This window comes from Xenopus laevis, chromosome 3L, assembly GCF_017654675.1.
Source record: "Xenopus laevis strain J_2021 chromosome 3L, Xenopus_laevis_v10.1, whole genome shotgun sequence".
NCBI classification, from domain to species: Eukaryota; Metazoa; Chordata; class Amphibia; order Anura; family Pipidae; genus Xenopus; species Xenopus laevis.
The window spans coordinates 160832972-160905060 of record NC_054375.1 but is presented as its reverse complement, the minus strand read 5'-3'; the positions used below and the strand labels follow the sequence as shown (position 1 = coordinate 160905060).

The 72089-nt window shown below is 38.7% G+C and overlaps 6 protein-coding genes across 6 annotated transcripts; all 6 read right to left on the bottom strand.

The window, feature by feature from the left end:
* Positions 1–799: 799 nt before the first annotated feature.
* On the bottom strand, positions 800–5676 carry LOC108710685 (olfactory receptor 10AG1). The gene is given in 2 exon segments (XM_018251800.2): positions 800–961; positions 4762–5676. Coding segments are annotated over 2 exon segments (1077 nt in total).
* An 18927-nt stretch (positions 5677–24603) lies between these two features.
* Positions 24604–25571, bottom strand: LOC121401339 (olfactory receptor 1468-like). Its single transcript, XM_041585729.1, has one exon. It carries the CDS (start codon positions 25546–25548, stop codon positions 24604–24606), a length of 945 nt encoding a protein of 314 aa, XP_041441663.1. The 5' UTR covers positions 25549–25571.
* Positions 25572–34516: 8945 nt separating this feature from the next.
* LOC108710683 (olfactory receptor 13) lies at positions 34517–35446 on the bottom strand. The gene is given in 1 exon segment (XM_018251797.2): positions 34517–35446. A coding segment is annotated over 1 exon segment (930 nt).
* Positions 35447–44324: 8878 nt separating this feature from the next.
* On the bottom strand, positions 44325–45269 carry LOC108710549 (olfactory receptor 10AG1). Its single transcript, XM_018251677.2, has one exon. The coding sequence runs from the start codon at positions 45267–45269 to the stop codon at positions 44325–44327; it is 945 nt and encodes a 314-aa protein (XP_018107166.1).
* Positions 45270–56949: 11680 nt separating this feature from the next.
* On the bottom strand, positions 56950–57941 carry LOC108710682 (olfactory receptor 1468). Its single transcript, XM_018251796.2, has one exon. The coding sequence runs from the start codon at positions 57862–57864 to the stop codon at positions 56950–56952; it is 915 nt and encodes a 304-aa protein (XP_018107285.1). The 5' UTR covers positions 57865–57941.
* A 9156-nt stretch (positions 57942–67097) lies between these two features.
* Positions 67098–68051, bottom strand: LOC121401338 (olfactory receptor 5G3-like). The gene has a single exon (XM_041585728.1). The coding sequence runs from the start codon at positions 68049–68051 to the stop codon at positions 67098–67100; it is 954 nt and encodes a 317-aa protein (XP_041441662.1).
* Positions 68052–72089: the final 4038 nt, after the last annotated feature.

Sequence of the window (72089 nt, the reverse complement as noted above, 5' to 3'; positions counted from 1 at the left end):
AGCCTGTTCCGTATTGGACTCTCTGACTCTATTAAAGATAGCATTGTGAATTACCCCTTGTAGTCCATTCAGATCGATAGGAGGCAAAGGGAAAGAAGGGGTGAAAGGGGTAATTCTAATTTTTCTGGAGTTACTTATGTAAAACCTAACTTGGTGACCAATTTTAAGTCTTCTAATTTCTCTGTGTCTTCACCTCAGGAGGAGCCTATGCAATTAGGTCTATCTCATCTTTCTCCTGAGGAAAAGACATGCAGGCGTACCCTTGGGCTGTGTATATAATGTGGGGATAAGGGTCATTTTCTTAAACAATGTATTAAGAGGCCGGGAAATGCCCAAGCCTAAATGGAGAAGGGGAGCTCCATTTGGGTGCAGGCATTTCCTCTCCTGAATTTGCCTCCAAGGTTTTGTTACCAGTTAAATTGTCCTGGCCTACGGGCTCTGTGAATTTGTCCGCTTTTGTGGACTCAGGGGCGGAGGGTACGTTTTTTGGATGCTGCTTTCGCAGCCAAACATGGCATTCCTTTGGTCCCTCTGTGTACCCCCATGAAAATTTTAGCGGTGGACAAAAGACCCCTAGGGTCAGGTATAGTTAACAAAAAAACTGTCTTCCTATCATTGTGTATCAACGATCCTCACTGTGAGGAGATAGCCCTTTTTCTTATTGAAGGTGCCTCTTCTCCTTTTATTTTGGGGTTACCCTGGCTCCAGGTTCATAATCCCCATATTGATTGGGTTACGGGGGAGATTTCTCAGTGGAGTTCAAATTGTGGGTGCGTCTGTATTCCTCCAATAATAGCAACTACCTCACTAGAAGGTTTACCTGCAGCCCATTCGGCATATGCCGACGTCTTTTCCAAGAAAGCTGCAGAAACCTTACCCCCACATAGACAGTATGACTGTCCCATTGACCTAGTTCCAGGTTCCTCTCCTCCTCGTGGTCGTACTTATCCTCTTTCTTTACCTGAAGCCCAAGCAATGAGAGACTATATTAAAGAAAACCTTGAAAGAGGTTTCATCCGGCCCTCTAATTCTCCTGCCGGTGCTGGGTTTTTCTTTGTGGGTAAGAAAGACGGTGGTCTTCGTCCTTGTATAGACTACAGGGGTTTAAATAAAATCACCATTAAGAACCGCTACCCTCTTCCTCTAATTTCTGAGCTATTTGACCAGGTTAAAGGTGCCCAAGTCTATACCAAGCTTGATCTTAGAGGTGCTTACAATCTCATTCGTATAAGAGAGGGGGATGAGTGGAAAACAGCATTTAACACTAGGGACGGCCACTACGAATATTTAGTAATGCTCTTTGGGCTCTGTAACGCCCCCGCAGTTTTTCAGGAATTTGTCAATGACATCTTTCGAGAGATGCTGGGGGTATTCGTAGTGGTCTATCTTGACGATATTCTTATTTTCTCTTCCAATCTAAGTGAACATTGTAATCATGTTTGTGAAGTCTTACGAAGGCTAAGGGGAAATAATCTTTATGCGAAACTAGAGAAATGTACTTTTGAGGTCTCTTCTGTTCAGTTTTTGGGGTTTATTATTTCCAGCAAGGGTCTAGAAATGGATCCAGGCAAGGTGAGAGCTATCCTGGATTGGGACCAACCGCTTTCATTACGTGCAGTTCAAAGATTTCTTGGTTTCACCAATTATTATTGTCAATTTATTAAGAATTTTTCTCTTATTGTGGCCCCCATCACAAATTTAACTAAGAAGGGCGCTGATCCCAGTATAGGGCCTCCTTTAGCCTTACAAGCTTTTGAAACCCTCAAAAGGGAGTTCAGTTCTGCCCCTATTCTTCTACACCCTGATTCCGCTCTTCCTTTCATTGTGGAGGTTGATGCTTCTGTGGTGGGAGTGGGGGCAGTCCTTTCTCACCCGATAACCAACAAAATGCATCCCTGTCTGCCTTTTTCTCTAAGAAGTTTTTACCTGCAGAGGTAAATTATGACATAGGGAACAGGGAGTTGTTGGCTGTCAAATTGGCTTTTGAGGAATGGCGGCATCTCTGAGTGCAAAACATGTGGTGACGGTCTATACAGACCATAAAAACTTACTTTATATTGAGTCCGCTAAACGCCTGGATTCTAGGCAAGCCAGGTGGGCCTTATTCTTCTCAAGGTTTAATTTTTCTTTAACTTTCAGGCCTGGTTCCAAAAATACCAAGGCGGATGCACTCTCTAGGAGTTTTGAATCTTTCCCCTCCGACTCTAGTGAGTGTACTCCCATCATCCCCAAAGAATTAATTTTGGCCACTTTAGAATCTGACATTTCCTCCCTGTTACTTCCCTTACAAACATCTGCTCCCACTGATACTCCCCCTGGGAGATGGTTTGTTCCTGAGGAACCTAGGGAGCAGGTTTTGAAGGAGGTTCGTGATTCTAAAATGGCGGGACACCCGGGGGTTGCTAAGACTGTTTCTCTATTGTCCTGTCATGTTTGGTGGCCTTCTCTCAAACAGGATACCAAAACTTTTGTCAACTCCTGTCCAAACTGTCAAAGGTCTAAGTCATCTCATCATCTGTCCCAGGGTCTGTTAAATCCCTTACCCATCCCAGAGAAACCTTGGTCCCACATTTCCATGGATTTTATTGTTGAGTTGCCCCCTTCTCAGGGTAAGACTGTGATTTGGGTGGTGGTCGATAGGTTCAGTAAAATGGCTCATTTTATTCCTCTTCCACATCTCCCTTCTGCTAAAACCCTGGCTGACTTACTCATTACTCATGTTTTTAAATTTCATGGTTTTCCTGAAAATATTGTTTCTGACAGGGGGGTTCAGTTTGTTTCAAAATTTTGGCGTGCTTTCTGTTCTCTGGTTGGAACTGAATTGTCTTTTTCCTCTGCCTATCACCCCCAAACGAATGGTCAAACCGAAAGGGTAATAATATCTTAGGTGCTATGTCCGATAATCAGTCTACATGGTCCGAACTGTTACCCTGGGCAGAATCTGCATACAATAATGCTACCAATTCCTCCTCAGGAGAGTCTCCTTTCTTTATTGTCAATGGGTTGCATCCCAAAGCATTTTCTTTTTCTGGCTCTAATTCCCCTGTACCCTCTGCCAATTTCTCTGTTCTTTGGTCTCAGGTGCACAATTCCATGTCAGCAGCTTCCCTAGCTCAGAAAAGAGCTGCTGACAAATCCCGTAGGAAAGCACCCCAGTGCAAGGTGGGGGACTTAGTATGGTTGTCTACAAAGAACATCAAGCTGAAGGTCCCCTCTCCCAAATTGGGTCACAGGTTCATCCCAGGTCCATTGGTCATTGCAATAATCAATCCATCCTCTGTACGTCTTCAATCACCCGCTAATTTTAAGATTTCTAATTCCTTCCATGTTTCTCTTTTAAAACCTGCCACTAATGTTCGCCATTTGTCTGTTCCTCCCCCAGTGTTGGTTGAAGGTCAGCCTGAATATGAGATCCAAGAGTTCCTCGACTCCCTCCTTGTGCGAGGTAAGCTACAATATCTTACTAGGTGGAAGGGCTTCGGTCCTGAGGAGAACTCTTGGGTCTCAGTTGATGACATCAAGGCTGACCGTCTCAAGAAGCAACTCCATGCTAAGTTTCCTGAGAAGCCTGGGGGTCCAGTGGCCCCCCCTGGAGAGGGGTGTAATGTAACGAATCCTCATCCTGGTGGTCTAGTGGTGGTGCGGCAGGGACGCCCACCGCGCCGTCCTGCTCCTTCCTTGCTGGCACTTCCGTAACTTATAGGCGCATGCGCGCTGCCGTGATTACTTCAGCGCGCAATGGTGCGAAATTCAAATAGTATTTAAAGGGACATTTTTTCTTTAGTGATTGATAGGTTTTGTTCCTGGTGCCTTGTACCTTGTGCTGAAAAGCTTCTTGTCTGTTTTGATTCCTGTGTTTGACCCTGCCTGGCTGTTTGACTACTCTGATCTCTGGAACCTGACCCTTGCCTGAAACCGACCTCGATTCTGCTTAACCCTCCTGATTGACGTTCTGGTTTGACCTCTGCCTGTTATTTAACTCCGATTCTGCCTCATTCTATCTGAATGATTACCCGGTTTTTGACCCTTGCCTGCCTGACGATTCTAGCTATCTGCCTGCCTCAACCCGGCCAGTCTGACCATGAATCTGTCTTATCCTCGACCTTCGGCCTAACTGACTTTAACAACTGTCGTGCCCGTTTGCTTGCCAGAACTCCTCACCTTGCTCCTCTCGAAAAGTCCAGGTGGCATCCGAGTACGCTGAGGGCTCCTCCCGAAGCCAAAGGTGTTCACACTATTGGTGATGCCGAGCCGAGACCAGGGAGCTTGGCACTAGTTCTGGTTTAGGGTGCCGACTGTGACAGGTTGGTGCGTGTGTAACCACATCTGTCCTTTAAATACCAAAACATATTGAATTGCCACACTGAGTGGACACTTAGCTATACATTTAACTACATGACTGTGCTCAGAAACCACTCCAGCCTCCAGTATGTACTGATCTCACTGATAATCATGTAGGACATGGATCCCATATGTATCCACTTATAAAGGGCACAGGCGTACACTCTTAATGGTGCATTCTTAATTTTTACTTATTTAAAAGGAATGTTGGGGACAAAGTAAGATAAACATTGAGTGTCAGTGCCAGACTGGCCAAAGTTGGTCACTCCAGGTCCGTTCAGCAGGTGAGTGTATGGTAGTGGCATCAGTGACATTGGCAGCAGAGGGGGCAGTGGTTGGGGGTGGGCCCCCCTTAGGTTTCAAGTCTGCCTGTGTGGAAGGTGTTTATCCCTCTTAATCCAAACATTATATTCCATTTACTTATAGGTTCTTAAGGGCATCATTCATGTCTTTATTTCTCAGGCTGTAAATAACTGGGTTAATCACAGGAATCAATATGGTGTATAAAAGAGACAGAACTTTGCTCATGGTCTGTGATTGGTTTCTGGGAGGAACCACATAAATAGCAATGAAAGTCCCATAAAACATGGAGACCACAGCCAAGTGGGAGCTGCAGGTGGAGAAGGCTTTTTGTCTCCCAGTATTGGACACTATCTTTAGGATTGCATGGGCAATACACATATATGATACAATGATGATTATAAAGGGGCAAATAACTACTGGGATAGACAGTGTGGTTATTTCTAATTGCACAAAGAAAGTGTCTGAGCAGGAAAGTTCTAGAAGAGGTAATAAATCACAGAAGAAATGATTAATGGTATTTTGGTCACATAACTGTAGTGTCCCTATTAGATTTACTGTAATAATGGCAAGGCCAAAGGCAATAGCCCACAATATTAAAGTGAATGTAACACAAACCCTGTGGGACATTATAGAAGAGTAACGTAGTGGGATACAGATGGCCACATATCTGTCATAGGACATTACTGCTAGAAGAAGACACTCAAAAACCTCCAGGACACAAAACAAAAAATATTGAGTAATACAACCAACAAGGGACAATGTTGCTTTTCCATTTAGTACAGTTTTGAGCAGAGTTGGGACAATATCTGAGGATCCCAGTAAATCAGACATGGACAACTGCTTGAGAAAGAAGTACATGGGGGACTGGAGGTTCCGGCTGGAGGACACCAACACTATGATGAGGATGTTCTCCCAAACTGTCATAATGTAAATCAGAAGGAACAGAGAGAACAGGGGAATCTTGAAGTTGTGGAGATTCTGAAATCCCAAGAGAACAATCTCATTGACCAACGTCTGGTTCTTCTCATTCATTGTCTGGAGAGGAAATAGAAATACATTGACCAGTACAATAATAACAATAGTCCGACTCTTGCCATTGTGATTGGTCTATAAACTGCATAAGTTTCACTGGAGAAAACTAAAACTCAGATCTTTACTCCTAAATCTCCAGGCTCTCTGGAGCTAATTAATGTATTGAATACATTTCTTATTAGCAAATACTTCCATAACATTATTAATAAAGAGGATCTAGCATGAGCTTGTGATGTCAACATTTTAATGTAATAAAAATACAGTGAAACCTGAATTATAAGTACCTTGTTTTTCTCACATTTTACATTGCTTTTTTTATGTGATTTTACCAATTTATAAATCTTTTAAGTGGGTGCTTTTCCCTAACTTTGTAAAAAGTTTTCCCACATTTTACATAAAAAATGTCCTAATGTTCCAAAAAATGGTTGTTTGTCCTGTGTGAATGTTATTATTAGTAAAATAAAGATCACTGGATATAAAAGATGAGGGGGAGAATTAAAAATGAACTATTGCAGCTAGAAGGAATAACTATGCTTAGTACAAAGAATACAGGTCAATACAAAGATATATAACACGTAAGAAATACATTATAGAGTAAATATCAAAGTAAGGAAATTAGGAGTCCATGGAACTGTCAATGACAGAATGGATCGTGTCTTTTTCAGCATTGTTCAGAAATTGTAAAAAATTTATTTTCTATTTTGAGGTGAATTTTTGATTTTTTTTTTAGGTTTTCCAATCTGTAGTTGAGTGCTTCGTTATTACATCTAGATCTTTCAATTCTAAAAGAGCCTCCACTATAGAAGGAAGGGGATCCTCTATCGAATTCTGGAAAATTGTTCTGTGTGAACTAGTGTCAGTTTCACCAATGCATGAATCAGTGAGGGGCACCAATTCTTGGATTTGTATGTAGAAGATTTAGAAGATTATTTATCAAAATATGAATTTTTCAGATTCGTTACATAAAAAGTCCAACCAAACTAGAATCAATGGGTTGACCTTATTTATTATTTAAAAAGCACAAATTAATCAATTTGGGGAAAAACAAGAAAAAAAAAGACAAAAAAAAAGAAAAATCGTACCATATTATTTCTTCTGGCTTTTTTCCCGAATAGTTAGTTTTTTTCGGGTTTTTATCCAAAAAGCCGAAATGATCTGATTTTCGGGGTACACCCAGCGCAGACCATGATAACTTCCTGTTAGGATAGGGACCTCTCCCATTGACTTATATAACACCTCGGCGGGTCTGAGATGGCGGATTTTCAGATTTGGACTTTTGCAGCCTCAGAGTAATCTCAAAAATTCAAGTTTTTTTCCACTAACAATTCAGATTTCATAACAAATCAGATTTTTAGCATTCAGATTTTAATAAAGAATCCCTTTAACTTTAGAAACCTCATCTAATAGACTGATCACCAGAGCGAGCGAGATCCTTAAAAGTAGTGTTGTATTCAAATAATCTTCAATGTCCTTCCAAATTACAATCCCATAATAGATGAAGTGAGTTGGGCGAGGGAGCACCACTCATATATTAGAATATTTGTTGTTTTTAGAACATGAATTGAAACCTTTATATACTAAGTGAATTCATCTCTCATTTGATTCTCTCCAAGTTTTAGAGGTAACACAATTTTTCTCAACATATTCATATTTAGAGGAGTTTAATTCACTGGCACATTCTTCTTTTTTACACATGACCCTTTAAAGGCAATTGTCTGATATGTGCTGGTGGGGGTCTTCCCTTCATGAACTATAACTCGATGCTGTGGTGTTTAATCAGCCTGGGGAATGACTGCACCCTAGGAACTGTAAGTGGTGTGTCATAAAACATTCGAAAAAGGGCATTAGGGTTATTGTAACACCTCTATACCTATCACATGCTGATGAAAGTGAGGAATTTTTATCCAATTTTAAATTAAAATTTTAAAATATGTCACTTTTTAAAGAATGGAATGCCTTATAGGTAATTTACATTAAAAAGTTATATAATTTATATATAAAGCTTTAACTAAAACAACACTGCAAATGTGATCCCTATAGATCGACTGGGGAATTTCCAGAAAAAATAACAATAGCGTCAATCTATAGCCGCCTCTGACATGTATGTCTCCATAGACTTAAGTAGCATTTGAGTTAGGGTAACAAACTAGGATGGGTGCAAATAAGAAAACCACCAGCCATATCAAAATCTGATCCAAATACATCTCATCCCATTTGGATTCACAGTCAGTTGAGTCAGTAACTGCACAGTAGTAATGATTAGTACTTCACTGGCACCTTAATGGTTTCTGTTAATGCTGAAACTGACCTGCTCTGCATTTCTCCTGCCATTTTGCTAACACAATCCCAACCATTTCTTTCCAATGAAATCACTTTACAGGAAAGATGTTCTTGGAATATTATACTCACCTGATTTGTACCTACCAGAACCACCCCAGATACTGTGGAACCATAGGAAGATGTCCATGAGCTTCTCCCAATGTGTAACCTGCTCTGCATTTCTCCTGCCATTTTGCTAACACAATCCCAACCATTTCTTTCCAATGAAATCACTTTACAGGAAAGATGTTCTTGGAATATTATACTCACTTGATTTGTACCTACCAGAACCACCCCAGATACTGTGGAACCATAGGAAGATGTCCATGAGCTTCTCCCAATGTGTAACCTGCTCTGCATTTCTCCTGCCATTTTGCTAACACAATCCCAACCATTTCTTTCCAATGAAATCACTTTACAGGAAAGATGTTCTTGGAATATTATACTCACCTGATTTGTACCTACCAGAACCACCCCAGATACTGACTGGACAGGGAAGAACAGATCTCCTTTTATTAACCAGTGTCAGTAACAAACACAGCTGAGAAACCTACTGAGAAATTTCCTCTAGACTCTGGGGTTTGGGATAATTACCAATCCTTGTGGAAATCTGATAATTTATCTTAATAATAAAAAAAAATATTTAGAAACAAAACTATATATTTTAATATCATTTAAGTCTGTAATCACATGTGATAAATTACTTCTCATTTAACTGTAGAGTTACATGAATATTTCCACTAAGGGGGAGCTAAAGGGACAATTCACCTTAAATATAACTATTAGTTTGTTACATTACATTGGTATTTTTATTGAAGTTTGCTGCTCTTTATTTTCAATAGTATTTATTGGCATTTATCAGAATAAGTAATCTGATTAACATAAAACAATGTTAACAAACAAGATCTGAATACACATGTCACATATGTCAGTGGATATAAATTGAATTCAGGTAGTATCACTCAATGACAAAAAGTTAAATTACAGCAATACAGTCAATAAAAATTGTAGTATCAATAAGGTAACATGAATAAACTTCCAAAGTATATAAATAGAAAAGAAAAACAAAGAAAAGGAAGCTAATAAAACCAAACAAAGCAATGCCATGACTTTCAAAATGTCTTAAAGTCAGTCAAAAATCTTAAAGTCATTAATTAAATCTCAAACAAGAGATTATCTCTTTCTTTTTTGTTCCATAACTCAAAGTATTGTAACCACTTTATCATATATTCTCTTCTATATTTTTCCATACTAAATCTAACTATACTGTCCTGCTCTGTATACGCCCTGTAAATAGCTTTAGTAATCCAGCTTCTCAAGGTTCTCTTAGATGCAGGTTCCCCTTTTCTTGCACCTGCTGGAATAATGAATAGTCTCCTAGATTTCCTAACTTCCTCTGTTCTTTGAATGAAGCTTGGAGACACCTTTTGACATCTAAACGACTCTCTTCTCTGAAGGCATAGATGGAATAGATTTATTAAAATGAAAATTACACACCAACCTTGGTAAAAAAAGACAGGACCAGTTTCAAGACCACCTTCTCCTCATGGAAAACTGTATAGGGCTGATCCACAGACAAAGCTTGCAGCTCTCCAACTCGTCTAGCTGATTTCAAGGCTTCCAGTAAAATAGTTTTCAGAGACAATGGGCAAAGGAAAATATCAAGACCCAGCTCAAAGGGAGCCTTAAGGACCAGAGGAAGATCCCATGGAGGAGCAATCTTTTTCAATGGAGGTCCGATTCTCAGAACTGGTTTAAAAAACTGATCAGTTAAAGACTCCTCTGCCCATTTATTGCCTAATACCGCAGATAAGGCTGAAATTTGAACCTTCAAACAACTGAGACTCAATCCATAATCCAGACCAGATTTGAGAAAAGCCAAAATTTCACTAATTTCTGTGTTTTGACCACCTGATCGGAGAAACCCTGTTGCTTCAGTCAAACTTTTCAATCTCCGAGCCACTATATTGAGGGTAACTGGATCTGGGTGCAGGCACGATCTATGAATTAATAAATCTTGAACCACTGGCAATTTCAAAGGTGATTGGATTGTCAAACACCTCAGTAGTTGATCTCATGGCCTCCGTGGCCAATCTGGGAGAATTACTATGGCATCGATTTAAGAAAAAAATATCTTCTTCAGTACTCTGGAATTAGTGGAAGCATGGAAATATGTACCTTCAGAGATTTCTCCAACTCTGTGATAGAGCATCCACTGCTCTTGTCGATGGAAAATGGGAAGAAGAAAGGGGAGGCCCCAGTGAGCCACAATCTACCGAAATACCTTTGAGCTCAGCTCCCATTCCCCCTTGTCAATAACTATCCGACTCAGAACATCTGCCTGATAGTTCAAGACTAGTGGAATGTGGATGGCTGTGATGTCCATTAAATGGGACTGAACCCAAGCCATGATTGGAATACTTTCTTTTAAGAGCATGATGTTGCCATGATGCTGCCTGTGCCTCCCTGCTTCCTTATATATTACACAGCTGAGGCATTGCTCAACCCGATCTTCACTAACAGGCCCATCAGGAGTGGCCTGAAAGCAATCAATGCTTTCCGAATCATTCTCAACTCAAAAATGTTTAATGGCAGGTGTAACAAATCTTTCATCCACACCCCCTGGGCTTCTATACTCCTTCTGTATGGGCTCTCCAGCTTGTGCCAGATGCATCAGTAAAAACCTTTATCCATTGAGGCTCCACCAGGGGAAAAATCCCTACAAAAATTCACTGGGTCCTGTTACCACATCAGATGAGACTTGAACTAGAGATAGATTTTCTGTGGCCAATCCTTGAGACACTGATTCCAGTAAAAGGTCATAGAATGCTTAAATGTTCTTTCCTTGTATGTTCCTGCAGATTTGATAAAGGGCCTAGCCCAAAACATGTAGTGATTTTCTCTTCCCCAATAAAATATTTGCAGCATAACTACTGCCGTGGATTTGTCCTGCACTTCAACTGTTCTTCTGACCAATTCCAGTGAGCCAGGAACCACCTCTGAACAGGCCTCATTCTTCACCTCGCCCACTTCACAAGACTGATGGTAGAAGTTAGAAGACCCAGAAACTCATGAGTTCCCTGGCTTGCAAAGAATTGAGATTCTGGCGCTTCACCATGGAGGTAACTTGAAAATTCTCTGCTGGGATAAAGAACCAATCCCAGCCTGGTGTTGAGGAGAGCCCCCAGGAATATAATCATCTGTGTGGATACTAGTTGACTCTTCTCTTCATTCAGAACCCAACCAAAATGAGGTTGACCTCATCAACAGTACCTGGTTCTTGAGCATCTCTGGATGTTTTACTACAATTAGAAGATAGACTTCCAATTCCTCTTTCCTCAGTTTGGTAATGAGCACCACTAACATCTTGGTGAAGGTCCTTGGCAAGGTAGAAAGGCAGGTAATGAAAATAGAAAATTTGACTTTCCCAGGCAAATACTAAAAAACGCTGATATTCCTCTGCCACAGGAAGGTGAAGATATGCATCCTTTTAGTCGAGAGAAGCTAACTAATCACCTGTGTGGAATACCGACTTTTTTGTGGCAAGTGACTTCATCTTGAATTTCTGATGTTTTAAAAACTTGTTCATATGTCTTAATCTAGAATAGGCCATAAATCTCCTGATGCCTTTGTAACTAGGAACAAGGAGAAATAATGCCTAGACCCATTGCTGAGGGGAAACTGGCAAAATTGCCAGTAGCTGAGATTGCAAGTAGCTGAGATATGTAGTCCTGAAAGACTGATTAATCTACTCCTTACTTAAGACTTTTGTAAAAAGTAGGGCCAGCCTCATCTCATTGTGGCTTTGGTTGAATTTTAGCGGATCTGGAATTTTTAGCCATAGAGGCATGAAAAAATCACAACTGACTAGAATGCCAGGCAGACTTGTATTCCTTACCAGGCCTGTAGGATCTAGCCTCCTCTCTGTGCATGGAAGAACTCATCTTGTCTTCTCTCTTGAAAGCACTTAGTTTGGGGCAAAGATTTGTAAATAATATAGTCCAAAGATTTACCAAAATACTCTTAGTCTCGAAGGGAAGTTTACATTAAGAATTTTATGAAGCTGTATCCGCATTCCAGGAGTGAAGCTCAATGCCCTTGTAGCCGCAGTGGTAATGAGATACTACAGGCTGCCAATCTTGATAATCTACTGTTGCCTTAGAACAATTCTGCTGCTAACTTCAATTCAGAAATGGCTTCACAGACTGCCTCCTTAGGAGAATTCTAATCAAAATTCTATGCTCAAACAGACATTGCTTTAAAAACAGAAATAGCTGCAACAACTGCAGCTTACAAGAAGCTCCTGCTGTTAACAGTGCTTTCTTAAATTCTGTCTGTCCATTGGATGCTTTAAAGTTGAAAGGTTGTCAGTCAGAAGTGCAGTCTTTTTAGACAGACTGGAGCATCCACAGTTAGCGGATTTTCCCAGATCTCCAGGTACTCCTAAGAAAAAGATAAAGGTTAGAAACTTTTACTTTCAACAGGAAACTCTTTAGGGCCTTTCGCCCACTCCTGGTCAATTATGTCTTTGATTCCTAACAACTGAATTAGGGAAGAAATCAATTAGTCTCAAACATTCTGAACTTTTAGTTTCCTCCTCAGAGGAATGGGATTCATAATCCTCTGAAATAAGGAATCTTAAACAACAGAGGTAGAACAAACAGGTTCTTTAGAAACCATAGGTTGCCTTAGTGTATCAGCTACAGTGTTCTTGATCCCCTGCATAATAGACTTCAGATTAAAGGATATACTAGAAGTGGAATCAGACTCTCTTTATTTATCATGCACAGCAAATTCCTGAAAGCATGTCTGGCAAAGTTTCTTATGCTTTATAGCAGGATTGACACATGCCCACGGGGTCTGAAATCTGCACTCTCATTCCTCTTGTGCTGTTTTTTTAGAAGCAGCAGAGACAGTGTCAATATGTCATAATGAAAGTAATAATAAATGAACAGCTCTTTTTGCAGAACCCTAAAATAAAATAAAATATAAGTATGCTGGTAGGGCACTCATCCAGTAGATTGTAAGGCAGCCTGATCCATGTTGTAGCATTATAAGGACTCCATAGGCACAGAACGCTAAAGCCATGAAGTTTGAGGTCAAAAGACCCACCAATGAGGTCACTTCCGGTATGCGGCTGCAGGTGGCACAAGAGCACCAAAAAGGTATGTATACAAACAAGTCTGCCCCGGCTGCAGGGGCCTCTGCACAGTAATATATAGGCAGAGCTTCGGGTGGAGGGAGCTGCAGAACTGCACCCGGTGATCGGATTACTAGAATCAATGAGTGCCCTACCTGCAACTTCTACTTACCCACAGAAGAAAACAAAGGGGGGACAAGGGGAATTGGAGGAGGAGGTACTTATTGGTATGGGAGGCGTGTTGTTTTCTTCTGCTTATCCAACAGGGAGAGAGCATACCCAAAGGTTATTATTATGCTGCCAGGGATGACCAGGAAATTCCATTTACTTACAGGTTCTTAAGGGCATCATTCATGTCTTTATTTCGTAGGCTGTAAATTAATATGGTGTAGAAAAGAGACAGAATTTTGCTCATAGACTTTGATTGGTTTCTGGATGGAGCCACATAAATAGCAATGAGAGTCCCATAGAATAAGGAGACCACAGCCAAGTGGGAGCTGCAGGAGGAGAATTCTTTTTGTCTCCCGGTATTGGACATTATCTGTTGTGCTGGGCCACAGGTGAGTGTCTAGCAGGTAGGAACCTTGGTGCTGTGTAAAAGAGATACAAGTGGTATTTAAGGTGCTGATACTCTCTAAACATGTTGTCACATAGAGAAAGTTTTATTAATGCAAATGCAGACAATACAGCTGGTAAAATACAAAAGAATAACAGAAGTCCTTCTAGTGGTCAGAGGAAGGCTGCAGACAAGAGTGATCTGATGGACTGGCAGAAGGTCAGGACTGGTTAAAAAAGCAGGGGAGTCCAGTAAAGTGGCCGAAGTCAGGGGCAGGCTGAAGACATAGAAAGGTGGAAGAGACAGGATGAGGTCAAATACCAGGAGATCGTATAGTCAATGGGAACAGAGAACACAGGCTGGGACCCTGGTGACTCCTCCCAACTGGCTCCTGACCCTGGTTATGACCCTCCTGCTCTGGCCCCAAAGGTCAGGAACTACCTGCAATCAAACTCTACAGTATATACTTACAAGTTCCAGCATTACCTCACTGAGCCACTGAAGACATTTGGGATCTGATTCTGCTCAAATTATATATATTTTTTTATTATGTAACAGTTTTTATTGGTTTTCAGTATAACAAATAAAAGATGCAAAAAAGTACAAATATATTCAGCTGTAAGTTTGTCCATGTCTGATTAATTGTCTTTCTTTGTGAAACATTCCCAAATATGTTTAAGTACCGTGATCTCTCGAGATGTGTTTCAGTACTAGTTGTACAGCTGACATTTTTATAAAAGGGAATGGGAGGTAGTTGCTGAGGAAAGGAGAGAAAAAAGAAAAGGAAGGAAGATTTAAAGTAAGAGATAGTTATTTTGAGATCAGTATAATATCACCAGACGACATCAGATCTGTGACGCTGCTCAAGTAGCTCCAGAATCACCGGGTTGAGATCCAGGTCGGATGCTTTCCAGGAACTGGGCCCACGGATACCACTCCAGCTCACTCTCATAGCTCCTATCCAGAACCCTATCTCTGATAGATTCCATCGTTCCCGTCCAATTTACTTTGATTATCAGCAATTGATCAGGTAATTGTGGTCTTTTCCAGTTTGCTGCTAGGAGAGATCTTGCTGCTGTCAGGATATGTGTGGCTTGTTTACAGGATTGTTTAGAGTTAATGGCCTCGATTTTCATGCCTAATAGAAATGTTTGTGGAGTTGCTTCAATAGTGCTGTGTAGAACCTCGGAGAGCAGAGTGGCTACCATCTTCCAGAATTCTTGGGCCACTGTGCAGGACCACCATGTGTGTATAAAAGACCCTTGTTCACCACAGCCTCTAAAGCAGAGGGCATGTTCCGTATTATTACTCATTTTACTTATGCGTGTTGGGGTGTAATACCAATGAAAAATAATTTGATATGCTCTTTCGCTGGAAGTTGCGCATATAGATGTTTTTTAGCCGTTGTCCCAAACATATGACCATGTCTTATTTGGGATCATGAGGTCCAAGTCTATTTTCCATTTTGCCATGTAGGATTGATGTATGACAGTGGTATCTAATGACAGTTGGCTATATAATAGTGATATCAAATGCACTGGGTAGGATTGTTTAAAACAAATCGATTCAAAGTAGGTCATGGTCTGGGCGTTCTGGGGTTTTGATTTCTGTGTCTACAAAGTGTCAGATTTGTAAGTAATGGAAAAATTGTGAGTGGGGGATGTTATGTTGCTCCTTATGTTGTTGGAATGATAGAGTGATTTGATCTGGGTGAAAAGCTGCAAGTGTGAGCAAGTTTGCTGCTATCCATGGTTGAAAGTCTAGTGGGTGATATCCTGGAAGGAAACTTTTATTATAGAAGATAGTTCTGTGTCTAGTGTTACTCGTGCTCAATTTCATTCTAACGGCTATAGAGTCCCATAAATCCAGTGCTTGTTGTGAAGAGGGGAGGAGGTTTCTGGGGGTGTCTATGTGTGTTTTCGGGATCCAGAATAGGTGTGCCAGTTCCATGGGAGCTGAGAAATGTTTCTCAATTCTTTTCCAAGAATCCTCTGTAGGAGCATGCATGTGAATCATTACCTCTATAATAATTGGTCATAATTGTCGCTTTTATTCTGGGTCTTTTCCCTCCCCAAATAAAATCAGAGATATTTTTTTGTAGTGAGAGAGCAATTTTTTCTCGGAAAGTTATCAATAAAGTCCCGAAAAGGTAAAGGAATCGGGGTAAGAGTGTCATCTTTACGGACGCTATTTTGCCAAACCAAGAGAGGTGACAGGTATGCCAGATGGAGAGGTCTTTTATAAGTTTGGGGTAATTCGCATTATACAAAGTGTTGTAGGAAGGTGTGAGGTTGATTCCCAAGTATTCTAAGTGTTCACTTTCACATTTGTAATCAAAATTAAGCTGGAGTAGCTTTAATTCAGATTTGGAAATTTTCAAAGGAAGAGCATGCGTCTTTGTAGTGTTGATTTTGTATCCTGAGAGCTTTTGGAACTGCTCCAGCGTAAGTAATAGGTTAGGTAAGGTGGTTTGGGAGGATGTAAAGCTGGCCATAGATGCAAAGATCTGATCGTACGAATCGAGGATTTGTGTGTGGAGAGTCCCGACATTTTTCGTCCGGCGGAGATCGGTCGTTTGGTCGATCGGACAGGTTAGAAAATCTCTGTCGGCTGCTGATAATATCTCTGCGTGTATTGCCGATCGTACGATTTTCAGTGGGAGACTGTCACCAGCTTTGGTTGGACATAGATATCGTACGATTGCTGTCATGGGCAGAACATTGCTGATCTGTTCTTTAACTACTTTATTTGATCTGAATGGTTAGTGGCGGGTCGGGAGATGGGAAAGTTCGATCGTACGATGATTCGTACGATCGGATCTTTGCATCTATGGCCAACTTTAGAGTGAGTATGTCATCCGCAAACAGATTGATTTTGTGTTCTACCTCTTCCACCTGGAATCCTTTGATGTCTGGGTTGGACCCAATGGCATTAGCCAGGGGTTCCAAGGATAATGCAAAAATAAGAGGGGACAGGGGGCATCCTTGACATGTCCCTCCTTTAATCTCAATATGTTCGGATAAAAGACCCATGCTAAGTACTCTCGCTGAGGGAGTATCATATAATTGTCTAAGACCTGTGATGGATGGTTGTGGTATATTCAGTTTTTCCAGAACTGCAAACATATAGTTCCAGTCTACCCTATCAAATGCTTTTTGTGCATCTAGGGACAGAAGGAGAGAGGAGGTGGGTAGGTTAGGGGCTAAGTTAATCAAATCAATCGTTGTGCGGATGGCGTCTGCTGCCTGTCGACCTGGTACAAATCCCACTTGGTCCCTATGGATTATTTTGGGGAGAAACTCAGTGCGTCTAAGTGCCAATATTTTCATGAACAATTTAATGTCAGTATTTATTAATGAGATAGGTCTGTAACTATCACAATTATGGGGATCTTTTCCTGGTTTCAGTATCATCGTTATGGTTGCTGATTGCATATGTTTTGTTAGGGGTGATCCATCGAGGAGTGATTGGAATAGGTCTTTCAAGTGTGGGCCCAAGAGTTTATCAAATTTCTTGTAATATCTGGCTGTGTAGCCATCTGGGCCTGGGGCCTTAGTTGCCTCGGAGATCTTAATCACATTTTCTATTTCTTCCATTGCTATGGGTGCAGCTAAAATATTTTGTTCCTCCATGGTGAGTTGGGGGGGCGACCAATTAGATAGAAAACTGGATTCTCTGGCTAACTTAGCTTTTGGGGCTTTGTCCACTGAGTACAGTTCTGTGTAGAAATGACGGAACATATCAAGAATTTGTTTTGTGTCTCGCGTTACATTCCCTGAATTGGGTCCTAATGGCATGTATGGTTTGCGTGGCTTGTATAGCTCTCAGTTTGAGTGTTAGCATTGTGTGGGGCTTATTTGCGTATTCATAATATTGATATTTAGTTTTGCGCATAGTGTAGGCTGCTTTATCTGAACTGCATTCTTGTGCTTAGTATGTCCCTATAGATTTCAGGAGTTAGATTCTTTTTATGTGCTGTGGCCAAGTCATGCAATTTTTGGGATAATTGTGTAATCTGCTCTGTTTTGGTTCTTTTTATTTGGGATGCATGTTTTATCAAGATCCCTCTAATTACTGCTTTATAAGCGTCCCATCTGATGGCCAGGGATGTATCTTCTGGGGAATTATTTTGGAAATATTCTTTAGTTATGTTGGTTATTTCCATACAGTCTCCAATTTCCTCCCCCTCTGACCTTATCCCATCTAGTAAAAAGCGTTTCCACTAAGCCATGATCTGACCAAGTGATATCGTGGATTTTAACAGAGTGAATGTATTGTAGTAATGTGGGTTTGGTGAATATAAAATCTATGCGTGAGTAAGTGGCATGAACGGTGGAGTAGTATGTGTAATCTCTGTCTATGGGGTGTTTCTATTTCCATGCGTCCACTAATGCCACCTCCTTAAGATGATTGACAAGATACTTCGTGTCTCTGTCATTCGTGCTGGATGACTGTTTGTCTAGAATGTCCCGTGATATATCCACATTGTTATTTATAGTCGTATTAAAGTCTCCTCCCACTATGACTTTGCCCTCCGAGATTTCTGAGAGTTTGTTGAAAAATTTTCTAAGAAATTTCTGTTTTGAGGTATTAGGAGCATACACTGAGGTGAGGGTGGTCAACTGATTCTGGAGATATCCCATTAGGAACTAATAACAATCTCTAAAACTACTTAAATAAAACAAATCTAATTAAATTATTTTCTCACAAAGTGAGAGACTATTTCCAAAAATAATCACTAATATTACTAAAAATAAAACAGATCTAAGTAAAAGATATATTCTCTCTATGTGAGAGACTATTTTTTTAGTCAATGAGGTTACCAAGGAGGGGGGAACAGCAATGTTGCTCCCCACTGGAATGACCTCTGGTTGGGGGGTCACAGATTGGAGACCGAATAGATAGCCTGTCCATAATTCCCGCCATGAGTTTTCTAAGTAAAAGCCCCATAAACGGGGGGTGAAGTATTTAGTCTACTGAGAATCTAAATTAGAGTGATGACCCTTGCTAACTGATAAATTAAGGAACAAGTATATTAATTTAGGCATATATTAACCCAAAAATAGGTTGAACTGATTAACTAGTAATATCAAGAGAGAGGAGTATAAAGCACCTTCCACCGATCAAAAAACACATATATGGTGTGCAGGGTCAAGGGTTAATGGTAAGTATTAGGTAGAGAGTAAAGAATGACCCAAAAGTTGCACCACCCCATTTATTGTTCCATAAATCCCATGAACAAGGAAAGTAAAACTTAACCTTTATTGGTATGTGTTAGAATAACCCAAGGGTGAAAAATCAAAAAGTGATTAAAATTACAAAAAGGAGGAGCTCATATTTTGCTGAATCAAGTTATCTGCCCCAAATGCTTAACAATAGATCGTATTCAAGCCTAATAGGATCATATAAGAAGCATCACCATGGGGATTACCTAAGTAAAGGCCTAGGCGCACTTTACTAATTTTAGCTCAAATAGGCAGGGAGCTCACTTGCTGTAGTTTAAGTTACTTCGTAAGTAATTGACTTCACCGCCGACCACACAGCACCACTGGGGGTGTGTCAAGGGTGGAGGGGTTGATTGGCAACATAGTGGCTAACATTGAAATCAAGCAACGCCAATGATAGAATCTCTACAGACAGGCTTTTGAATCTTACATTGCCTGTCACATGAGGGTATTTTCGAAAATAGTTGTGGGTTGATACGTGTGACACCCACGGTTCATCTTGATTTGACTAACAATCGTACCTCATATCGTTTAGCACTCACTAGTGGATTAACCCTTTGGGGAATTGAGTGCCACCACTATGGCCATTTTGCCATAACTTATGGAACTTTACTTAGGTAATGGTGATGCTTCTTATATGATCCTATTAGGCTTGAATACGATCTATTGTTAAGCATTTGGGGCAGATTACTTAATTCAGCAAAATATGAGCTCCTCCTTTTTGTAATTTTAATCACTTTTTGATTTTTCACCCTTGGGTTATTTTAACACATACCAATAAAGGTTAAGTTTTACTTTCCTTGTTCATGGGATTTATGGAACAATAAATGGGGTGGTGCAACTTTTGGGTCATTCTTTACTCTCTACCTAATATGAACTGATTAACTAGTTGCTACTACAAAACTTGAATTTCAACAACTTGTCCAGAGGAAGTGTTCTAGGAGAAGATCCTCAGGATCAGAATCGTCCGTCCCTAATCACAAACTGGATTACGTTCCATCATCCACATTCACTATATTGTGAGGCATAAGAAAGTCTTCTGATATCACTTGTAGTCTGAGTAGTCTCTTTCATCCTGAAACTGGATTTGGTGCGCTATATTCCCGAATGGCAATAACCTAAAAATAAAATAGAAGAGGCCTGGATAGTGTATTAACCTTTATATACACAGATATTTGTGCGCTCAGACTTACTCACATGGAGTTAGCGATTGTTAGGCAATTCAAATCCGTGATCGCTCCCAAGTCGGGGTGTATTCTGTCCTCTCTACTGCGTGCCTGGCGGGGAAAATCTTACAATAGTGTAGAGCGGCTGGCGTTAGGTGCAAGATAGAAAATGTCTGCGCTTACCGGACGAAGAGTAATCAAGGCGCGTTCAGTCCTCTGGGGGTAGCGGTCCGATGCAGCAGTCCTCGTGGATGGATTCGCCGGTCCAGTTCGCCGTTCTTACCAAGTTCAGCTGGGAGATGAAGTTCAGCAGTAGGTGATGGATCAACAGCTTGTCACTTCCGGAGGGTAGCTCTCAGCCTGTTTTCCACGCTCCCAAGTGAGGGGTTTGTCTCCGCTTATTCTTTTTTAGGCATTAACACATTCAGGCACGTTAAGGGGAATGAATGGATACTTTTATTGGAATAAATAAATAAATAAAAACTTTTACAGAGCTTTAGTATCGCCCATAGCCCAACGCGTTTCGTATCCTGGAATACTTCTTCAGGAGCAAATTTTTTCTTTAATCCTGTTCAATATGTTCTTGGGGTTCCGGATCAGGGGAGGTCGGTAAAGAGTCCCGCAAATAAGGGAGTGCGTCTTCTATGTCATTGGGATGTCTGATTGTGTACGTCAGACCATTGTGCTGATATGTAAGTTTGTAGGGGAAGCCCCATCTATAAGGAATGTTTTTCTGGCGAAATACTTCTGTCAGTGGTCGGAGGTCTTTTCTCTTCTACAGGGTAGTAGAAGCTAGATCAGAATATAGTTTCGGTATTTTCTCTTTAAGTTCCACCTGGTTTGTTCGGGATGCTTTCAGGATGGATTCTTTGGTCTGAAAGTAATGAAAGTGCACTATGACATCTCTTGGCGGCATGTTAGGTTTAGGTTTAGCGCGTAGTGCTCTGTGTGCTCTGTCTAAAAGGAAGAACTTTTCCTCAAGTCCAGGCATCACAGCCTTCAAGTATTTAGGGACAAAAATATCCAAAGGAACTGTTTCAGGTATATCCCGGTATCAGGTATATATATAATTATTTCTTCTAGTGCGATTTTCCAGGTCCTCACGGGCATCTTGAAGATCTCTTACTTGGGTTTGGAGGTCTTGGAGTAGGACGTCCATGTTTGATGTTGTTTCCTGCACAGAATCTTGAGTCTGTTCGAGCTGGAGAACTCTTTGATCCAATGCTGTAAGGTCTGTTCTTACTTCTGTAAGTGAGTTACATATTTCAGTTTGAATTTCATCCTTGAAGCAGAATAAGAGAGATTTAAGTTCATTTATATCTTTTTTTGTACATGGGGAGTCCAGTTCCAGTTCTATGGTTAAGGCAGAGTTTTTTGCAGCTTTCGATGGAGCGCCTCAGAGGGATTATTTGCTGATTTCTGTCTGTTACCTGGCATGGTGGTGGATTGAAGAGAAGGAGCAGACAAGTAGTGCAGGTGGTGAAGGGCTGGTGTCCCCTTTCTAGCCGACTTGTTGTCAGGCTATTAGGCCTGGTGTAGTGAGGCCGAATTTCACCCGCTGTTAAGTTGTTATAGACTTTAGAATATTGGATGAAGTGGCACTCTGTTGTATATGGGCTTCTGGGATGTGGTTTTGTAATTTAGTCTTATGGCTATGCAGGCTAGTTTGCTTGCAGGGCTGTTATCCGTGTATGAATGTGATGCAGCCCTATGTACACAGTGGTTGTGGCCCATGAATGATATCTGAGAGGCTTTTCACGTTAGGCCTGTGCTGAATTGTATATGTGGAATATGACCCATCCACCGACTTCCGGAGGAGCCCGGTGCTTGGTTAGCGGATTGCTCCCTGAGGGTTATCTGTCTTGCCACACCTTGCAAGCCGCAGCTGCGTTGTTGTAAACCTTGTAATGAGGAGGCTTATGGGCCTAATAAAATAGGCTGTCATTTGGCTTGAGTTCATTTATGGATTGGGCCACCTATTCCTATGTTTTGTAGGTCAATTATCCTTTTGATCCGCTATCTATTTGAGGCAGTTACCCTTGGCCCGTGTCTCCTGGTTCATTCCGGGAGGAGATTTATAGTGCCTCCCTACCTCTCACTACTGTAAGCCTGGGTCACAAAGCTAATTTTTTTAATGTTTGGAGGCTGGCGGACTTCTAATGTGCACACCGGGGGAAGTCCCGCGGGACCTGTTGCCTGCTCAGACAGAGCCATAAAAGCGCCAGTGAGTCTATGGGGAGCTCAGTGTGCGGCCTTGAGATCTTAGTGAGGCGGGCTCCCAACCTTTCTTCCCGTGGGTGCTCTGTGTGGGGAGGGTCTCTTAGCCTACCAGACGTTGGTATCTCCGGTGTGGAGACAGCTCCTCCGCTTCATTGCCGTATGTGCTGCCTGCGTCGGGTACCTCTCCTACGTATAGGCTGCTTCTGTGGGTACTCGCGTCACCGAGTGCTGGCTCTGCGCGGTTATCCATCTTTATGGCAGAAGTGCAGTGCCGGTTACAGATACTCCCCGCTGAAAGGTACTACAAGATCCCAGGGGTCTCCGGGATACTCTGTAGAGAGAATTTAACAGTTATGGGGTGCTTATGTAGGCTATTGGCGGGTTATAGCGGAGTAGCTTTAGGATTAAGCAGCCATCTTTGTCAGCGTCCAGGCTCCGCCCCCCCTGATTCTACTCAAATTATTAAAGACACTCTGGTTAATTATCCATTTGCTCACCTCCTCCTCTCTCTCTCCTCTCTCATCAAACCCAGGTGTTTGTAATTTGCCAGTGAAGGGGCTGTATAAGCCTGTTACAAACACAGATTCTGATACAGGACAGGGAGCAGGCTAAGTAATAGGTAAGTTATGGAATGACTGATACTGGCAGACTGATCAGCCCTTAAACCTATTGATAAATTCTGTAGGTATTTCATCCGAATCCAATTGTTCCCAGTCTTCATCATCAGAAATATTCTCCCAAATCTACTCATCAGGCAAATCCTTCCAATACTCTTCCTCAGAGAAATATTCTGCCTCAGAATAATCACTGTAAGAAATTGTAGCAGGTACGAAGGTAATTGGTTTTTTAGGCCTGGTGTCAGTATGGCAAAACCTTGAAACTGGAGGGGTAAGTTGGAAAGTATTTGTTGGTTCAGCAACAGATACATTAGAAGGAAATCAATTGGTAACTGGCCATAAATGCCCTGTGAATATTGCCTTCAAGAATGACAGGAATAAACAGGGGTCCTGTAGAATATGTGCATCTTCATCTAAACAAGCCTCAGCTCACTCTGAGGACTTACCTCCCAAAAGGAACAGTATAATTAGCCTGCTTTTCATATTGTCAGGTGTTTCTTTGGAAACATAACCACAGGCATAGAAACTATAATTGCTTCTAATTGCATTAAGAAAGTGTCTGAGCAGGAAAATTCTAGAAGAGGAAAGAGATTGCAGAATAAATAATTAATGGCATTTTGGTGAACTGTAGTGTCCTTATTAGATTCACTGAAATCACTGCAATGCCAAAGCCAAGAACCCATGATATTAGAATTAATGTATCACAAACCCTGTGGGACATTATAGAAGAGTAACGCAGTGGGATACAGATGGCCACATATCTGTCATAGGACATTACTGCTAGAAGCAAACACTCAAAAGTTTCTCAACTGCAAAAGAAATACAACTGAGTGATTCACCCAACAATGGACACTGGGGCTCCTTCATTTATTATAGTTTGAAGTTGGTTGGGGACAATACTTGTGGATTCCAGTAGATCACATAGGGACAACTGCTGGAGAAAGAAGTACATGGGGGACTGGAGGTTCCGGCTGGAGGACACCAACACTATGATGAGGATGTTCTCCCAAACTGTCATAATATAAAACAGAAGGAACAGAGAGAACAGGGAAATCTTGAAGTTACAGAGATTCTGAAATCCCAATCTTTATTAATTTTAACACCATAGTTGCTCTGAATGAGACCTATTATTCTCAGTGGATGAGCCCTTGCAATGGAGTGGAGGCAGGGTACAAAGCAGTAATAATTCCAAAGAATGGGCACCAGTGGTTCTTGGAACATTAATTTATTAATTAGAACAGATCCACAAAGGAGAATATAGCAATGAGACAGAGCACAGTCATTGAGTAGTCAGTACATTCTCACAATAAAGATCATTAGCAGAGCAATCTCTCTAATAGAACTTGAGAGAGGGTATCATAGAGTCCACCCAAAGCTTCTCTTCTTCCTCTGAGGGTGCTTCTTGAATGGAACCCAGGTGGGAATCTATCTAAAATATCTAGAAACTGTCACTCGTCCCTGACTAGGCAACAATGCCCTTGGGAATCGAATCCCTTCTAATACCCCTTGGTGGAGCACCTAATTCTATAAAACATAGATGCCATTGGCCACCAGGTTATAAGAGAGCAGATTGAGAACAGAAGGATAGGGGTGAGACTCCAACATTTTGGGGCGGGGGGGGGCAGGGGTTGTAGAGAAAAACCATCAGAAAGGATACTGTTGGCTTCAATTATGCTATGTATAATCAGTGGGCAAAAAGTGGGAAATAAAGGTATATGTTCCCTTTAAGGGCATAATTCATGTCTTTATTTCTCAGGCTATAAATCATTGGGTTAATCAAAGGAATCACTATGGTCAATAAAAAAGAGAAAACTTTGCTTAGGGTCTGTGACTGGTTCCTGGGGGGAACCACATAAATAGCAATGAGAGTCCCATAAAATATGGAGACCACAGCCAAGTGGGAGCTGCAGGTGGAGAAGGCTTTTTGTCTCCCGGTATTGGACACTATCTTTAGGATTGCATGGGCAATACACATATATGATACAGTGATCAGTATAAAGGGGGAAATAACAGCAGGGATAGTAACTATCATTAATTCTAATTGTACCAAGAAAGTGTCTGAGCAGGAAAGTTCTAGAAGAGGTAATAAATCACAGAAGAAATGATTAATTGTATTATGGTCACAGAACTGTAGTGTCCCTATTAGATTTACTGTAATTATTGCAAGGCCAAAGGCAATAGCCCACAACATTAACATTAATGTAACACAAACCCTGTGGGACATTATAGAAGAGTAACGCAGTGGGATACAGATGGCCACATATCTGTCATAGGACATTACTGCTAGAAGGAAACACTCAAAAGATTCTGGGACACAAAACAAAAAATACTGAGTAATACAGCCAACAAATGAGAATTTGGCTTCTTCATTTATTACAGTTTGGAGGAGAGTGGGGACAATACTTGTGGATTCCAGTAGATCAGACACAGACAGTTGCTGGAGAAAGAAGTACATGGGGGACTGGAGGTTCCGGCTGGAGGACACCAACACTATGATGAGGACGTTCTCCCAAACTGTCATAATGTAAATCAGAAGGAACAGAGAGAACAGGGGAATCTTGAAGTTGTGGAGATTCTGAAATCCCAAGAGAACAATCTCACTGACCAACGTCTGGTTCTTCTCATTCATTGTCTGGAGAGGAAATAGAAATACATTGACCAGTATAATAATAACAATAGTCCGACTCTTGCCATTGTGATTGCTGTGATTGGTCTATAAACTGTGTAAGTTTCATTGGCGAAAAGTAAAACACATCATTACTTTTAAATCTCAATAAAACTAGAAGTAATAGTAATTAAATATATGACCTTCAGTGTCCCCAACCTTGTTCTGTTCCTTTATGATTGATCCATGTTCTTCTGCATTCAACAAGCATTTTAGGTCCATCCAGAGGAGTAGGAAAATATTATTAGGAAAATAAAGAGGTTTAAAAGCAAATGCATTCTACGCCATGGTTTTACTTGAAAATATTCAGTTCCAATGACTAAACCTCCTGCACCAACCACTTACTGATTTTTTTTATTTTATTTAAATAACAGTGTATAATAAACAGGAATAATAGTCACTGGAGATAAAAGGTGAGGGGGGAGGGGTTAAAATGAACTAACTAGTAGGAATAACATAAATCAGCTTAGTACAAAGAATACAGGTCAATACAAAGATATATAACATGTAAGAAATACATTATAGGAAGAGTTAATATTAAAGCTATAAAGTAAGGAAATTAGGAACCGTAAATAGGTGAATGGATCCTGTCTCTTTTAATATTGTTCAGAAATTGTAAATAAATGTTTTTTTCCATTTTGAGGGGAATTTTTGACTTTTTTTATGTTTTCTAATCTGTAGTTGCGTGCTTTGTTATTACATCTAGATCTTTCAATTCTAAAAGAGCCTCCACTAGAGAATGAAGGGGATCCCCTATCCAGTTCTTAAAAATTGTTCTGTGAGCCGCTGCTAGTGTCAGTTTTAAAAATGCATGAATCAGTGAAGGGCACCAATTATTGTATATATTTTTCTATAAGATTTAGTGATTATTTAACAAAATCCAAATTTTTCTGATTTTTAAATAAAAAAAAGTCCTAAACTAGAATCCACAGTTTGAACTTATTTATTATTTAAAAAGCAAAAATGAATCTGTTTAGGGAAAAACCAGAAAAAAAGTAGGAAAAATAGTATCATCTGCTTTTTCAGGATTTTTTCTTGATTTGTACGATTTTTTCAGGGTTTGTCCAGAAAGCCCAAAATGATCAGATTTTTCAGGCTAAACCTAGCGCAGACCACAATAACTTTCAATCAGGAGAGGGACCTCTCCCATTGACTTATACACAACCTCGGCAGGTCTGAGATGGCGGATTTTTGGATTCAGACTTTTTGCAGCCTCAGGGTATAATACATTTTAAAAAAGTCATATTTTTTTTCACTAATAATTTGGATATTATTGTAAAACAAACTTAATTTTTCAAGTTTTAAGCATTCAGACTTTAATAAATAACTCTCTTAATGTTAGAAATCTCGCCTAGAATACTAATTACCAGAGTGAACGAGATAAAAGTAGTGTTCAAATAATCTTCAATGTCCTTCCAACATATTTGGTTTAGGGGACAATCCCATAATAAATTAAACAAGTTGGGTGATGGAGCACCACATTTTGTACATTTATTAGAATATTTGTTGTTTTCAGAATAAGAATTGAAACCTTTATATACTAAGTGAATTCATCTGTATTTTTGTTCTCTCCAAGTTTTAGAGGTAACACAATTTTTCTCAACATATTCATATTTAGAGGAGTCTAATTCACTGGCACATTCTTCTTTTTTACACATGTCCCTTTAAAGGCAATTGTCTGATATGTGCTGGTGTGGGTCTTCCCTTCATGAACTATAACTGGATGCTGTGGTGTATAATCAGCCTGGGGAATGACTGCACCCTAGGAACTGTAAGTGGTGTGTTGAAAAACATTCGAAAAAGGGCAGTTTAACACCTCCATGCTTAACGCAAGCTAATGAAAGTGAATAAAAAACAAATTTTAAAGAACGGTATGACTTACAGAAAATGTATATTAAGAAGTTATATAGAGCAAAGCATTAACTACAACTCTACAACAGTGTAAATGTGATCCCTATAGTGCAACTGGGGAATTTCCAGTAAAACTAACAATAGCCATCAATCTATAGTCGCCTCTGAGACATATGTGCCATAGACTGAAATAACATAACCCCAAGAATTTTGAGTTGGGGTAACAAACCAGGATTAAAATGTTGGCCAATGGGTGCAAATAAGAAATCCACCAGCCATATCAAAATCTCATCATGATTAGTACTTCACTGGCACCTTAATTGTTTCTGTCAATGCCAAAATTGACAAATTATATTTTGTAGTTCTTTTAAAACGTTTGACAACAACAGAGTGAAGTAGCAGAAAAACAATAAAACCTATTTTTTTTCCAAACCGATAATCAATTGACAGAAATTTTGATGAAGGTGCCAATATGTAACCTGCTCTGCATTTCTCCTGCCATTTTGCTAACAATTTCTTTCCAATGAAATCACTTTACAGGAAAGATGTTCTTGGAATATTATACTCACCTGATTTGCACCTACCAGAACCACCCCAGATACTGTGGAACCATAGGAAGATGTCCATGAGCTTCTCCCAATGTGTAACCTGCTCTGCATTTCTCCTGCCATTTTGCTAACACAATCCCAACCATTTCTTTCCAATGAAATCACTTTACAAGAAAGATGTTCTTGGAATATTATACTCACCTGATTTGCACCTACCAGAACCACCCCAGATACTGACTGGACAGGGAAGAACAGATCTCCTTTTATTAACCAGTGTCAGTAATAACCGAAGCTGAGAAACCTACTGAGAAATCTCTAGGAGAGTCTTTGGTTTGGGGTAATTGCTAATCCTTGGAGAGATCTGATAATTAATCTTAATAATAAACAAATAATTTAGAAACTACACAATATATCTTAATAGTATTTACAGTAAGTCTGTAATCTCATGTTATATATTTCTTCTCATATCAATGTAGATTTACATGAATATTTCCAGTAAGGTTGAGCTCTTTATTTTATTTTCAATAGTATTTATTGGCATTTATCAGAATAAACCATCAGATTAACATAAAACAATGTTGAAAAACAAAATCTTAATAAACATGTCACATATGTCAGTGGTATAAATTGAATTCAGGTAGAATTACTCAATGACAAAACAGTATGAATACAGTAGTACAGTCAATAAAAAATCTAAAAAAGTCAAAGTATGGTAACCACTTTATCATATCTTCTCTTCTTAATTTTTCTTACTAAATCTAAAAAAAATGCTGTTCCCTCCAAGTTTCGGAGTCAAATAAACTATTAGAAGCCCTCAGAGATGACATCAGCTGATCAGGAGAAATGGAAGTGTCAAGAAATAAATTATATTTAACACTGGTTTTGTCTAGCAAGTGTTTAGGGTCAAGAAGCCACAAATAATTCATTAGAATAATTACATATTAATATCTGGGCTATTTATATAAGACTTAATTGCACTTATAAGGGTGGTGGCAGACAGGGAGATTAGTCGCCCAGTGATAAATCTCCTCTACATCAGGCAACTAATCTCCCACACTGCCTTCCTGCCGGCAAGAATACAAATCTCTGTGGGATCACTTCTGATTTCCAAAATTGCCCAAAATTGCCTCATGAGTGACTAATCTCCCCATCTGCCACCACCCTAATAGGATAATATTCTAGGATTAACCACAAAATGCGTCAAGGATTTGATACCCTTTGTCTTCCATGATGATTTAAAAGGCCAATCAAATGAAGCACTAAAATTAGAATTATATTAAATCATCTAATGGTAGAAAAGGAGTAAACTGATAATTGGTATTGAATAAGAGCTTCCAAACTCTAATCATATCTCTATACAATGGATTTTGTTTAAACTCTGAATTTTGGCTTTTCCATGTTTTATGAAGACATTCTATCACATTTGCCTTGTTGTCTGAAACCAGTTCAACTGCTGTATTTATACATTTGTCCTTACCAGACAGTCAGTCTACAAGATATCTTGACAGGGCCTCAAGATTAAATATTCTTAGTTCAGGTATATTAAGGCCTCCAAAACATTTATGTTGTTTTAGCTTAATTAGAGAAATCTTTGTTTTTTTCCTTTCCAAAGAAACTGGTTTAAAGTCAAATCTAATTCTTTCACATCTTTGTATATTAGCAGTAACGGCAGCTGTAGGAGATGGTAAATTATAGTTAGATCCATAAATATTTGGACAGAGACAACTTTTTTCTAATTTTGGTTCTGTACATGACCACAATGAATTTTAAATGAAACAACTCAGATGCAGTTGAACTGCAGACTTTCAGCTTTTATTCAGTGTGTTGAACAAAAAGATTGTATAAAAATGTGAGGAACTAAAGCCTTTTTTTTAACAACCTCATTTCAGGGGCTCAAAAGTAATTGAGTCAAAGTCTATTTCATGGGCAGGTGGGGCAATTCCTTGGTTATGTCATTATCAATGAAGCAGATAAAAGCCCTGGAGTTGATTTGAGGGGGGGGGGTGTGGAACAGACAACATGAGGACAAAGGAGCTCTCCATGCAGGTGAAACAAGTCGTCCTTAAGCTGCAAAAACAGAAAAAAAAACCATCTGAGAAATTGCTCCAATATTAGGAGAGGCAAAATCTACAGTTTGGTACATGGTGAGAAAGAAATCACTGGTGAACTCAGCAACACAAAAAGACCTGGACGTCCACGGAAGACAACAGTGGTGGATGATCTCAGAATCATTTCCATGGCGAAGAGAAAGCCCTTCACAAGAGCCAAACAAGTGAAGAACAGTCTCCAGGAGGTAGAGTCTCCATATCCAAGTCTACCATAAAGAGAAGACTGTATGAAAGTAAATACAGAGGGGGCACTGCAAGGTACAAGCCACTCATAAGCATCAACAATACAAAGGCTACATTGGACTTTGCTAAAATACATCTAACAAAGCCGCACAGTTGTGGAAAAACATTGTTTGGACAGATGAAACCAAGATGAAGCTCTAGCAGAATGATGACAAGAGTAAAAAAGTGTGGAGAAGACTTGGGAAGAGCTGATGATCCAAAGCATAGCACAGTTGTGTATAAAACATTTGGGGGGCAGTGTGATGGCTTGGGGTGCATGGCTGCCAGTGGGACACTAGTGTTTATCCATCATGTGACACAGAAGCACAAGAATGAATTGTGAGCTCTTCAGAGACACTGTCTGCTCCAGCTAAATGCACTCACATTGATTGGGAGGCGTCTCATAATGAGCCAAAACATAGAGCCAAAGAAGCCCAGGAGTTTATTAAAGCAAAGAAGTGGAATATTCAGCTGATGTGAAGGCAATTGAGCTGCATTTCACTTGTTGAAGACTAAACGTGGGACAGAAAGGCCACAAACAAAGAGCAAGTGAAAGAAGCGGCTGCAGTAAAGACCTGGCAGAGCATTAAACAGGAGCAAACCCACAATCTGCTGATGTCCATGAGTTCAACACTTCAGCCTGTCATTGCAGCAAAGGATTTTCAACCAACTATTAGACATGAACATTTCATTTGCACTTTTTTAATTTGTCCAATTGCTGAAATGAAGTGATTGTGTTAGAAAAAAGGCTTTAGTTTGTCACATTTTTATGGAATCTTTTTGTTCAACCCACTGAATTAAAGCTGAAAGTCTGCAGTTAAACTGCATCTGAGTTGTTTCATTTAAACTTCATTGTGGTAAAATGTACAGAACCAAAATTAGAAATAAGTTGTCTCTGTCCAAATATTTATGGACCTAACTGTAGCTTGGGAAAGGTAATCATCTTATAGAAAGTCACTCACTCAATAAGATTTAACAGAAGATTTATCCATTTGAAGCAACTGGACTTGACATTTTTATTAGTGGGGGTTAGTAATTGGTTCATGTGACCTAACATATATGGTTTGTTTGGGTTGTGGGCACTGTCACTCATGGGATCCCAGAGGGTGGGCCTTAGTTCTTAAAATGCCAATTTTCTTTTTAGGATAACAAACAACTGCTTTCTAAACTAAGGTCTGTTGGGCTTAATGAAGTCGTTTGCACATGGATAGGAAACTGGCTACAGGATCGGGTACAGAGGGTGGTTGTTCATGGGACATTCTCTACTTGGAGTAAGGTTCTTAGTGGGGTCCCTCAGGGCTCAGTATTGGGGCCACTTTTATTTAACTTGTTCATTAATGACTTAGGGGAGGGGATTGTAAGTAATGTATCAGTGTTTGCAGATGAGACAAAACTATCAGCCCAATTAATTCCATCCAGGATGTGGCACTTGCAACAGGATCTTGACTAACTGGCAATCTGGGCAGCTAAGTGGCAAATGAGATTCAATGTTGATAAATGTAAAGTCCTGCACCTGGGATGTAACAATATCCACTTATACCCTTAATGGGACTGCACTAGGCAAATCCATAATGGAGACGGAGCTGTTTTGTGCAATATATTTTTATAGAGAGGTACACTGTTCAGGGATATAGTTTTCCTTTAAAAGTTCACCCTGCCAGTATTATACTGTTATGGAAAAAAATACCCTGGATGACTGTGAATTTGGTGTGAAAAGTATTAAATATAAAAAAAATCAATGGGAGTAATTCCCAAAAATGTCTATAAAACTCATTTGGCCTGAAATGAAAAATGTATAGATCACATTGATGTGACAATGATCACATCAATGAGTGGCAATATTTTCCTTTATAGCATAATATGCCGCCATTTTTTATGTTAAATTCAGAATAACTCAATTTTGCCAATATAATGCCAAAAACGTTAACACTAATCATTGTCACAAGTATCTCTGGTAGATTTGTAGAGTTTGGTTCTTATTACATAGTTAAATGTGGTAGGAAAGCTTTTTGAAGGGTTAATAAAGGATAAGATTTTATAGCAATTCATAATACTATGAGTTTGTGCCAGCATGGTTTTATGCGTAATAGATCTTGCCGACTAACTTAATTTCTTTTTATGAGAAGGTAAGTAGAGACCTTGATTCTGGGATGGCAGTGGATGTGATTTACTTAGACTTTGCTAAAGCATTTGATACAGTGCCACACAAAAGGTTACTGGTTAAATGAAGGAATGTTGGCCTGGAACATAGTATTTGTACCTGGATAGAGAACTGGCTAAAAGATAGACTACAAAGAGTGGTGGTAAATGGAACATTTTCTAATTGGACCAGTGTTGTTAGTGGAGTACCGCAGGGCTCTGTACTAGGTCCCTTGCTTTTCAACTTGTTTATTAATGACCTGGAGGTGGCCATTGAAAGTACTGTTTCTATTTTTGCAGATGAGACTAAATTGTGCAGAACTATAGGTTCCATGCAGGATGCTGCCACTTTGCACAGTGATTTGTCTAAACTGGAAAACTGGGCAGCAAACTGGAAAATGAGGTTCAATGTTGATAAATGCAGGTTATGCACTTTGGCAAAAATAATATAAATGCAAGTTCTACACTAAATGGCAGTGTGTTGGGAGTTTCCTTAAATGAGAAGGATCTTGGGGTCTTTGTAGATAACACGTTGTCTAATTTTGGGCAGTGTCATTCTGTGGCTACTAAAGCAAATAAAGTTCTTGTATAAAAAAAGGGCATTAACTCAAGGGATGAAACATAATTGTGTCTCTTTATAGGTCCCTGGTGAGGCCTCATCTGGAGTATGGGGGCAGTTTTGGACTCCAGTCCTTAAGAGGGATATAAATGAGCTGGAGAGAGTGCAGAGACTAAGTGCAACTAAACTGGTTAGAGGGAGGGAAGAGTTAAATTATGAGGGGAGACTGACAAGGTTGGGGCTGTTTTCTCTGGGGGAAAAAAGGCGCTTGTGAGGGGACATGATTAGACTTTACAAGTACATTAGAGGACGTTATAGACACATAGCAGGGGACCTTTTTACCCATAAAGAGAATCACGTACCAGAGGCCTCCCCTTCAGACTAGAGGAAAAGAAGTTTCATTTAAAGGAACAGAGTAGGGGGTTCATCACAGTGAGGACAGTGAGGTTGGGGAATGCACTGCCGGTTGATGATTCAGTTAATGACTATAAGAGGGACTTGGATGATTTCTTGGACAGACATAATACAAAGGCTATTGTGATACTAAACTCTATAGTTAGTATAGATATGGGGATATATCATTTATGTGACAGTAGGGAGGGGTGTGTGTATGGGGCTGGGTTTTCATTTGGAGGGGTTGAACTTGATGGACTTTGTCTTTTTTCAACCCAATTTATTGATGTAACTATGTAACTATGTGATTGACTGAGTTGTACTCACCTGTAGCACAAAAAACTTTCTCATATAACGACAAGACTTTTATTAAAAAGAAATATATTACTTGTGGGCACTGGATGAGCAGAGATAATCATTAATGGTAAATAAAATGTAATTTTTATAGGGTTAATATTCCTCAATGTTTTGCCAAAAAAACCTCTAACACTAATTTGACACAAGTAGATCTGACAGATTTGTTTGGAATGACAAAACATACAAAATGACTGTATTCATGAAATGATAAAAACCCATGTAAATCAACCTTTCATGGTAAATCAAAGGTCATTTGTATGGAGTTAATGGTCCTTTAAGGGCTGTGCTGTCTGCTTCTTACATTTCAGATCTGGTTTTTCCGTGTGTCACCACATCTGTCCTTTAAACACCAAAACGTATTGAATTGACAAACTGAGTGGACACTTAGCTATACATTTAACTACATGACTGTGCTCAGAAACCACTCCAGCCTCCAGTATGTACTGAACTCACTGATAATTATGTAGGACATGGATCCCATATGTTTTCATTTCTAAAGGGCACAAGTGTACACTCTCAATGGTGCATTTTTAATGTCCTCTTATTTAAAAGGAATGTTGGGGACACAGTAAGACAAACATTGAGTGTCAGTGCCAGACTGGCCCAAGTTGGTCACTCCAGGTCCGTTCAGCAGGTGAGTGTATGGTAGTGGCATCAGTGACATTGGCAGCAGAGGGGGCAGTGGTTGGGGGTGGGCCCCCCTTAGGTTTCAAGTCTGCCTGTGTGGAAGGTGTTTATCCCTCTTAATCCAAACATTATATTCCATTTACTTATAGGTTCTTAAGGGCATCATTCATGTCTTTGTTTCTCAGGCTGTAAATAAGTGGGTTAAGCACAGGAATCAATATGGTGTATAAAAGAGACAGAACTTTGCTTATGGTCTGTGATTGGTTTCTGGAGGGAGACACATAAATAGCAATGAAAGTCCCATAAAATATGGAGACCACAGCCAAGTGGGAGCTGCAGGTGGAGAAGGCTTTTTGTCTCCCGGTATTGGACACTATCTTTAGGATTGCATGGGCAATACACATATATGATACAATGATCAGTATAAAGGGGGAAATAACTACTGGGATAGACAGTGTGGTTACTTCTAATTGCACAAAGAAAGCGTCTGAGCAGGAAAGTTCTAGAATAGGTAATAAATCACAGAAGAAATGATTAATGGTATTTTGGTCACAAAACTGTAGTGTCCCTATTAGATTTACTGTAATTATTGTAATTCCAAACCCAAGAGCCCATGACATTAAAGTGAATGTAACACAAACCCTGTGGGACATTATAGAAGTGTAACTCAGTGGGATACAGATGGCCACATATCTGTCATAGGACATTACTGCTAGAAGCAAACACTCAAAAACCTCCAGGACACAAAACAAAAAATATTGAGTAATACAACCAACAAGGGACAATGTGGCTTTTCCATTTATTACAGTTTGGAGAAGAGTGGGGACAGTATCTGTGGATTCCAGTAGATCAGACAGGGACAACTGCTGGAGAAAGAAGTACATGGGGGACTGGAGGTTCCGGCTGGAGGACACCAACACTATGATGAGGACGTTCTCCCAAACTGTCATAATGTAAATCAGAAGGAACAGAGAGAACAGGGGAATCTTGAAGTTGTGGAGATTCTGAAATCCCAAGAGAACAATCTCATTGACCAACGTCTGGTTCTTCTCATTCATTGTCTGGAGAGGAAATAGAAATACATTGACCAGTACAATAATAACAATAGTCCCACTCTTGCCAATGTGATTGTTGTGATTGGTCTATAAACTGCTTAAGTTTCACTGGAGAAAACTAAAACTCAGATCTTTACTCCTAAATCTCCAGGCTCTCTGGATCTAATTAATGTATTGAATACATTTCTTATTAGCAAATACTTCCATAACAGTATTATTAAAGAGGATCTAGCATGAGCTTGTGATGTCAACATTTTAATGTAATAAAAATACAGTGAAACCTGAATTATAAGTACCTTGATGTTTAAGTTTTTCTCACATTTTACATTGTTTTTTTATGTGATTTCACCAATTTATAATACTTTTTAGTGGGTGTTTTTCCCTAATTTTATAAAAAGTTTTCCCAGATTTTACATAATAAATGTCCTAATGTTCCAAAAAATGTTTTTTTGTCCTGTGTGAATGTTATTATTAGTAAAATAAAGATCACTGGATATAAAAGATGAGGGGGAGAATTAAAAATGAACTATTGCAGCTAGAAGGAATAACCTTGCTTAGTACAAAGAATACAGGTCAATACAAAGATATATAACACATAAGAAATACATTATAGAGTAAATATCAAAGTAAGGAAATTAGGAGTCCATGGAACTGTCAATGAGAGAATGGATCGTGTCTTTTTCAGTATTGTTCAGAAATTGTAAATAAATTAATTTTCTATTTTGAGGTGAATTTTTGACTTCTTTTTTTATGTTTGCCAATGTGTAGTTGAGTGCTTTGTTATTACATGTAGATCTTTCAATTCTAAAAGAGCCTCCACTAGAGAAGGAAGGGAATCCTCTATCGAATTCTGGAAAATTGTTCTGTGAGCCGCTGCTAGTGTCAGTTTCACCAATGCATGAAACAGTGAGGGGCACCAATTTTTGCATTTACAGTATATGTAGAAGATTTAGGGGGTTATTTATCAAAATATGAATTTTTCAGATTTGTTAAGTAAAAAAGTCCAACCAAACTAGAATTCATGGGTTGTTATTTAAAAAGCACAATTAATCAATTTGGGGAAAAACACGAAAAAAACCATAAGAAAAATCATACCATATTATTTCTTCAGGCTTTTTTCCCGAATTGTTAGTTTTTTTTCGGGTTTTTATCCAAAAAGCCTAAATGATCTGATTTTTGGGCTACACCCAGCGCAGACCATGATAACTTCCACTTGGGATAGGGACCTCTCCTATTGACTTCTATACAACCTCGGCGGGTCTGGACTTTTGCAGCCTCAGGGAAATCTCAAATTTTTTTTCCACTAACAATTCAGATTTCATAGTAAAAAACCTTTAAGTTTTTGAGTTTTTAGTATTCAGATTTTAATAAAGAATCCCTTTAACTTAGAAACCTCATCTAATAGACTGATCACCAGAGTGAGCGAGATCCTTAAAAGTAGTGTTGTATTCAAATAATCTTCAATGTCCTTCCAAATTACAATCCCATAATAGATGAAGTGAGTTGGGCGAGGGAGCACCACTCATATATTAGAATATTTGTTGCTTTTAGAACATGAATTTTTGTGAATTATACTCTCATTTGGTTCTCTCCAAGTTTTAGAGGTAACACAATTTTTCTCAACATATTCATATTTAGAGGAGTCTAATTCACTGGCACATTCTTCTTTTTTACACATGACCCTTTAAAGGCAATTGTCTGATATGTGCTGGTGTGGGTCTTCCCTTCATGAACTATAACTGGATGCTCTGGTGTTTAATCAGCCTGGGGAATGACTGCACCCTAGGAACTGTAATGGTTTGTCATAAAACATTCGAAAAGGGCATTAGGGTTATTGTCACACCTCTATACCTATCACATGCTGATGAAAGTGAGGAATTTGTATCCAATTTTAAATTAAAATTTTTAAATATGTCACATTTTAAAGAATGGAATGCCTTATAGGTAATTTACATTAAAAAGTTATATGATTTATATATAAAGCTTTAACTAAAACAACACTGCAAATGTGATCCCTATAGATCGACTGGGGAATTTCCAGTAAAAATAACAATAGCGTCAATCTATAGCCGCCTCTGACATGTATGTGTCCATAGACTTAAGTAGCATTTGAGTTAGGGTAACAAACTAGGATTGGTGCAAATAAGAAAACCACCAGCCATATCAAAATCTGATCCAAATACATCTCATCCCATTTGGATTAACAGTCAGTTGAGTCAGTAACTGCACAGTAGTAATGATTAGTACTTCACTGGCACCTTAATGGCTTCTGTCAATGCTAAAACTGACCTGCTCTGCATTTCTCCTGCCATTTTGCTAACACAATCCCAACCATTTCTTTCCAATGAAATCACTTTACAGGAAAGATGTTCTTGGAATATTATACTCACCTGATTTGTACCTACCAGAACCACCCCAGATATTGTGGAACCATAGGAAGATGTCCATGAGCTTCTCCCAATGTGTAACCTGCTCTGTATTTCTCCTGCCATTTTGCTAACACAATCCCAACCATTTCTTTCCAATGAAATCACTTTACAGGAAAGATGTTCTTGGAATATTATACTCACCTGATTTGTACCTACCAGAACCACCCCAGATACTGTGGAACCATAGGAAGATGTCCATGAGTTTCTCCCAATGTGTAACCTGCTCTGTATTTCTCCTGCCATTTTGCTAACACAATCCCAACCATTTCTTTCCAATGAAATCACTTTACAGGAAAGATGTTCTTGGAATATTATACTCACCTGATTTGTACCTACCAGAACCACCCCAGATACTGTGGAACCATAGGAAGATGTCCATGAGTTTCTCCCAATGTGTAACCTGCTCTGCATTTCTCCTGCCATTTTGCTAACACAATCCCAACCATTTCTTTCCAATGAAATCACTTTACAGGAAAGATGTTCTTGGAATATTATACTCACCTGATTTGTACCTACCAGAGCCACCCCAGATACTGTGGAACCATAGGAAGATGTCCATGAGCTTCTCCCAATGTGTAACCTGCTCTGTATTTCTCCTGCCATTTTGCTAACACAATCCCAACCATTTCTTTCCAATGAAATCACTTTACAGGAAAGATGTTCTTGGAATATTATATTCACCTGATTTGCACCTACCAGAACCACCCCAGATACTGTGGAACCATAGGAAGATGTCCATGAGTTTCTCCCAATGTGTAAACTGCTCTGCATTTCTCCTGCCATTTTGCTAACACAATCCCAACCATTTCTTTCCAATGAAATCACTTTACAGGAAAGATGTTCTTGGAATATTATACTCACCTGATTCAGAAATGTTTTCAGTAGATCTTTCCTCCAACAGATGTCCTTTTGTCTCCTTCACCACAACACAATTTGTCAGAAAAAAATAGTTATTATGTTTCCGAATAAAATGTATGTTATGCAGAATAAGTATGTAATAACCAAGTTCCAGAGTAAAACCGCAGATACTGACTGGACAGGGAAGAACAGATCTCCTTTTATTAACCAGTGTCAGTAACATCCACTGCTGAGAAACCTACTGAGAAATCTCCAGGAAACTTGAGGTGTGGGATAATTACCAATCCTTGAGAGAATTTGAAAAATAATCTTGTTTTTAAGATAATAATATTAAAATAACACTCCCTTATATTTGTTTTCACATTTCATTGTCAGCAATTCTTGGTTGCTGGGTAAATGAAATCCTAAGAACCAGACAACACTTAAATCCTTCACAAATATTCAGAGTTCTGGGGGCAGGGGTCATAGTACTCATTTCTTAAAGGACATTAATCTCCAAAAAGACCTCCTACTCCAGTTGTTCATAGGTTGATAGTAAGGCTGCAGCATCCACTTAATCACTTAGGACTGGAACTCACAGGTGTAAATGTATAAAGCAGAGACAATAGTACCATGATCAGGGCCGCCATCAGAAATCACGGGCCCCACACAACAACATTTTCTGGGCCCCCCACACCACACCTCCCTTAACCACGCCTCCCCTAACCACCCCCCCAATCAGGTCACATGGACACATGCACATAAACAGTAAATAAAAGCATTTTGGCAAAAGGGTTATTAAGCCTGGCACCACATCAAGGTAGACTCTTTAAGCAGGTATCTTCTCTAACCTTGTACTTTATTTTACAATTATTCTACATTTAAATTGTACAAATAAGAGCCATTTGGTTTAACCCCTTGTTCAAAAAATAACCAGTTCTAATAAGGACAATGGAAGATTGAAATATGCCCCATCTAACTAGCATGTCTAATGTATACACACATTTATTGTATAATGCATTTCATGTATACGTTGAAAAAACTGAAACCTAAGCACTGGTCAATTATAAAGTGCAGTGGCAGTTTGTGATTGTTTGTAAACATATAGGCCATCAATAAGAACTTTGATTAGTATAAATAAACTAGTATAATGAACAAAATAACTACTTACATTTGTATGAATAAATAAATAACATAAGATATAAAACTATTTTTACAATAAAAATAAGAACTTTTATTAGTATGAACTTTTTAGAAGTATAAAAGGAAACCTAGTGGTACGTGATTGACGATTTAACCAGGATACTCAAAAAGATACACTTTTGAAAGTGTCAAGTGCCTTGTAAAACCATGTTCTCCTGAAGCTTATTGCAAATAGAGTTATACACAGGGCTCAAAGTCTCCTCACTTTACTTCTTGCAAAATCTTTGATAAGTTCTTTGAAATCCAGGTGACTTGCAAGTTGTGTTCAATGGAAAGCATTGGCAGGCTATTCAGTCTATGTTCACTCATTGTTGACTGTAGATAGATTTTAATCATTGACAGTTTGCTGAACGCTCTCTCCCCTTCAGTCACTGACAGAGAAAGTCAAGTCAAGTCAAGTGGATTTTATTGTCATTTCAGCCTTATACAGTAAATACAGTACATGGTAGAAACAAAATGGCGAAAGTGTGATGAAGATGCAAAGGGCAACACATACCAGTCCAAATATGCCTTCAAGCTGCAACGTCATAAATACAATTCAATAATTCAAGTGGACTCAGAGTCCCTTCAAATGTTTCATTGTAGACCTTACGAAGATGTTGTAACTCATCCAGTAAGGAGTCTGTAAGATCTTAAGGGTATTTGTCAATCAGCAACTTGGTGGATGTTTCTAGATCTTCATCTGTTAGCTTCCTCAACTTCAGTATTGGAACAAATAAATTGCATATTTCCTCCATTCATTTAAATCTCTGATCTAGGTCAGAAATGATAGTGTTCAGTGTCATGAGAAAAACATTGACTTTAAAAACAGTTTCAGGATCTTGCAGTTGACCAAGGGTTTGGGACTTCTTTTGGCGAAGCTGTTGTGTGTTCATTAGGTCAGCCGGAATCTCCATGCCTTCAGCAACCAATAAATCTACGTCATAGGACAAATAAATGTATTGTATGTAGTATAACAATAATGCGAATAAATCTAGCACACAACTAACAAAACACCTTAAGTGCAGAACTATACAAAAAGGAAACACTACCAAAACAACTAAAGAGAACAGCTATGATACAATGACCACAACAACACCAAGAGAAAATAAACTTTCATTAATAAAACCAAGTGACAACAGATGTAAAACAACAAGAGCAAGTGCAATACTTACCTGTCATCTTCACCTCCGTTCAGCAGAAGGGTTTTGCAGCTGTGATACATAGTGATGGGCGAATTTATTCACCAGGCGTGAATTCACGGCGAATTTGCGTGATTCGCCGCCAACAAAAATTCGCCGTCGTCAAAAAAATTCGAAAAAGAACGGACGCCAGCGCCGTTTTGTGAATTTTTGGGCAAAACGGCACAAATTCGCCCATCACTAGTGATACAGCTTAGCTGTTAAGAAAGGAAGGAAAAAAAGAATTCACATTAGGTCTCAGAACTAGTTAAAATCAAAGGTAATCACAGACATGCACAATTGGTGGTCAGATTCCTAACAGGATGAAAAAAATAGTGTTTTAAAAACACAATTTGTGACTGGAAGACTTCTGACAGGATTAAAAAAGAAAAAACAATAACTGAAGAGGAGACCATGATCACCCCATGCAGGGCCCCTGATCCCCCCCATGAAGGGCCCCTAATCAGGGGCCCTGCATAGATGGTTCACGGGCCCTTCCTTGGGGGGGATCAGGGGCCCTGCATGGGGGGGGATCAGGGGCCCTTCATTGATGGGTCATGGTATAAAAAGCCCATTTAGATTACAGGACCTTGCCCATTGTTAGGTTCTATTTAGAAGTTTCTGTGTGTTAATTCCTTGTGAATCCTGACTGATCTATTGTGTTTTGACCCTTGCCTGCCTGATTTACTACTTTCATCTCTCCAATCATGATCCTGCCTGTGACTATTCTGACCTCTCCAATCCGACCTTTGCCTGTCCATCGACTATTCAACGCTCTCTATCCTGATTCCGGCCTGTCTGACCATTCTATCTGCTTGTGCTGCCCGGCCTGCCTGTCCCTGGTGATGTTCTTCCTTCCAGTATCCTGGTGAGACGAACGTGCCCCTTTGCTCATCCAGAACCGTTAGCTTTGCTCCTCTCTCTGTTAAGACCTGGATGCAATTAGCCGAGGGCTCCTCCCGAGGTGAAAGGCAGCGGTTAAAGGCAGAAGTGAGAGCCGAGACCAGGGAGCTTAGCTTGGGTTCTGGATATAGGGTGCCGAACGTGACAATTTGTTTGTGAATATCCTGGTTTTGATCCCTGTATGCCTGACTATCCTGAACTCTGCCATTATTGACCCTTGCTTGAACGCTGCCTGTACCTCGGCCTGCCTGATCACGCTATTCTGTCTAATCCTGTGAAGTTGGTGTTGCCTTCCATCCTAAACTTAATTACGAATGTGCCCCTTCACTTGTCCAGAACTCCTCACTTTGCTCTTCTCATTTTAAGACCTGGTGGCATTCGAGTAGCTGGTGGCATGCAACAGGCAGAAGACTGAGCATGACCGGGCACTTATCACTAGTTCTGAATTCAGGGTGCCAAAGGTGACAAAGGCATTTTTGTTAAACATTCTTATTTTACAGAAATGTTGGGGGCACTATAAGATACATATGAAAGTTGGTTACCTCACCCTTTTATACCAGACACATATAAAATCTATAGTTAATTAGTAATCTGCAAGCAAGGGTGAATGAACAAGCGGGTGGTGCAAGTTGCCAAAACAACCAATTAACAACACCAATGAAATCCATCCCTTTTTATACCAATTATGATAAAAAAATTTAATTTATTGGCTCCTGTATGCTCCATTACATTTGTCATTGGGCAGTGCTGTTTGAATTCACTATATCAGGGCCTTGCACCACTTGAAGGTCAGGACCAAGGAGTCCAACCAAAAGTCCAATTCATGGTACACAAGGACTTAAACAGGCTCAAGGTCAAAATCCAGGAAAAGGGTCAAGGGCAAGTGGCAAACAGCATAGTTAGGAACAAGACAAGAGGTTGGAATCCAAGAATCAGTAAGTAGATCATTTTAGGGCACCCGGGAACACTCAGGAAAAGAACCTATATTTGGGCATTGAACCAAGGAACACCAGCGTCTTTTATATTGAATTTGGCACCAAACAGCGGCACAATGACATCACATGCTGCCATGATGATGTCATTGTGTCAGTGATGGAACACACGTGTGGGTGCTGCCATCTGAAACAATACATTATGGTATAGAATTAACCGAGGCTTTACCATGAATTACAAAACAGAGACATTTAAGATTCTGAATTGCTCATTGTTTCAATGGAAACTACCAGGGGTGTAAAAAGCATGTGCCAGCCCCCCCCACCAGAAACATTTTTGGAGGGCCCAACATGCACAGCTTAAGTACTATGCACACTTAAGTACTATGTTGTGGTCTGATTGTGACAACTTCCTAGGCACAACTCTTGTCTTGTTTGTCTTTGTCTAATAAATAACCTCACTTATTTGAATAGCCTTTTCTCTGAGTTTTGCTTTTATAAACGAGGTCTGAGTAATAAAAATACCAACAGTAAGGGGATTCGAACACTATAGGGGAAGCAGACCCCACAATCCAGGCACCCTTTGCCCCGGGCCCCCCATGGGGTCTGCTTCCTTATAGTTACACCACTGGAAACGACATACTGTATACCTTTTAGTTGAGTTAATGATACCTAATACTGATGAATAGATATATCTTCTTTATCTTCACTTTCATACTGTTAGCCAAGAAGGGCACTAACTGAAAAGGTTGCAGTAGCCCTATACCTTTGTGTGCCCATAGTTTGTGTCATTCTATAGTGAACTAAGCGGCATCATTACTCTATTAGCTTTACCCCTATAGTTGCTCCAGGAGAGAACTATAATTCTCAGTGGATGAGCCCTTGCAATGGTGAGGAGGCAGGGTACAAGGCAGCAATAATTCCAAACAATGGGCACCAGTGGTTCTTGGAACTTGAACCTGAAATTACTTATTAGAACAGATCCACAAAGGAGAATACAGCAAGGCAACAGAGCAGAGTCACTGAGTAGTCAGTACATTCTCACAATAAAGATCATTAGCAGAGCAATCTCTCCAACAGAACTTGAGAGAGGGTATCATAGAGTCCTCCCAAAGCTTTTCCTCTTCATCTGAGGGTGCCTATAACATGGAACCCAGGTAGGAATCTATCTAATATGTATAACCTGTCACTGGGTCCCTGACTAGGCAACAATGCCCTTGGGAATCGAATCCCTTCTAATACCCCTCAGTGGATCACCTAATTCTAAGATATAGTTGCCATTGCCCACCAGGTCATGAGAGAGCAGATTAAGAACAGAAGTGAAGGATAGGGGTGGGACTCCAACTTTTTTTGGTTGATTTGTAGAGAAAAACCATAAGAAAGGAAACTTTTGGCTTCAATAATAAGTTATATATAATCAGTGGGACAAACGTGGGAAATAAAGGTATATGTTCCCTTTAAGGGCATCGTTCATGTCTTTATTTTTCAGGCTATAAATCATTGGATTAATCAAAGGAATCACTATGGTCAATAACAAAGAGAGAACTTTGCTTATGGTCTGTGACTGTTCTGTGGGGGGAACCACATAAATAGCAATGAGAGTCCCATAAAATAAGGAGACCACAGCCAAGTGGGAGCTGCAGGTGGAGAAGGCTTTTTGTCTCCCAGTATTGGACACCATCTTTAGGATTGCATGGGCAATACACATATATGATACAGAAATGATTATAAAAGGACAAATAACTACTGGGATAGACAGTGTGGTTATTTCTAATTGCACAAAAAAAGCGTCTGAGCAGGAAAGTTCTAGAATAGGTAATAAATCACAAAAGAAATGATTAATGGTATTTTGGTCACAGAACTGTAGTGTCCCTACTAGATTTACTGTAATAATTGCAAGGCCAAAGGCAATAGCCCACAACAGTAAAGTGAATGTAACACAAACCCTGTGGGACATTATAGAAGAGTAACGCAGTGGGATACAGATGGCCACATATCTGTCATAGGACATTACTGCTAGAAGCAAACACTCAAAAACTTCTGGGATACAAAAAAAAGAATATTGAGTAACACAGCCAACAAGGGATAATTTGGCTTCTTCATTTATTACAGTTTGGAGCAGAGTGGGGACAATATTTGTGCACCCCAGTAGATCAGACAGTGAGAGCTGCTGGAGAAAGAAGTACATGGGGGACTGGAGGTTCTGGCTGGAGGACACCAACACTATGATGAGCACGTTCTCCCAAACTGTCATAATGTAAATCAGAAGGAACAGAGAGAACAGGGGAATCTTGAAATTGTGGAGATTCTGAAATCCCAAGAGAACAATCTCACTGACCAACGTCTGGTTCTTCTCATTCATTGTCTGGAGAGGAAATAGAAATACATTGACCAGTATAATAATAACAATAGTCTTGCCATTGTGATGGTCTATATAAACTCTTCATTTGAAATAAAGTAAAACTCAGATCTTTATTCTTAAATCTCCAGGCTCTTTGGAGCTAATCACTGTATTCAATACATTTCTTATTAGCAAATATTCAATATATTCAATATATTTCAATATTTAATAACAGTATTAATAAAGAGGATCGAGCATGAGCTTATGATGTTAACATGTTAATAGTTTAAAATAGTTTAGTTTAATACAATACAAGTACAGTGAAACCTGAAACCTATATTATATAAGTGCCTTCATTTTAAGTTTTTCTCACATATTACAATGTGGTTTTTTTTTTTGTGATTTTACCAATTTATAATGCTTTTCAGTCATTCAGTCATTCAGTTCTGCTTTTCCTCATTTTATAAAAAGTTTTCCCAAATTTTACATAAAAAATGTGTCCTAAAAAATGTCTGTTTATACTGTGTGAATGTTATTATTAGTAAAAAAAAAAAGTGGTTTAAAATACTAAGCTGATGCATTCTAAGCCATGGTTATATCTGTAAATAGTCAGTTCCAATGAGACTGCACCTCACACACCAACCACTTATTGTTTTTTTATTACATTTTAAGTTAAATAATAGTGTAGAATAAACAAGAATAATATTCACTGGAGATAAAAAATGAACTAACTAGTAGGAATAACATAAATCAGCTTAGTACAAAGAATACAGGTCAATACAAAGATATATAAGATTTAGGAAATACATTATAGGATGAGTTAATATCAAGGCTATAAAGTAAGGAAATTAGGAGTCAATTGAACTGTAAACGAGTGAATCAATCCTGTCCTTTCAGTATTGTTCAGAAATTGTAAATAAATGTATTTTTCATTTTGCTGTGAATTTTTGATGGTTTTTTATGTTTTCAAATCTGTAGTTAAGTGCTTGGTTATTACATCTAGATCTTTCAATTATAAAAGAATGAAGGGAAGCCTCTATCTAGTTTTTGAAAATTGTTCTTCGAGCCGCTGCTAGTGCCAGTTTCACCAATGCATGAATAAGTGAGGGGCACCAATTCTTGGATTGATATCTAAAAGTTTTAGGGGGTTATTTATCAAAATCTAAATCTTTCATTTTTTTAAATAAAAAACTGTCTGATCAAACTAGTTGAAAAATTGCACAAAAAATTGTATTGTATCACTCTTTAAGGCTTACGAATTTTTGGGGTTTTTGCCCAAAAAGCCCAAAATAATCAGATTTTTGGGCTACACCCAGTCAGACCATAATAACTTCCAATTAGGAAAGGGACCTCTCCCTTTGACTTATATACAACCTTTGCAGATCTGAGATGGCAGATTTTCAGATTTGGATTTTTGCAACCTCAAGGTATAATAAATCTCAAAAATTCAATTTTTTTTCCACTTTGAAATCCAGATGTTATAGTAAAAAAACTTTTTAAGTCTTTAGCATTTGGACTTAATATTAGAAACCTTGCCTCATAGACTGATTCCCAGAGTGAACGAATTTCCTAAAAGTAGTGTTGTGCTCAAATAATCTTCAATGTCCTTCCAAAATATTTGGATTAGGGAACAATCCCATAATAGATGAAGTGAGTTGGGCGAGGGAGCACCATATTTTGGACATCGAATATTTGTTGTTTTTAGAATATGAATTAACCTGTAATTTTCTTCTCTCCAGGTTTTAGAGGTAACACATTCATATTTAGAGGAGTATAATTCACTGGCACATTCTTCTTTTTAACACATGTCCCCTTTAAATGCAGTTGTCTGATATGTGCTGGTGTGGGTCTTCCCGTCATGAACTATAACTGGATGCTGTGTTGTATAATCAGCCTGGGAAATGACTGCACCCTAGGAACTGTAAGTGGTGTGCCAAAATACACATTCAAAAAAAGGGCATTAAACTCATTGTAACACCTCTATACCTAACACACGCTGATGAAAGTGAGGAATATTTAACCAGTTTAAATTGTAAAATATATCACTTCATAAAGAATAGCATGTCTTACAGGTAATTTACATTAAGAAGTTATATAGAGCAAAGCTTTAACTACAATGTAGCAACACTGCAAATGTGCTCCCTATAGAGCAACTGGGGAATTTCCAGTAAAACTAACAATAGCGTCGATCTATAGTCGCCTCTGACACATGTCCATAGACTTAAGTAACAGAACCCCAAGAATTTTGAGTTAGGGTAACAAACCAGGATGAAAATGTTGACCAATTGGTGGAAATAAAAAAAACCACCAGCCATTTCAAAATCTGATCCAGTTGTATTGATTTGGATTCACAGTCAGTTGGGACAGTAACTGCACAGTAGTAATGATTAGTATTTCACTGGCACCTTAATGGTTTCTGTCAATGCTGAAACTGTCAAATTATACCTTGTGATACTTTTAAATGTTTTGACAACATTGGAGATGAGTCCAGAATCTATTGAAATACCACAATAGCAATGAAGTCTAATTTTTTTCAAACAATATCAATTGGCAGAAAACTATTTATGCCACTTTGAACTTAACAGAACCACAACAGATACTGTGGAACCATAGGAAGATGTCCATGAGCTTCTCCCAATGTGTAACCTGCTCTGCATTTCTCCTGCCATTTTGCTAACACAATCCCAACTATTTCTTTCTAATGAAATCACTTTACAGGAAAGATGTTCTTGGAATATTATACTCACTTGATTTGTACCTAGGAGAACCACCCCAGATACTGTGGAACCATAGGAAGATGTCCATGAGCTTCTCCCAATGTGTAACCTGCTCTGTATTTCTCCTGCCATTTTGCTAACACAATCCCAACTATTTCTTTCCAATGAAATCACTTTACAGGAAAGATGTTCTTGGAATATTATACTCACCTGATTTGCACCTACCAGAACCACTGTAGATACTGTGGACTCATAGGAAGATGTCCATGAGCTTCTCCCAATGTGTAACCTGCTCTGTATTTCTCCTGCCATTTTACTAACACAATCCCAACCATTTCTTTCCAATTAAATCACTTTACAGGAAAGATGTTCTTGGAATATTATACTCACCAGATTTGTACCTACCAGAACCACCCCAGATACTGTGGAACCATAGGAAGATGTCCATGAGCTTCTCCCAATGTGTAACCTGCTCTGCATTTCTCCTGCCATTTTGCTAACACAATCCCAACCATTTCTTTCCAATGAAATCACTTTACAGGAAAGATATTCTTGGAATATTATACTCACCTGATTTGCACATACCCAAATGGCTCCAGATACTGACTGGGCAGGGAAGGGCTTAACTGATCTCCTTTTATTAACCAGTGCCAGAAACAACCACATCTGGGAAACCTACTGAGAAATCTCTAGGAGAGTCTGGGGTTTAGGGATAATTACCAATCCTTGAGGAAATGAAACAAATAAATAATTTAGACAAATAATTTAGAAGCAATACAATATATTTTAATAATATTTGTTTGTAATAACATGTTGTATATTTCTTCTCATATCAATGAAGATTTACGTGAATATTTCTACTAAGGGGGAGCCTCAAGGACAATTCACCTTAAAGATAACTATTAGTTTGTTATATTGCATTGGTATTTTTTTTGGAATTTTCAGCTCATTATTTTATTTTAAATAGTATGTATTGTCATATATCAGAATACACCATCAATATTAATAAACAAGAATTTAATACACATGTCACATATGTCAGTGGTGTAAATTGAATTCAGGTAGTATTACTCAATGACAAAGCATTAGAAATACAGTAATGTAGTCAAGGAAAATTGTAGGATCAATATGGTAAGGAAATGAAAACCAAAGAAATGGAAGCGAATGAAACCAAAAAAAGTAATGCTATGACTTCCAAAACGAATCTTAAATCTTAATTAAATCTCAAAATAGAGATTATCTCTCTCTTTTTTGTTTACTAATTTATCACTTTCTGTAAGAACGTACTTATCTCTAGGAGACTGCCAGGACATAAAATTCCCATTATTGGACTCCACAATATGTTTCAAGGATTTGATTCCCTTTGTCTTCAATGAGGATTTAATAGGCCAGCCGAAGGAAGCATTAAAATTAGAATTATCTCAAGTTACCTAAAGGAAGAACAGGAGTAAACTGATAATTGATATTGTAACACTTGCATAAGAGCTTCCAAGTCATAATTGTATATCTAAACAATGGATTTTGTTTAACCTTAAAATTTGGGTTTTTCCAAGTTTTATGAAGACATTCTATCATGTTTGCCTTATTGTCCAAAACCAATTCAACTGTTATATTTGTAAATTTGCCCTTACAAGTCCACAAGATATCTTGAGAGGGCCCCAAGATTAAATAGCCTTAGGTCAGGTATATTAAAGCCTCCAAAACATTTAATTTGTTTTGGCTTACTTAGAGAAATCTTTGTTTTGTTGAATCTAATTCTTTCATTGTCACTGGGCACATGCAAGTTAAGTAGCCAGGCATTTCTTTAGTGGAAAATTTGTGCATACTTTTTTAACCCTTTGAGTGCCTGCAGAATTTCACATTTTGGTTACGCAAAATGCCAGCCATTTTTGAAACATTTTGTGCTCTCTCACTTTAGGGGCATTTTCTGAGGGGAAACCTATAGTTTACCTAGGAAAATTATACATAGTGTTTTTTTCAGGAGAAACTGAGCTTTCTAAATCTACCTGAGTTTTCATGTATTTACCCCTCTGCACAAAGATTTATAGCACTAATTACCAAAAAAATTAAAAATTCCTATTTTTTACAATATATAAATTAATACCAGAAAAATATTTCACTTTACACATGAAAATTTGAAAAGCCTCATGTCTCTCAAATGTGCCAATACCAGATATGTATAGTTTTAGGGAGATTTAGGACTTCTGTAGAGCAAAAACTCCCGGCAGTATATTACCAAATTTTGAAAGCAGAAAACGACATACCTTAGATTTCAATGCCAAAAAATCCTGAAACAGTAGGTTTATTTCAGAAAGCCATATATTTTTGAAATGCACACATTCTGCTGATTCCAAAATGGGTAACTATGTCTCTCTGCTCCTAACTACCAAACATCAAAGCTTATCTGAATGTAGAGGTTTTTATAAAAATGTATCAAAATTCTAAAAAAATCACTTCAAAGGTTTTATTTTGCTGCTCCGCATATCCCACATTGTATTAGGTACCAAAAAAAGCACCTGAATATGATTGCCAGGGGTCCACTGAACAGTTTGATGCCCATTGTGCATAGGTTTACCAAAGTATCTGGCATTTAAAGACCCCAGTATAAAGTTAGTGCATCTAAATTGTCCAAGACTTTACTTCAGCTACTCAAAAATCAACACATTTACTACATTTTTTGTTGGGTAAAAACACTGAAAAATAGGTTTACCCCCAAAACCATATATTTGGAAAGTACACATTCTACCAAATCTAAAATGGGTACCCATGCCTTTCTGCTCCAAACAACTTAGTCGCAAGCCTTACCCAAATTTGTCGGTTTTGGTGAAATATCTGAAAATTGCCTCAAAGCTTCAACTTTCCAGCATCATATCGCCCATGTATCATTACATACCAAGAAAAAACACCCTAAATATGATTAGCAGGGGTCCTCCAAACAGTTTGGTGCCCATTGTGCAAAGGTTTACCAAAGTATCTGGCATTTAGAGGCCCCAACATGAATTTAGCGCATACAAATAGTCCTGTGGGTCACTTCAGCTAATGAAAAATCAACACATTGACTGCATATATGTTTACCCCCCAAACCATATCTTTTTGGAAAGTACACCTTCTACTGAATCTAAAATGGGTACCTGTGGCTTACTGCTCTAAACTCCTGAGTAGCAAGGCTTTCCCAAAATTGGCGGTTTTGGTGAAATACCTGAAAATTGCCTCAAAGCATCAACTTTTCAGCATTGCAGCGTCTGTGTCTCATTACCAGCATAAAGCATCCTAAATATGAATGCCGGGGGTCTACTAAATAGTTTGTTGCCCAATATGCATAGATTTACAAAACTATGTGGCAAACAGAGACCCCCAAATCCAAATAGTGCATATGAATTCTCAAAATATTTCTGAAAATGGTCACAAAGCTTGCATTTTACCCCATTAGATACCCCACATTTTGTAACGTACCAGCAAAAGGCATCCGAAATATGAATGCCAGGGGTCTACTGAACAGTTTTATGCCTGATATGAAAAGATTTACCAAACTAGGTGGCATACAGAGACCCCCAAATGAAAATAGTACATATGAATTTTTATGTATGACACTGACTGCTACAATACAAGCACCCGGTATGTGCATTATGCACCATAAGACTCCTCTAACAGTATGGAGACCCTAGAAAAACATATATTTTACAAAAGTACACATTCTGACAAATCTAAAGCAGAAAATTACATCTTTCTACTGCAAACTACCAAACTGCAAAGCTATGCTAAACATAACACTTTTTATGAAATTTCTGAAAAAAGTCACAAAGCTTGCATTTTACCCCATTATATATCCCACATTTTGTAACGTACCAGCAAAATGCATCCTAAATATGAACTACAAGGGGTCTACTAAACAGGTTGATGCCCAATATGCATAGATTTACCAAACTATGTAGCACACAGAGACCCCCAACTGGATATATAGCAGACAAAATTTCCATGGGCAAAATAAAATAACAAAGAGTTTTTTTCTGCCTAGTGTAATCAGCAGTCAGAATCAAAGTTTGAATATTTTAGCATATCCAAATAGGTTATACGGACAGAAATAAGCGAACAACACCTATGCAAAGCTGAAAATGTAATAAAATGGCTAAACATGCAATTTAATAGCTAAAAATGCACAAAAATCACCAAAATTGCAATATAATCACTGAAATAACATACAAAAGGTATTGTGCAGTTTAGTTAGTGAATCCTCTATTCGCAATGTCAAGAAAACAGTTTTTTTCAAGGAAAAAAAACAGATAATGTGATAAAAAAAGACACAAAATAGTTTGTGTGTATGTGTGTGTACAATTGGCAAATTACATGTTGTGTATGTTTTCAAGCATGCGTGAGTGCTGTGAATGTGTGTGACCCCCCTGATCCCCCAAAATTGTATGTGTGTGTGTAAGTGTGAATGTAAGTGTGTGTTTCTAAAATAAGAGTGTGTGGGGGGGGGCACTAACCTGGAGGTAGCAGGCTCATGATTGTCCAGGAGGGCAGAGGAAGAGATGGCACTATCATCTTCATTGGATCCGGTAAGTGGAGGGAGCTAGTGGGTCAGGAAGTGTAGGCAGCAGAAGAACTTGTCCATTGCACGTGTTTGCTGCTGCCTTTGGGGCCTCCTGACGATCGCACCTCACGTGCCACTCATGCCCCACCTAGGCTCATTGCCTAGGGGATGGGGAATGAGAAGGAATGGAACCTTTCAATGCTGCAGAATGTAGAATCTACATTTCAAGAGACTTTTCTACAGAACGTAGATTCTACGGCATTGGAAGGGTCAAGAAAATGCAGAAAACAATGCTCAAAGATGCAGTATACACTTTCACCAGCAGGGGGTCAGCAGTAATCCTGGAAGCACACACCTGAACCTCCAGAACTACCTCTCACAAAGGCTTAACACAGACTCCCAATGATTTCCGCCTGCAGCCTTTTATAGCTTCCAGACTGCCCTATGCTGACACCATGTGATCAGCATCTACCCTATAAATAGTCATTAAGAGAGGCTGCCCACCCCTTCTGTGGCTTCTCTGAGAGCCCTAGGTAAGAACTTCATAAACCTTTGTACAATCAGTTGCACTATTGTATATAAAGTAAAGCTTTCCATAGACACTCTTATGTATTAACATGTAACAAACACAGATCTTAATATACAATTGTTTTATGACCATTTACATATACTGTCAGCACAGCTGAGCCACATGCTTGAGTAGGCCTCAGTTTGGTAACCAAAACTAGTTTCCACCTAAACAAAGTATTTACATTAATTATACACACAGCGATTTACACAGATTACTGGCCAGCAACGTTTATTAACATTAACAAAAAAATGAAATTCAAAGTTCTTCAAAAATAATCAAAACAACTTATCGATACTGATATGAATGTGAGTTTCCTCCAAGAGAGACTTATTCCTCCTTTTCAGTTCCTGCGCCATATCTGAATAAATAGTCAGCATTGTGATGTTGACTACCCAGCAGGTGGTGAACTGTAAATCTAAATTGTTGGATTGCAAGGTGCCATCTTGTAACTCTTGCATTTTTATCCTTCATTCTGTTTATCCATATAAGTGGGTTGTGATCAGTCACTAAGGAAAACTCTTGACCTAGTAGGTAACATCTTTATGACTCTAGTGCCCACTTTATTGCTAAACACTTTTTCAATGACACTATAGCTAGTTTCTCTAGGGAATATTATGTAGAGAACAGGGTGATCCTTCCCATCAATTTCTTGACTCAGTAAAACACCTAAACCTTTGTCAGATGCATCAGTTTGTTCTATAAATCTATAATCAAAATTAGGACTCTTGAGAACATGTTCAGTACATGACATGACTTTAAGCTTCTGAAAAGCTTCTTCACATTGTGGACCCCATATAACTTGTTCTTTGCAATTCTTTTTAGTGAGATCAGTTAACGGAGCAACAATTTCAGAGAAATTTGACAGGAATCTCAGATATTAACCAAACAAACCTAGGAAAGAACGTACCTCTTTCTTTGTTTTTGGTGGAAGAATCTCAGCAATGGCTTTAATTTTGGTTTTGTCAGCTTTTACCTTGCCATTTCCTAGAATATAACACAAATATCTAGTTTCTGTAAAAACTAGAGCACACTTTTTCGGGTTAATTGTAAGAACAGCCGATTTTATGAGAGACACAACAGTATCTAGATGTCGCAGATGACTTTGCCAATCTGGGCTAAATATCACCACATCATCAGAACCAATACTACTGGTAAACACCAATTATTTACAGAAGGTTCAATTACATCAAGCTCTAACATCTGCATTACTTCTTGCTTTATAATTTGTTTGTATTATTCAGGTGTCCTATAGGGTTGCTGATGAATAGGTTTTGCATCACACGTATCAATGACATGCTCAAGAAGATTGGTTCTACCTGGTGTTGTCACAAAAATATCACTGTACTTGTCTAATAACTTGCACAGTTCTGTTTGTTGATCTAAATTTAGCTCAGAAGATATATTAATCTTACAGGCTTCAGAGCTTTCTATGTCCAGTCTCTGATATGCTTCTTCAGCCATATGAGGTGAACATTCCTGCAACACCATCAAGAAAGTATTTTCTTTCCTCTCCTTCCACTTTCTTATGAGATTTACATGATAAATCTTTTCGTTCCTTCCACCTGGAATCTGAATTTCATAATCTACAGGACCCACTTGTCTCAAAATCTAAAATGGACCCTGCCACTGAGCCATTAGTTTATTCTGCTGACTGGGAAGTAAAAGTAATACTTTTGCCCTGGTTTAAATGTTTGTTCCCTTGAACGTTTGTTATACCAGGTACTTTGATTGGACTGAGCATCAGCTAAATTTTGCTGTGCCATTTCTGACATTTTTTGACATCAAAGTAGTCAATGAAACTCTGAGGACTATGCTCATCACTTACCCAGTTTTCATGAATTACATCAAGGATACCCCTAGGTTGTCTTCCATAAAGTAAAAGGTGAATAATCCGTAGAATCTTGGGGTACCTCTCTATAGGCAAAAGAAGGTAGGGTAACCATCTATCCGAGTGTTGAGAGGCTGCACCACATTCATTTGGATCAGACTGGCACAGGGAAGCCACATACTGTGCCTGGAGAGAGAGAGAGTGTGAGAGGAATCCAGACTGGAGGAACAACCAGCAGGAGATTCCTATCTGAGCATCCAAAGGGGCTGCTAGTCTCACTGTATGTCTGACTGTACTGGACTCACCTGAAGAGACTCTAAAGTATCCAAAGAGGATTTGTGAGTATCCTGTTTAAAGGGACAGTACCCTAAGGAGGCGCTGAAGATAAACAGACTGTGTATTAAAGGACTTTGCTTTTATTAGTTAGGCAGACAGTTTGGCAATACCAAGGATTTTTGTTAGTGCCAAACTGTCTGCCACATTAAGTCAATGGGAGTAATTCACATAAATGTCTTTAAAATAAATTTGGCCTGAAATGAAAAATGTATGTTTAGGCCAGACAATATCACACCAATGAGTGGCAATCTTTTCTTTTAGAGCAAACTATGCCCCCATTGTTGTTAAAGGCAGAGGAACTCAATTTTGCCAATGCCGAAAAAGTTTCCACTAATCATTGTCACAAGTATCTGACAGATTTGTACAGTTTGGTTCTTATTGGTGTCTGGAATGAAATTCATACAAAGCTGCTGTATTTATGAAATGGTTTAAGATTTATGTGAATCTAATGTTCTTTTTAAATTTAAATCCAATAATATTTTTACCCCCAGTTTCAGTTCTTCAACATATGTGACCGCCAGTGATTATATAAATGAGCTGCTATGTAACGTTGGGGGTAGGAATTCCAGATCCAGTTGGGGTTTAAGGCCCATATTTCTATAGAAGAGAACATGTGAGCTGTTTAGAGACTTTAGTCATTATTTAATGAGAAATCGATGTGATTCAGATGTGATTGACTGAGTTGTTCTCACCTGTAGCACAAAAACCTTTCTCATATAAAGACTTTTATTAAAATGAAATATTTTACTTGTGAGCAGAGATAATCATTAATGGTAAATAAAATGTCATTTTATGGGGTTAATAGTCCTCAATTCTTTGATAAAAAAACACCAATTTGATACAAGTAGATCTGACAGATTTGTTTGGACTGACAAAACATACAAAATGACTGTATTCATGAAATGGGTAAAAACATGAATTAATGAGATTTTAATGGTAAATAAAATGTCATTTTTATGGAGTTAATAGTAATTAGTCCGATAAAGGCTGTGCTGTCTGCTTCTTAGATTTTAGACCTGGTTGGTGCGTGTGTAACCACATCTGTGCTTCAAACTAGGGATGCACCAAATCCAGAATTCGGTTCAGAATTCAGCGAGGATTCCACCTTTTTCAGCAGGATTAGGCCGAATCCTTGTGTATGGCCTAACCAAATCAGAATCCTAATTTGCATATGTAAATTAGGCGTGGGAAGGGAAAACACATGACTTTTCGTCTCAAAACAAGGAAGTAAAACATTATTTTCGGTTCTGAATTCAGCCGAATATTTCACAAAGGATTTGGCCGAATCCCAAATAGTTTATTCAGTGCATCCCTACTTTAAACCCCAAAACATATTGAAGTGCCACACTGAGTGGACACTTAACTATACATTTAACTACATGACTGTGCTCAGAAACCACTCCAGCCTCCAGTATTTACCTGAACCCACTGATAATTATGTAGGACATGGACTTCTTATGTGTGTACACTCTCAATGGTGCATTTTTTATGTTTTCTTATTTTAAAGGAATGTTGGGGAAGACAAACATTGAGTGTCAGTGCCAGACTGGCCCAAGTTGGTCACTCCAGGTCCGTTCAGCAGGTGAGTGTATGGTAGTGGCATCAGTGACATTGGCAGCAGAGGGGGCAGTGGTTGGGGGTGGGCCCCCCTTGGGTCTCAAGTCTGCCTGTGTGGAAGGTGTTTATCCCTCTTAATTCAAACATTATATTCCATTTACTTATAGGTTCTTAAGGGCATCATTCATGTCTTTGTTTCTCAGGCTGTAAATAAGTGGGTTAAGCACAGGAATCAATATGGTGTATAAAAGAGACAGAACTTTGCTCATGGTCTGTGATTGGTTTCTGGATGGAGCCACATAAATAGCAATGAGAGTCCCATAAAATATGGAGACCACAGCCAAGTGGGAGCTGCAGGTGGAGAAGGCTTTTTGTCTCCCGGTATTGGACACTATCTTTAGGATTGCATGGGCAATACACATATATGATACAATGATCAATATAAAGGGGCAAATAACCACAGGGATAGTAACTATAATTGCTTCTAATTGTACTAAGAATGTGTCTGAGCAGGAAAGTTCTAGAAGAGGAAAGAAATCACAGAAGAAATGATTAATAATATTTTGGTGACAGAACTGTAGTGTCCCTATTAGATTTACTGAAATCATTGTAATGCCAAAGCCAAGAACCAATGATATTAGAATTAATGTAACACAAACCCTGTGGGACATTATAGAAGAGTAACGCAGTGGGATACAGATGGCCACATATCTGTCATAGGACATTACTGCTAGAAGCAAACACTCAAAAGCTTCTAAACTGCAAAAGAAATACAACTGAGTAATGCACCCAACAAGGGACACTGGGGCTCCTTCATTTATTACTGTTTGAAGTAGGATGGGGACAATACTTGTGGATTCCAGTAGATCAGACACAGACAGTTGCTGGAGAAAGAAGTACATGGGGGACTGGAGGTTCCGGCTGGAGGACACCAACACTATGATGAGGACGTTCTCCCAAACTGTCATAATGTAAATCAGAAGGAACAGAGAGAACAGGGGAATCTTGAAGTTGTGGAGATTCTGAAATCCCAAGAGAACAATCTCACTGACCAATGTCTGGTTCTTCTCATTCATTGTCTGGAGAGGAAAATAAATAAACTGCACAGTATAATAATACCTACTGTTGCCATTGTGTTTCTTGTTATTGGTGTTGTAGTTGGTCTAAATATACATGGGTGTGATCTTCATTTGATTTACTGTTCCTGACCTCTGCCTGTTTTTGAACTTTGCTGTATCCCAACCCTTGCCTGTTGGACCTCTCTTCTGGATCCCGACTCTGTACAGTGTTACTGATTGGGTTTGACCCCGGCCTGTTCATCCTGACTACTTTCCTGGATCTTGATTCTGTACTGCACTGGTACTGATCTGGCCTTTTCTACATCTAAACTCTCGGTTCCCTGTTCTTATTGTATATGTTAAGGTTCCCTTGTCTGCCCAGAACTTCCCCCTTGGTTCTCACTTGACAACCTGGTGGCATCTGAGTAGTGTAGGGCTCCTCCTGAAGCAAAAGGTGGTTGTTATTGGCAGAAGTGTGAGCTGTAACCAGGACCCTGGAGTGCTCTGGATTTTGGGATACCGTACGTTACAGATACTTCACCCTTGTTCCAGAACATTAATTAAATTTATAATTAGCAAATAATTACTGTTTATTACTGTATAAAATTTCGATTTATTTTTATTTATTTTCTGATTTATGTAAATATTTTCCAATTATAAATTAATTATTTGTTGATCTCCTTGTCACACTATACTGCAGATTACTCAACATTTGCAAATTGGGGCTTACTGATTATATTTGTATGGATATGGAAGGGATTAGCAAAATTATAGCTATGGTGTAAAATTCAGATGAGCTGGTGGAATGCACACAGGAGCTGACAATCCTTTGTGTCAAATGGAAGATTCTTTAGGTATTGAAATCAGTTAAAAGCAATTATCACAAAAGAAAGGGAGGGGAGCATTTTTGTTCTTTGCAGGCTGGATTGTTGGCAATTATAAAAAATGTTTTTCGCAAGAGAAGGTAAAATTGAGAAGCTGATGATGAATATGGGACACTGCAAAACAACACAGACAAATAAGCAATTGAGCAAAAGCAATGCTGAACTATTGTATTGGTTGAAGACGTTGAGGGAACTATTATATACAGCAGGGGTCCCCAACCTTTTTAACTCATGAGCCACATTCAAATGTAAAAAATAGTTGGGGAGCAACACAAGCATGAAAAAGTCCCTTGGGGTGCCAAATAAGGGCTGTGATTAGCCATTTGGTAGCCCCTTTGTTGACTGGCAGCCTACAAGGGGCTCTACTTGACCCTATGCTTAGTTTTTATGTAATTAAAACTTGCTTCCAAGTGTGGAATTCAAAAATAAGCACCTGCTTTGAGGACACTGAGAGCAACATCCAAGGGGTTGGAGAGCAACGTCTTACTCACGAGCTACTGGTTGGGGATCACTGATATACAGTATTTCTCAGTTTAAAGAAACCATAGCAATAATGACCATTCACAAATCCAATCTGGAATACAAGAACTGAAAGAGCAGTTGGGGAAAAAGGGTTCCATTGTTGGACATTGAAGCAGATTTTAATACACCAGAAGCAAATAAAATGTTACTTATGTTAAATGGCATTTGTTAGATCCCCACTAACACAATATAATTTTATCTGCTTTTACTTTAGTTGCCCTAATGAAGGTTGATAATAAGACTGGGGCCAATGGAGAAGATAGGGATGAATTATAAACAAAGGCTAACCACCAATGTCCAGCTCAGATATGGGGTTAATTCTGCGTAAGGGGAGTTGCCAATAGAAATATGAAATGTCCCAGTAAAGAGTTGTAAGAAATCCCATATCGATCACTGTAAGTATAGTGAGGTCTGTTATGTTGCTGTGAGGCTATTCAATCAAATCTCCTTGATTCAATTCACAGAGACCACTCTATTGAAGTTCTAGTGAATTGTGTGTTGCAGGTTGGCATGAGAGCTATGCACACAATGCTTCTTAACTGCAGTCAGCGTTATAAGAGAGAACCTACACAAACATTCTCTGATTCTACTTTATAAAGCTTGCACTTTACAGGAAAGATGTTCTTGGATAATATTCACCTGATTTGCACCTACCAGGACCACCCCAGTTACTGTGGAACCATAGGAAGATGTCCATGAGCTTCTCCCAATGTGTAACCTGCTCTGCATTTCTTCTGCCATTTTACTAACACAATCCCAACCATTTTTTTCCAATGAAATCACTTTACAGGAAAGATGTTCTTGGAATATTATACTCACCTGATTTGCACCTACCTCTACGGCACCAGATACTGACTGGACAGGGAAGAACAGAAGTGTCAGTAACAAACACAGCTGAGAAACCTACTAAGACATCTCCAGGAGTCTCTGGGGCTTAGGGCAATTACTAAGGCTTGAGAGAATCTGATAATTAATCTTAGTAATTAGCTAATAATATTGAAATAACACAAGACATCAAAATATTTAATTCTGTAACCTTATTTTTATTTATTTCTACATATATCATAAATATATTCTCCCAATTGTGTAAGTCACCTTACAGGTACCTGTTGCCATTGGTAATTTGAATTTTAGTAAGTTGAATTTTCTGCTCACTATTGAGGAATTTATTTATTAAAGGTTTTTTTTATCTTGAATCACCTTCAAACTCGAATGGTATCTTATTTAAGGAAAAACTCATGTAACTCATGTAAAGTTAATGAATGATTCTGACCCAAAAACTCAAATCAAATAGGATCGCAATTTGAACCGAGTTTGCCTCTGAAAAAAACTTGAATGTCTGGAAGGCTATTAACTTCTTCAAATCGGTCAGCGGACATATGCCATTGACTTGTACATGCAAAGTCCAAAGCACTGCGGCACACTGACGAGATGAATGTGTTTATATTCGTGACATTTATTTGCTCCAGTTCAAGTAGACAAAGGGCAACGTTTCGGGCCTCACATCCTTTATTAAGTCTATAATTACACTCAACACTCTGTGTTAAATAGCAATAAGTGAGGGTGGGGAAAGGTCAGGGGAGGTGCAAAATTAACATCATGTGCAAAAAATGTCCATTTATATCTTTTTGCTTATATTATCCATACAAAAGTGACCAAAATAAAAGTGTCCATTCCTAAATCAGTGTTTCTGGTAATCCATCTTCCGTTTGTTGTACGTGATCCATCTAATCTTGTTATTAGTGTCCATAAAAGTTCCATAAAAACCCATAAATATGTAAAAAGTGTACAAAAACCTATTACGTACGAAAATTGTATAAAAAAATTGTGATATATATATTGTTATATCAAAGAACCTTTTCATGTGAAATTCATTATATAAAATGTAAAATGATCATGTAGCTAGTAAAAATTTGGAAATATAGGAAAATCCGAGATGCTTATATTACCTTTCTTGTTAAGTTATATTCAGACTCTGTATTCTCCTAATTTTTGTAGCAGGTAATGTCAGCACTCAGAGTTCTCCAATTCCCAGACCTTATTCAATAACCTTAAGAAGGAAAAAAAGAGAAAAAGACAATTATTAATCTTTAAAAACATTATGTAATTATCATAGTCTACTTTCCTACTAATAAACATAGCGGGAGTGTAGTCCCTGTTTAATCCCCTGCGCCAGACTGTGTCCAGTCTATGAATCCGCTGCATCTCTAGCCTATGCAATTGCATTAACCTGTCTCCCCCTCTTCTAAGTGGCTCAACTGAGTCAATTACCTGAAATTTAAGTTGACTCACTGAATGCTTCGCTTGTTTGAAATGAGCTGGCACTGGTAAAGCTGTTAATTCCTTGCGAATAGTGGATTTGTGCTTGGATATTCTCTTCTTGATTTTTTGGGTTGTTTCACCCAAATATAATAATCCACATGGACATTTAAGCAGGTAAATAACAAATGTTGACTCACAGGTGTAATAATGCCTTATAGCATATTTTTTTGCCAGAATGAGGATGAGAGAAAGTATTTCCTTTGATGACAGAATTACATTGGGCACAGCCCAGACATGGGAAAGTCCCAAACTTTGGTTTTTGAAGAAACCGGGTATTTTGTGCTTTATTACTCCCTACATCTGCTTTCACTAGTCTATCTTTCAAGTTTTTTGCCCTTTTATATGCTAACATAGGTAGAGTCTGAAAACTAGGGACATCCGGTAAGCATGACTTTAATATGTGCCAGTGTCTGTGTATAATCTTACCAATGTGTTTACTCGCTGTATTAAAGTTACTTACAAAAGCCAATCTAGTGTCTGTTTGTTTGTTCTTTGGTGTATCTCCTTTTAACAAACTCTCTCTATTCTTCTGTTGTACTTTACCTAGGCTAGTGTTTAAGGTATCTCTACCATAGCCTCTTTGTAGGAATCTTCCTGACGTTGCCTCCATTTGAGCTTCACACTCTAGGGGATCACTGGTGATACGTTTCACCCTCGCAAATTGTGATATTGGAAGTGAGCGTTTCAATGCTTCTGGGTGAAAGTTTTCAAAATGCAGGAGATTATTCCTGTCAGTAGTCTTCCTATACAAACTGGTTTTGAGTTTGTCCCTATCCCTTGTAATCTGGACATCTCCTCATTGACCTATCATCTGCATTTAATCCAGTGGATCACTCTCTTCTGATGCAGATTCTCTATTCGCTTGGCATCTGTAACCAGGCTGCATCTTGGCTCTCTTCTTACCTCTCTAACTGATCATTTACTGTCTCCTATGATAACTAAACCTCATCTCCAGTTCCGCTTAATGTGGGGGTGTCGCAAGGCTCTGTACTTGGTCCACTGTTGTTCTCCCTGTACACTCTGTCTTTGGAAGATCTCATCCATTCATTTGGCTTCAATTATCATCTGTATGCTGATGTACCCAAATATATTTATCCACCCCTTCATTACCAGCTGAAACAGAGGCTCAGATCTCTAACTGCCTCCTGGTTATCACAAATTGGATGAACCAGCGCCACCTCAAACTCAACCTAACACTGAACTTATCATCTTCCCACCTAAGCCTGGTCCTACTCCCCTATTTACTATCTCTAGTGATGGCTCATTAACCCTGCCAACTCAGCTCGCTGTCTGGGGGGAATCTTTGACTCCTCTCTCTCCTTCTCTGATCATATTAACACCACTGTCAAAACCTGTCACTTTTTCTTATGCAATATTGCCAAAATCTGTCCCTTCCTTTCACCTGATACATCCAAGACGCTCATACATGCTCTCATCCTATCCCAACTAGATTACTGTAACCTTCTACTAACTGGCCTCCCTAACTGCCATCTCTCCCCTCTACAGTCTGTATTAAACACTGCTGCCAGAATTCTCCTCCTCTCATCCAAAAGGTACAGGCCCCTCCGCTGCTGAAGTCCTTATCATGGCTTCCTATAAAACAACTTATAAACTCCTCCTCATAACCTTCCCTTCATTCCTCTGCACCTCACTACATCTCATCTCTTGTCTCTCTATATGTTCCTGCCCGAAACCTCCGCTCCTCTCAGAGCAACCGCTTGGTTGTACCCCCCACTACTACTGCTGTTTCCCGTATCAAACCCTTCTCTCTTGTGACTCCTTATATTTGGAATGCCATTCCTAAATCTCTCTGGAGAGAATCCTCCTTCAGTGTTTTTATAACAAAACTCAAAGACTACCTCTGGGAGCACCTGGATAACAGCTGAACTGGCACTTATATAACAGTGTAACAAACTGTAACCCACAGCACCTTAATACCCCTCTGAATTGTGTCTGTATGTTACCCTCCCATTTAGACTGTAAGCTCTACGGGGTAGGGTCCTCTAGCCTTTTGTTTCCTTGACACTGAGCACTTAATCTGCATTGTAATTATATTTTATATTTATGTGAATTGTATTTCTAATAATGCACTTTGCCCTCAAGGAGCGCTTTACAAATAAAAATAAACATACATACATACATACATACATACATACATCCATCAATGAAACTTATAGTTGTTTTATTGGAGACCACTGTAAATTGTAGAGTACTTTCCATCTGATTTAAAAATTGATGAAAAAGGTCTAGGCTTTCATGTGGACCGTCCCAGATTAACTACAAATCATCGATATATCTCAAATGTAGGAAATATATTTGCGATATATCTCAAATGTAAAAAGATGAATGTTGTAAACCAGATTGTCCTTCATAAATGCCATATACAAATTAGCATATGTCGGGCCACATTACTGCCCATTGCTGTACCCCTCAATTGCATATAAAAGTATAAATGCATTTGAGTAATAAGTTCTGTTAAGAAAAAATTCAACCGCTGTAAATCCAGACTCATGTGTAATCGATGTATTTAGACTTGTAACATCAAAGCTAACAAGTGTAACTTCATGTTCTGGTAATGTGACTTCTTCAAGTAGTGTAAGTAAATGTGTTGTGTCCTTCACATACCAATTATCAAGGTATATTGCTATGGGAGACAATACTGAATCAGTACCTGCTACAATTGGACGCCAGGTGGTCTCGGAAGATTTTTATGTATTTTCGGTAAGGTGTAAAATACCGGTGTTATAGGGTTCTCTTTAATAAGGAAAGCTCTAAGATCCTCCCCTATGATACCACTCTCAAAGGCTGTAAGTTCTATATTCATAATACACTGTTGTATAGACACCAAAGGTTTTTCTTATATACCCTGGAATCCGACAGCTGGGACATTCTCTCATCAATATAGTATTCCTTTTTCATAATAACCAACGCTCCTCCCTTATCTGCTGGCTTAAAGAGCAGATTGTCATTATTTTTTAATTCCTGTAGGCATTTCCTCTCCTTAAATGTTAAATTAGTTTTAGTGCCCATCAGTGGATTATGTTTCATCCTTAATTTCAATTTATCTATATCTTTATTTACCAGTTTGATATAAGCCTCAACCACATTATCAGTAGTGGGGGGTATAAAATTACTTTTATTACTTTTATGACTTCTACATGAACTTGACAGGTTTTAGGTGGTGATCTATTGAATTCAAGTTATTTCCAGTGTAGGGGGATGATAATATTGGGTTACAATTCAGATTTCGAATCCAAGTTGGTAGTTTTAAACTCGAAATTGTGAGTTTTGACCAAAACAAACGAAAAACTCAAAATTTTCATTTACCATTCAAACCTTTGAAGATCTGCCCCTAAGTATATTTTTAACTATTTGTCTTTCTCCAGTCTGATGTTTATAACGTTATCTGGTTATTGGGGTCAGATTTATTCTGATTCTAGCTTTGTGTTTTTATTAGTAATGTAATTTTTATTAATCATCCCATTCACATTTCACACTGTCATTCACACCACTTTTTGGATGCTGGGTAACTGGGATCCTAACAACCAGATAACACATAAATCAAGTTTTCAGTATTCAGTTTTCTCTGGAGTAATTTGCTACTAAGTGACGTCTACAATGAAACTGTGATGTTAAAGTGTCCAAAGTGGTTGTATTCATGAGATACATTAAGGGGCACATTTACCATGCGTCGAATTTCAAAGTGGTAAAACTTCGAAATTCGACCATCGATAGTCGAAGTTTTTTTTAATTAAATTTAGCCATTTTCGATCAAATTCAAATTGTTTGATCGAACGTAGAAATCATTCAAATCGAACGATTTAATCGATCGTTCGAACAATTTTCAAAAAAAACCCCTTTCACTTCTAAAAACGTAGCCAAATACTGGCTATGGGTTTTAGGAGATCCCAATAGGCTAACATAGCAATTCGGCAGGTTTAAGGTGGCGAAGTGTTGAAGTTTTTTAAAGAGACAGTACTTCAATTTTCGAATGTTCAAATATTCGAAGTTTTTTCAATTTGAAACAAATTTTGGCCTATTCGATGGTTGAAGTACCCAAAAATTAAAAGTTTTTGATTTCGAAAATCCAGTTCGAATTCACTTCGACCCTTAGTAAATGGGCCCCTAAGGCTTTTGTGAACTTGATATATTTTCAACATTTAATCTAAAACCAAGATATTAGTTACTCAAGCTTGGGTTTATGCTGCATATGTGACTGCATCAAGGTTATAATAATAATAACAATACTAATAATATTAATAATAAGCTTCTATGTAATTTTTGGGAGTAGAAACGTCAGTTCCGGTTGAGCTTTTGGGCCACACATTTATATAGCAGATTACTGAAAATCTGTTTAGATACAGTCAATTTATTCCTTAATTAAGAAATAGGCATCAGATTTGTTTTCACACAAATGTTGTGGACACTATAAGATACATATGGAAGGTGGTTTCCTCCCCCTTTTATACCAGACACACATAAAATCTACAGTGAATTAGTAATCAGCAAACAAGAGTGAATGAACAATTCTGTTATAAAAGTTGCCAAATGCCCCAAAACCTTAATTAAGAACACAAATTTAATGAATTGCTCATTGTTCCAATGGAAACATACGTATACCTTTCAATTGAGTTAATGATAGCTAACTTTAATGAATAGATGTATCTTCTTTATCCTAGAAGGGCACTGACTGAAAAGCTTGAAGTACCCCTATATATTTGTGTGCCCATAGTTTGTATAATATAGAAGATGGTTGTCATTTGTATCACAGCTACTGTATTAGGTGTGTGTATTCCTCTTACTTATAGGTTCCTAAGGGAAGCATTTAACATCTTACACATGTTCTAGTATATGATCCAGAAACAATCACATTTGAAAAGCATTTTACTTCCTAACAATATGATTATATATGAGCTGCAGATGGATCCTCTCTCTCAAGTGTCCAGGCAGAAATGACGGTTGGGCGTTTCTCTTTATTCTCCCAAAGGAAGTGGTCACAGTACTGACAGCAATGTCTATGTAGTCTATGTATTCTATGTAGTCTATGTAGTCTATGTAGTCTGGCTAAAGAAGATATTGATGGAACCATATGATTTTACTGAGAAACAATCTATATAATTATTATTCACTGAAAAAGGAATTTTGTTAATTCACTATTATGTAGCATGCGCAACAGTTCTGGCTGAATGGTGTAACATCGCCAACAAATAAGTGAGGGGACGGAGAGGGTTACATTTTGAATAGCTGCCAGACATTATGTTGGTTATTTATATTTACTCTATATGTAGTTACAATGGGCGTGCAAGTCATTGCAAGACTGAGAAAAGAAGTGACTCTAGTTTGTTCCCAGATCTACCAGCAATGCCCTCAGTTACTGGATGAGCACCTAATTCTATAAGTACCATCAGACACCAGGTCATGAGAGAGGAGACTAAGAACAAAAGTGAAGAATGAGGACAGGACTCAAATGGTTTATGGGGATTTGTATAGAAAAACCATTGGAAATGATGGCTTTAGCTTCGATTATGTATAACTGGTGGGGAAAATTCTGAAATAAAGGTATATGTTCCCTTTAAGGGCACCATTAATGTCTTTATTTCTCAGGCTATAAATCATTGGGTTAATCAAAGGAATCATTATGGTCAATAACAAAGAGAGAACTTTGCTTAGGGTCTGTGACTGGTTTCTGGGAGGAACCACATAAATAGCAATGAGAGTCCCATAAAATATGGAGACCACAGCCAAGTGGGAGCTGCAGGTGGAGAAGGCTTTTTGTCTCCCGGTATTGGACACTATCTTTAGGATTGCATGGGCAATACACATATATGATACAGTGATCAGTATAAAGGGGGAAATAACCACAGGGATAGTAACTATCATTACTTCTAATTGGACAAAGAAAGTATCTGAGCAGGAACGTTTTAGAAGAGGTGATAAATCACAAAAGAAATGATTAATGGGATTTTGGTCACAGAACTGTAGTGTCCCTATTGAATTCACTGCAATCACTGAAATGCTAAAGGCAATAGCCCACAACATTAACATTATTTTAACACAGACCCTGTCGGACATTATAGAAGTGTAACTCAGTGGGATACAGATGGCCACATATCTGTCATAGGACATTACTGCTAGAAGCAAACACTCAAAAACTTCTGGGACACAAAAAAAAGAATATTGAGCAATACAACCAACAAGGGACAAGGTGGCTTCTCCATTTATTACAGTTGGGAGCAGGGAGGTCACAATATTTGAAGATCCCAGTAGATCACATAAGGACAACTGCTGGAGAAAGAAGTACATGGGGGACTGGAGGTTCCGGGAGGAGGACACCAACACTATGATGAAGACGTTCTCCCAAACTGTCATAATGTAAATCAGAAGGAACAGAGAGAACAGGGGAATTTTAAAGTTGTGGAGATTCTGAAATCCCAAGAGAACAATCTCACTGACCAATGTCTGGTTCTCCTCATTCATTGTGTTGAGACACAAATTCAAGTGTTAGCCAGTTCCTATATACAAGTTACATTACTAAGGCATTAAAACATGTTCATTCTTATATTTTAAGGAAGAACATATAGTAGATTAAACAGTGTGGTCCACCTGTTGGCTGATGATAATAAAGGTTTTTAGTCATAAGATTTTTATTCGGTGTATAACCGAGGCCTAGTTGAATAGTGCAGGGACATTTCAGGAAAACAATGTTGGCTATAAAATAAGGATACACCAAATCTGAAGCAATTGGCTGAACCTGATTGAACCCCTAATTATCGCAATTCTTTATTCATATTGTCATTCTTCCCCACAAAAGCACCGTAGAGGTCAAAATACCCCGTGCCACAGGTGTAAATGAGGTGGCTATGGAGAAGTGTTGACTCCTGGCATTTCTATGTTAAAACCCTATCAGATAGCCTGTCCAAACTTCTCCCAGGTTGACCCATACGGACAGCTGTAGATAAAAAATTATTATAAAACATTAAAAGATAACAAATGAAAAACATTGAATTAATGTCTATGACATACTAAAATTTGGTTTAATGGAAGAACTTCCTCATTAAACTAAAAATGAGACACTGTCCTTTTGACCTAACCTTCTGATTGGCGCATTAGAACAGGAATCATGGGAGAGTGAATGTCATAGCTGCAGTTTGTACCCCTGGAGCAACCTTCCTCTGAAACTGTACCCCACAATGTTTAGTGTACATACTAGCACAATGGGAGGAAGAGAAGTATTGCTAACCATTTAGCATATGAATATGATGCCAAAACCTTCAATATTTTTTTAGGAATATACTCTAATGGGAGATCACAAAATATTCTCCCAATGTGTAACCTGCTTACCATTTTGCTAACACAATCCCAACCATTTCTTTCCAATGAAATCACTTTACAGGGAAGATGTTCTTGGAATATTATACTCACCTGATTTGTACCTACCAGAACCACCCCAGATACTGTGGAACCATAGGAAGATGTCCATGAGCTTCTCCCAATTAGGGATGTAGCGAACAGTTCGCCTGCGAACTTGTTCGCGCGAACTTCGACCGTTCGCGTCCGCCTAATGTTCGCGAACGTTTGGGAACGTTCGCAATTTGAGTTCGCGACCATTCGACCGCTAAAATCGAACGATTTCCATTCGTTCGAACGATTTCCATTCGTTCGAACGATTAAAATCCCTCGACCGTTCGATTCGAATGAAAATCCTTCGATCGAACGATGAAAATCCTTCAAACGTTCGAATCGAACGAAAAATCCTTCGAACGTTCGAATCGAACGATTTTGCGGGTGTTCGAAGCTCGCGAACGGTTCGCGAACCGTTCGCATTTTTTGCCGGTGTTCGCGAACGGCGTTCGCGAACACCAAAACGGCGGTTCGCTACATCCCTACTCCCAATGTGTAACCTGCTCTGTATTTCTCCTGCCATTTTGCTAACACAATCCTAATTATTTCTATCCAATGAAATCACTTTACAGGAAAGATGTTCTTGGAATATTATACTCACCTGATTTGCACCTACCAGAACCACCTCAGATACTGTGGAACCATAGGAAGATGTCCATGAGCTTCTTCCAATGTGTAACCTGCTCTGCATTTCTCCTGCCATTTTATTAACACAATCCCAACCATTTCTTTCCAATGAAATCACTTTACAGGAAAGATGTTCTTGGAATATTATACTCCCCTGATTTGCACCTACCAGAACCACCCCAGATACTGACTGGACAGGGAAGAACAGATCTCCTTTTATTAACCGGTGTCCATAGACTTAAGTAACATTTGAGTTAGGGTAACAAACCAGGATGGGTGCAAATTAGAAAACCACCAGCCATATGAAAATCTGATCCAAATACATCTGATCCCATTTGGATTAACAGTCAGTTGGGGCAGTAGCTGCACAGTAATAATGATTAGTACTTCACTGGCACCTTAATGGTTTCTGTCAATGCTGAAACTAACCTGCTCTGCATTTCTCCTGCCATTTTGCTAACACAATCCCAACCATTTCTTTCCAATGAAATCACTTTACAGGAAAGATGTTCGTGGAATATTATACTCACCTGATTTGCACCTACCAGAACCACTGTAGATACTGTGGACTCATAGGAAGATGTCCATGAGCTTCTCCCAATGTGTAACCTGCTCTGTATTTCTCCTGCCATTTTACTAACACAATCCCAACCATTTCTTTCCAATGAAATCACTTTACAGGAAAGATGTTCTTGGAATATTATACTCACCTAATTTGCACCTACCAGAACCACCCCAGATACTGTGGAACCATAGGAAGATGTCCATGAGCTTCTCCCAATGTGTAACCTGCTCTGCATTTCAACTGCCATTTTGCTAACAGAATCCCAACCATTTCTTTCCAATGAAATCACTTTACAGGAAAGATGTTCTTGGAATATTATACTCACCTGATTTGCACCTACCAGAACCACCCCAGATACTGACTGGACAGGGAAGAACAGATCTCCTTTTATTAACCGGTGTCCATAGACTTAAGTAACATTTGAGTTAGGGTAACAAACCAGGATGGGTGCAAATTAGAAAACCACCAGCCATATGAAAATCTGATCCAAATACATCTGATCCCATTTGGATTAACAGTCAGTTGGGGCAGTAGCTGCACAGTAATAATGATTAGTACTTCACTGGCACCTTAATGGTTTCTGTCAATGCTGAAACTAACCTGCTCTGCATTTCTCCTGCCATTTTGCTAACACAATCCCAACCATTTCTTTCCAATGAAATCACTTTACAGGAAAGATGTTCTTGGAATATTATACTCACCTAATTTGCACCTACCAGAACCACTGTAGATACTGTGGAACCATAGGAAGATGTCCATGAGCTACTCCCAATGTGTAACCTGCTCTGTATTTCTCCTGCCATTTTGCTAACACAATCCCAACCATTTCTTTCCAATGAAATCACTTTACAGGAAAGATGTTCTTGGAATATTATACTCACCTAATTTGCACCTACCAGAACCACCCCAGATACTGTGGAACCATAGGAAGATGTCCATGAGCTTCTCCCAATGTGTAACCTGCTCTGTATTTCTCCTGCCATTTTGCTAACACAATCCCAACCATTTCTTTCCAATGAAATCACTTTACAGGAAAGATGTTCTTGGAATATTATACTCACCTGATTTGCACATACCCAAATGGCTCCAGATACTGACTGGACAGGGAAGGGCTTAACTGATCTCCTTTTATTAACCAGTGCCAGAAACAACCACATCTGGGAAACCTACTGAGAAATCTCTAGGAGAGTCTGGGGTTTAGGGATAATTTCCAAACCTTGGGGAAATTAAACAAATAAATAATTTAGACAAATAATTTATAATCAATACAATTTATGTAAATAATATTTGTTTGTAATAACATGTATATTTCTTCTCATATCAATGTAGATTTACATGAATATTTCTACTAAGGGGGAGCTAAAGGGACAATTCAAGGGACAATTCAGAGAACTATTAGTTTGTTATATTGCATTGGTATTTTTTTTGGAATTTTCAGCTCAATATTTTATTTTAAATAGTATGTATTGTCATATATCAGATTAAACCACCAGAATAACATAAGACAATGTTAATAACCAAGAACTTAATACACATGTCACATATGTCAGTGGCGTAAATTGAATTCAGGTAGAATTACTCAATGACAAAGCATTAGAAATACAGTTATGCAGTCAAGAAAAATTATAGGATCAATAAGGTAACATATATACGGAAATGAAAACCAAAGAAATGGAAGCTAATAAAACCAAAAAAAAGCAATGCCATGACTTCCAAAACGAATCTTAAATCTTAATTAAATCTCAAAATAGAGATTATCTCTCTCTTTTTTGTTTACTAATTTATCACTTTCTGTAAGAACATACTTATCTCTAGGAGACTGCCAGGACATAAAATTCCCATTATTGGACTCCGCAATATGTTTCAAGGATTTAATAGGCCAGCGGAAAGAAGCATTAAAATTAGAATTATCTTAAGTTACT

Excerpts from the sequence above, each read along its gene's own strand:
- LOC121401339 (XM_041585729.1), bottom strand. The coding sequence starts at position 25,548 with ATGAATGAGAAGAACCAGACGTTGGTCAGTGAGATTGTTCTCTTGGGA.
- LOC108710549 (XM_018251677.2), bottom strand. The coding sequence starts at position 45,269 with ATGAATGAGAAGAACCAGACGTTGGTCAGTGAGATTGTTCTCTTGGGA.
- LOC108710682 (XM_018251796.2), bottom strand. The coding sequence starts at position 57,864 with ATGAATGAGAAGAACCAGACATTGGTCAGTGAGATTGTTCTCTTGGGA.
- LOC121401338 (XM_041585728.1), bottom strand. The coding sequence starts at position 68,051 with ATGAATGAGGAGAACCAGACATTGGTCAGTGAGATTGTTCTCTTGGGA.